This window comes from Dromaius novaehollandiae, chromosome 10, assembly GCF_036370855.1.
Source record: "Dromaius novaehollandiae isolate bDroNov1 chromosome 10, bDroNov1.hap1, whole genome shotgun sequence".
Lineage (NCBI taxonomy): Eukaryota > Metazoa > Chordata > Aves > Casuariiformes > Dromaiidae > Dromaius > Dromaius novaehollandiae.
This window is the reverse complement of record NC_088107.1, coordinates 20,602,323-20,669,388: the sequence shown is the minus strand read 5'-3', so window position 1 is coordinate 20,669,388 and position 67,066 is coordinate 20,602,323. Positions and strand designations below refer to the sequence as shown.

Here is a 67,066-nt window from a genome sequence, read left to right as displayed (position 1 = left end):
ATCAGCTCTGCCTGAACCATGATTCAGATATCAGATACCTGATTTTTATAAATCTTAACTTCTTGAGGAGTTTAGTTAAACATGATGTACTTTTCCTACGCTGCAGAAGAGCACCGATCCCGTTGCAGTCAGAGCAGCGGCACAGCCGTGCCGTGTCTATGCCCCAGTCACAAGTTCAGAGAGACGGCAGGGGTGGTCCTCAAGCCCACCTAGGGCTGGTCCTGCCTTCTGGCAGCAGCTCCTACCGACTAGTGCAGTACCCCGGGTCGGCCACCCTTTCTTTACACACACTGTAAAAGGGAGGTGACTCCATAATTTATTCCATTTGCCTGTGTGCTTGGGAGGTGTCACCTGGGAGTTGTTTACTTTCAATATAATAGAAAATGAGAGAGTTTTATTGTGCCACATTGTTACTTCCTTTGCTTCATGACTTGCATCTAGCCCAGCACAGTTCCTAGAAACAACAGGATGGGAGTTTGGGAAATGTTTTGCATGTCAGGGGAAGGAATACTGAAAAGACCATGCTCTGGTTACAGACCAGCCAAAGGGCACACACGTTTATTTTTCTTCTTTGCAGAAACATTAGTTTTTAAACTCCAGTTTCCCAGTGGTGATTTCTCATACTTTTAATTCAGGGCCTACTTTCAACCTCTTGGGACTCAGAGGAAAAAGAATTGTCACCAGCTAAAACAAGTAATGAAGGAACATTTGGGAAATACATCAGCATAAAAAAAAATAAAGAAAGAAACCATACAGAATGCTTTCCTGCTTTTCCTGAACTTATTCTTCAGACAACAACCTCTTCTGATAGAAAACTGAGCAGAGAGGACTCCACAGTTTGGTCCCCGAGCAGGGCTTTATATTTATCATCAGACTGAGCTGATATGTCTGACCTTTTCATGCTCTCCAGCTTTCCTCCCCATCCAGCGGGAAGAGGTGCCCTATACCACAGAAAGCAGTGTCTTGTGTAGCCACTGCCCACATAAAGGAACAGGTACCGGACAGCGTCAGCACCTTTGGTTCTTCCAAGCGTATCTTTTGACCTGAAGCACATTGCTTTAAAAAGAAACAAACCAAGGCAGGTGTAAAATACCTAAGGGATTAAGCATATTAATCAGAAAGTATCAAATGCCCAGAGATACAATTACAGAGTACCTGCACTTGCTGCTCCTGTACAGCTTTTCAGCTTGCTCTCGGAGGAGCTCCTTACAATTGGGCAATTAAACACCTCTCTCCACCCTTTTCCCCAAAATACAAAGCTCAACAAAATGAACAAGCCTCAGATAATTACGAAGAAATGTGACAGCGAGAGCTCTTAATGCCTGCTGCAGACTCACTTGGAGGGAGGCTGCGCAGATGGCTGCACTCAGCTGTCCCGAAGTGCCAGGTTCCGAAGGTGGCATCTCCGCATCACTCCTCACCTACAGCTGAGGAGAAGAGCAACAGGCACATTTGCTTTGACAGACACAGCACGAGGAGGAAAAATGCGTTTCCAAATTCTGTGTGGGAGTCTTCAGACACATACATCCTTGTGTGAGGAATACAATCCTGATTTGTGTTTACTTTCTTTACCTATTTTAGACTGAGGGAAGAGGTATTTTTTTCCAAACCCTCCAACAATACTTGAAGCTCCAGCATGTTTTTTTGCTGATACCTATTGTCAGGAGCAAGTGTTTCTCTGCTTCTCTTTGCACCAAATACTCATCCAGCTATAGGTGCAAGCTGGTTGCTAGCCCACTTTCCACGTGCGCTGCTGTGACCATCTTCTCTAGTGCAGTTTAATCCACCTGTGCTGCGATTACACCTTCATTTTGCCCTGCAGACATGACCCCTGTCATAGGAATGCTTTTTGTGAGAACCGAGCACAGATGACTTGAGAAACTGCACACACTAGTCAAAAACAGGAAAAGGGCTCTTATCAAATTAGTAACATCTCAGATACTTGGGTGGAGACATTTGGCACTGGGCTTGCGTATTCTTATGGGAGTGAATCTGTGCATACTCCAGACTCCATTCCTTTGCTTCATATTATTGCTCCCAAGTTGAGGCATGTTTCAGAAGAGCCTCTCTGCACATGTGTAAGTGCACAATTCCTACGTGCTATGCAGATCGGTAAGAAGAGATTGCCTTTCCATACATGTAAAATAGCAGTAGATCAAGTTAATGGAATTTACACGTACCTGTGCTGCAGCAAGATCCCTGCAAAAACTAAAGCAGGTATTTCCCTTGTACCTTTACATGCAGAGGTATGGGAAGAAGCTAGGAAAATTTTGATACTCTTCATTAATGAGGGAAGATGACTGCCTGGGATGACTGAGTTACACAGTAAGCACTACATAAGGACAGTTTATCCCTTTTGTCGTCTAGAATAACCCATCAACTGCTTCAGCTGGAAATAATGAATGTAATTTATATAATGTAATGTATGTAATGTAATTTATGTATTTATGTAATGTAATGTAATTTATGTATTAATGTAATTTATGTAATTTATTTCTTTGACCTTGAACCAAACCAACACATGCTATCAGCACAGAGGAAATAATTTCCTTGTTTTAAATGGTATATACACTTTCTGGCATATATGCACACATCGATATGCACATGTACACATACACACACATACTTACAGTTATATCTTACGGTGGGATTGAACATTACTCAGTAGACCAGTTTTACCACCTGCATACCCATCTTAATGTCTGATACTCAACCTGGATTCTTTTTATCCCATCATCCCCAACAACGATGATCTTGTAGTGGGAAGGCTGGCAAGGTTTTGATCCATGCATCCGAAGAGAATCAAGCTCCAGATGTACCGATGCTGGAGGGGAAGCTGTGCTCTATTTAATTGGTGATAGTATTTTTTCCACAGGTTGTAATGAAAGCTAAGAAGTTCCTACTCGACTCGGTGCCTGTCAGATTTAGACAACAGGTGTGAGTAAAAACCATCTCTTACACAGACAGCTGGTGTTCTTTTAAATTCTCAAACAGGAAAACAAAATATAAACTAAGGGGAATCCCCATGTTATTTGAGAAACATATCTGTAACTGTGAAACAAAATGCCACACTTCAGTTTTCCTGTTCACACTACAATAGAGAGAGTAGTTTCTTCAGTATTGCTTCAAAGGCAGAATAGAGACCGGGCAAAGAGGAACTGGGAATACAGATTTCAGGGCTTCTTGTTTTTATTATATTTCAAATGGGGATTCTGAAATCTCCAACCTTTAATACAGCATCCAAGCGTCCTACTGAGAGCAACAAAAGCTACTGCGTGCTCAGCGCCTTCGAACATCAGCCTCCTTCTTTAGAAACTGAAGGGTATCACTGCAGTTCTAACTAGGGACAGCTGTTTATTTTTTAAACCTACATATTCAATGTCACAGCAGCTAAGGGCCCAGCAGCTTTAGCCCAGAAAGACAATTTCTCCTTGTGCAATGATTCTATAAAGCTCGGTTCTGCAGCACCGAGACCTTTGCACTAACGGAGCTGTTTGTTTGACTACGGCTTAGTCAAACAGGCAGGCCTGAGCTGCAGAGACACGACGTATGCATAGGGCCAAAGCTGTACATGCATTTGTGTGGTCTGAGAAAATGAACTTCTTGGAACTTAGCTAAAAAGGCACAAAATCCTATGCAAACAATCTCACCCCAGTTTAAGCTGGATTTTATTGATCTTCCCTAATCCAATCCAAATTGTTAATAGCAAGTAATTGACAGAAAGCGTGGACTCAAAATGAACCAGCTGCGTTGCTAGCTGCCCACAGCCCCGGCACCGCTGGGGAAGCAGAGGGAGGATTCAGGCACTCAGTGGCTCAAGGCGGCCGTGGACGCTGCTTCTCCTCAAGAGAGAGAGACACGCAGCCCTGTCTGCTTTTTACTGTCAACTTCAGGCGTCAGAGTCTGAGCACAGTACATTTCCTGTGGATTAACAACCAGTTTAGGTCCCTTAGGCTGCATCTTGTACCCAGAGTCCTCCGGTCGTTTATCCCCAGGAAATGCCTTGTACCATGATGCATGCATGCGTGTGTGTGTGTGTGTGTGTATAATAAAAGCACACGTACATTTGCTATCTGTTAGCTAACTGCTGAAAAACAGCAATAAATGGTGGGTTTGCTTTTTTCTTTTTAAGGGATCATGACCTTCCTGGCCAAGGTAATTGATAATAAAGTCCCAGCCTGGAGAAACGTGGCCCAGATTCCGCCGCTGCAGCCAGAACCAGCGTGAGGAAGGAGTTGTACTGATTTATACGTGAAGAGCTCCTGGACGCCGCACTTTGAACCCCGATGAGGTAAAGAATCTGCTGCTCCCTGGACTTTGCCAGCCTCTTTCCTCCGCGGCAGAGCAACGCGAGAAGAGGCGAGAGGAGCAGCACGAGGCATGACTACACGGTGGCATTTCCAGGGGGAGGAGTCGCTCCTCTGCCCATCACCGTCCTGCTCTCTGCCTTCCTGACTGGCCTTCGCTCCCTGTGTGCACATCTCTCCTGCTGTTTCCCTTCGAGCTGTTTTACCACCTAGTTCATTTTCTGGATACATTTTTTTTCTGGATAGCCTGCAGAAATGGTATCATCCTTCTTGCTGGTCTATTTTACACTCTGTGTATGCACGATACTTTCCTTAGTACAATAAATGAATAACAGAACAGGACAGCAGCCCAGGTTAAGTGGGAAGAGGTCTGGCAGGCTCCTTGCTGGCTGCGGGACAGAGTAATCCGGGAGAGACTTGAACGTTTTGCCAGGCTATTTCTCCAGCAGGTATTCTTGTCAAGAGAAACACGCAAACTCCTGGTGCTCCTGCAAAGACATACTGTATTTTTAAACTGGAAACACAAATGCAATACAGACATCTCCGTGTTAATATCAATACAAATCTGTCCTAAGCAGGTTAAATCAACTTACCAAGGCTTTGAAATTTCTCCTTCCTGATCATTTTTTCCACAAATCCTACTGCAGAGACACCAGAACTGCACAGTTTTCCTCAGGGGCACAGACGACTAGCACTAGGCCTTCTGTGTTAGGCCTCCTTTGAAGGTTTTATCCAGAGAAACACAGGCTGTTTGCCATGGGCTTGGGCTGATCACACGGACACTCCCACGACACGGCTCTTAGAATTTCAGGACAGAAAATGAAAACACCACTGACGAAAGGAATAATCCTGAAAGGCAGATCAGGGTCAGGCCCCAGAATCAAAGGCCTTCGCAGGATCAAGGCCCCATAGAGATTTCTCCCCTTTACACCCAGGGTCCGTATTTGCTTGCTGCATACACACGAGAGAAATGTTTTCACAACCATACATGCCAGTGCATTACATCCGCATTTTGATTTATATATGGTACCGTCAGTTGCAGCTAGGGCTGCAGCATTTTTTTTGAAGTGTTAGCTCAATGTTTTCTTATGAAACAGATGCTGTTTAAACCCTACACGGCCCTCCCCCCAAAAAGCAGGACAGACCAGTGCTGAGGCACCCTTAGGGCCAGAACATTCAAATCCAAAACACTATGTAACGTCCTCCCAGTTCATCGTATGAGTTAAGAAACAACAAAAGGGGAAGGAATCATACCGGACAAGCAAATCATTTAATGAACACAGGATCTAGGCCTGAATGCAACAGCTAATTGTTAATAAAAAACTTCAGTAGGTTTCAGAATTCCTAGGTTCCAGAATTAGATTTTTGGGGTGTTGGAAATATTGCAGACAGGGTCTGCATTTTTTCTAACTTTTAACATTAGAGAGCATTTGGCATTTTCTCTGCATAAACTTTTCTGTGTGTCTGTAGACTTTTACCTGCTTCTGTCTCCCATTTTTTCTGCTCTCACATAAATCAGCTGAGACATCCAGATTCCTCACTGAGCTCCCTTCATTATGAGGGGCATCCTGCATTTATGTAATACTCGGGAACGCCTTACAAACCTGCAAGACTGTGACTTACAGAAAGCTAGACAGGTTTGGAACTGGAGCCAAGTTATGCAAACTTAAGCAGATTTTCCCTACCATGCTCTTGGAAAGAACACAATGCACACTGGAGAAGGAAAATGACACAGCTTTCCTTCATTAAAAGTAACTATTCCTGTGTGCATTTTCAAAAAAACCCATAAAGATGAAAATTACTATTCTTATTTTCTCTACAACTTTGGCCTTCTTGCTGTAATTCCGACATAATCTTTCAGTGATGTTCCTGTTTTAGTACTAAAACACAGAAAACAAAAAAACACTGAGAATATTTCGCCAAGGACTGACTGATGTAAAAATGTGTTTTTTCTTGATTTTTACTTTTTAGTTAGTTAATTTTCTTTTGCTGCCACTTACAGACATTGCACCACTCACAGAAAGCCCAGTGTAATATTCCTAGGATAAAGACAGTCCAGTGAAGTTTGTGAACTTAATCCAGATTTCCACTCGTATCAATAACAGCAGAAGTTGGTTAATATGCACAATACCTTTTATGAATCCAGATGCTAGAGCTCTGAGGAGCAATGCCCCATGGATACAGGCTGCTGCTTTAACCTCATTTCTTAAAGGGGCATAAATATCGCTCTGATCTTCATCCTCAGCCCATTCAGTTACTTTCGAATTGAGTGACTAGTTCTGGCCACAGAGGAAAATAACTCTGAAGGAAAATTACATTTCTGCAAGTTTTATGAATGTAAGGAAGTATCCTGATGGAGGGAAAGGCACGCCCCACGCCGCAGCACACCTCGCGTATTATTACGCATCAGAGAAATCCCGAGAGAGCAAGTGACAACACAAATGCCTCAGAATCTGGAAAAAAATTCACTGCAAGTTTACAGTCAACCACGAGACACGCATCTGCAAGAAAGCAGGTTTTGCCAAGTCCGGTGCTCTCAGTACTGCTCATTTCACCGGGAGGGGACAGGTCTCCAACCACCGGGACAGTTACACAGCACAGCTGCGCACTACTGGCAGATCTCAATCTGCCAAATGTGTTTTTGCATTCAAGAAAAGGGTGAGCTAAACTCCACATCAGGACAGACATTTTGGGGCATGCTAAATGATGCTGGCTTCTGAAATGTAATACATTTTCAGAGTTACCATTCCTGACAAAGTAGCTGCAGAGGGAAAAATTCCTGCTTGTTTGGAATGGGGTTAAATCAAAGCCTGATTTATTTATTTTTACAAGCAAAAGCTTCACTGAATTTCATCTGATCAGGCACCTCAGGAAAGAATCTGTAATGGCTAGTGGCTTGTGATATATGGTAGAAACAGTTTTTCCTACTCCAGCAAATACATACGTGCACCTATTTACATGTCTGTTGGTAGAGAGCCAAAAAGGCCACTTGGGGCAATTCATCATAATGGTCACTGCTCCCTTCAGCTCTCCTTGGAACTGCAAAGCTTCTGTTTTTGTTGTGAAGCTTTACAGCATCAGTGCAACAGCCCCCTTTGGAGAAGGTTATTCTAGAAACAGAGACCTTCTCAGATTAATTCCAGTCTCCTTGCTGACATGTGCTTGCCCCTTTAGCAGGGAAGCAATCTCACTAAGAGATATTAAAACCACAGCCTTCCCACAAGTCTTACCCAAAGTAAGAGACAAATTCAGGTTCCCCAAACACAAAGCAGTTTGTGGCCTCCTAGAAAGGAAGCAATTTTCAGCAGCAAAGGTCTGACCTCACTCAGGCAGATCATTCAGGACCCACGCACAGACCACGGGATGAGGAAAGCAATCCACTGGAGCAGGCGACACACGCAGCCGAGTACAACCCACGGCTGAGAGTCAGGAACTCTGCGCAGGGCCCAGGGCCGCTTCCGATGCGCCGGCTGGCCTTTTCCAACAGACCATCGGCCTCCAATACAATCGGAAGGTGCTGTAGGAGCCTTCTGACATTCCTCCTGCTTCCCAAAGCCCCTTGCAAGGGTATGCAACGCCAGGGACTTCATCCCTTCCCCTCAGAACTCGGCAGCAGCCCATGAATCACGCGAAAGCCTGCAATGGTGGAAAGTCCTCCCCTTCACGCCACAGTCAGCAAAGCTAGGGCCACAGAGACTCACCCCTGTGCATCTCCCCTCTCAGAGTCCCAGCTAACCTGAAACCACCCTGTACTTCTCCAGCCCCTCAGCACTATGCAAACTGCTGAGGAAACTGCTGGTTTTCAGTCACTTGCTAAGGGTCCAGTAGCAGAGATGTTTTGACGACCTGGAGGGCTATCTATAACATGTCCCCTACCAAGCTCCTTGCTGCTAGAAGAACGGACAGCACCAGCTTTCAGCGATATACTATAGAAAAAAAAAAGGTATAAAACCACTTTTTGAAGTTGTCTAGTGACAGACCTTGTAATTCAAATAAAGATACCTACCTATGTAGAAATCAATAGCCAATAGTGAAAAGCTGGGTGAAAGGTTCTCATGAACTTGGCACATCACCATTTTGAGACGTCCATCACCATGTCAAAATAAGTTAACAAATATCAGCAGTAAGATATGCAAATACATGGCAGCGCTTTTATGAACACAGCCTTTTAGGCTCATTTCCCACAGAAGTCCATGGGAGTTCTGCCACTGACTCCACTGAAAACAGATTTGGTCAACAATGCCTAATTTTGGAAGCTCAGGCACCCCTCTGGGGCTGGTTGCTTTCTGGGCTCATAGCGACAGGCGGCTACAATCAAGGGCTGGGGAAGGCCCTCAAAGGGCCCCCCCATAAGCTGCTGAATATCCACATCAGTCCAAATCCCAACATTTTGTGGCGTTTTTGCAAACTATCCTAACAGAGAAGACTGGAAGCCAGTGTGTTAATAGTGTATCCCAACGAGACACACTGCACATGTGCTTATTTAACACAACAATAAAGACAGAAAGTGCATGTGATGAGAAACAAATCACAGGAGAACAAAATTTAAAAAATGTCCTAAAATGTGCATTTTATTCCATATCATTATACAATGTTTACATACAGGCATACTTTTAAAACTGCTCAAAAGAAAGTGTGAAAAATAAAGTGAGGCGATTATCGATTTATAAATTCCTCCCCCTCCCCCAAACTCCACACAAATAAAATACATTTTAAAACAATCTCTACCAAATTTATGTTTTCTCCTGAATTTATTGGATCTTTCATTTCAACATGAAAAATACAATTGAACAAATACTCGAGGTGAAATGCTGACCTACACTTCTGTAATGAGTTGCGAGTACACGATTTAAAACCTCTAGAAGCCTTCAGTTTTCTCTGTTGCTTATATATCCTTCGTTTTATTGAATTAGAAGGCACAGAAAGTCCAAATCCTCACAGATCAATAAAACACCAATAAAATAAATTACTGTGCTGGTCAAACTCCTGACTTGTCTGATATCAAACAAAAGACTTCAGTAGAACCTTTTGTTTAGAATAGCACCATTTCCACCTTATCTTCCTTGCATGTGAATCAATCTTCTTGTTAAAAATTGTAGTTGGCACTTGAGGTGGGACACTTTCTGCCACAGCCAGGATTCTTCAAATCTAAGCATACTGAATTGCTGAACTCTCTACAAAGTGTAGGTAACATTTTGTTGGGAAATGGCACATTTAAACCATAATATCATAGCTTAACCCGCATATGGCTTGCCCATTTCGGTGTTTCCCTGACCCCTGCCTGATAATTTAGCAGATGTTCTTGTGACTGTGGTGAAACTAAAATAAAGACATGTTGATGGGGTTTCACGGCAAGCAGGTGTAAAAAAAATAACAAAACAAATAATGTGGTTGCTGCTAAGAAGGTTTTCACATGTTGTTTAACTCCAGTAAAGTTTGATCCAGCATCTGATGCATACTAAGGTTTTCTTCTTTGGCATGCGCCACTTTCTCTGTTGTGGGATTAGAAAATTAAAACATGAATAGCAGTTCTTTGGAGGCACTGATTCGCAGTACATGAAGGCATGCAATCATCATTTCTAATGGAGGGTTTAGAAGGTGAGAAATGTGCATGCTCATAAATGCTAATAGCCTCAGACAGCACAACTGGGGAGAATTCCAAATTAACAAAACAAACTGCAAGTAGTGCAAGCTTAGAACTGTTCACAGATGCATTCTTAAAGAAAATGCACTGCCAACAGAGATGATATTTTTGTATGTTCTGGGAGCTCTTTGCTATGGGAATGTGGGATGGTGAGTGAATTTTTATTTATTTGTTTTTTAAGTAGGGCAGTAAGAAAGAAAAGAATGCAAGTTCTCTGCAGCTCCACACTTTAAGCTTTATGTAATTCAGAACTTGCAGAGAACTAACAAAAAAGCTAAAGCCATCCCCTTCAATCAAGTGACTTTTGAGAAAATTAACTTATTTCTGCTGCAAAATACAAAAAAAGAAGTTAATAGCTTTATGCTGCATGCACACTTTCATAGGACTGTCATTTCACACACATGATACAATAAGTGAGCACAATGTTCTAGAGCTGCATCTTACCAGAACCCCGTAATATAACTTCATACTAATGCAAGCATACCTTTAAACTGACCAGGTATTTTCGAATGGAGCTCCCATTTCTAGTTTTTTTAGTCAAATACAGGCCCATTTTGTAGTAATGCAAAATTAATGCATTACAATCTCCAGATACAGAACAGCCATAAATATACTTTATGTTGTTTTTGAAATTTGAATCCTGGTTTTCATCCACTTCCTAGTAGAAGTGTCAGGCCCAGGTCATAGCATCAGCTAAACCAATAGTTTCTCTGCAAGGAAGGCTGTTACTTTTTGGATACTGTTAGCTAGATGCTGTAACTGGTACCAAAGTGGGAAGCAGCTACTGCACAGCCGAAGTAGGAGCTTACAGCTCCTCTAGAGTAGTTGTGCGTACAGATAATCAAAAGCCTCATCAGAAGAAGCACTTCCATTTTAATTTTTCCAGCACAAACTGAGAATTTCATCCATTCATTTGTCACAAAATCACCATCCTGAAAATCAATTTCTAGGTTTCTTGCTTCTTTCTACATTTACTGATTCATTCTTGAGGAACTTTTGGAAGAAGCAGTTTTTAAACAAATTAACAATATATTCATACTAAAGTTTAATCCTCATTCAATGCCAGCTTTAGTTCATTAGTTAGGCGACTGTTTTGCTCAAGTTGCTGGTAGAGTTGGTCTGTACAGTCAGCAAGCAGGTTAGAAGGAAAAAAAAGAGGCAGAATGAAGACAGATTAGACAGAGAAAACAGGTAAGTAAGAGTTAATAAAGAAACTGGTCACACCACAGACAGTTCAGTAACTAGTAACATACAGAGACACATTTTACCTTTGTCTTTAGAACTTTAGCAATTAAATAGCTACTCCAAGGAACAGCTATTATAACCTAAACAGGACCTGCTAAGACTCCTGTTGTGGAGAACAGCTGTGAGACAGGTGAAGAGGGATAAAAACGGAAGAACTACAGCTATATTCCTAGAAGAACTAAGTCCTGCTTAAAACTTTATGAATAATGCAGAGAAAGCTTGTTTTATGAATGATGTTTTTCTTTTTAAATATTTAAGATATGTTGGAACCTCATATCTCAGCTGGTGGAAAGCGACTGTATCATGACCAGGCTAATGCAGGAGAGAGGTGCTTGCTTAGCAGACAGCCAAGCACTGCCGGGTTTGAGTCAACCCGTACTCCGCAGCCCCTTCCAGCAAGCCTCCCTCAGCTCCTCTTGCTGAAGTGAGCGGGAACCGCACTGATCCCCCCTAAGTTTTCAACTCCATGACTTCTTTACTGTGGAACCTGACAGCTGATTTTTATTTTATTTTTTTTACATCAGGGAAAGCATGCTTGTGTTACTAATAAAGAGGCTTTAAACTGTCCAAAAAAACAGAAACAAAACAAGACCAAAAACCCACACAACACAACAATAACAAAAAAAACCATGTTGAAGGTAAATGAAATAGTAGTGTGAAAATCTGTGTTGCCCAAATACAGCAAACTGACAGGACAGTTCACTTCGAAGATCAAACACCTACAGCCGCGTCATGACAGTAAATGTAAGGGCTGCTCCACAGAGGGCAAGAAAGGGCTCTGATGGTGCCCAGCCTCGAGCGGCCCGTTCAGGAAAGTCGGAGCACATCGCGGAACTGAGGTCTCGGGCCATTAACGAGGCTTTTGTTTCTCTTACTGGAACAACGTCACATACTAAGACACACATAGAAAAAACATCCAGATCTCCCAGTCACTAAAATTTGACTTGTTTGGCAAAACGTACCCAGTGGTTACTCAAACATGACTACATAACAATTTGAACTACAAACCGGATGCTTACCTGCATCGCAGAAAACTACTCTCTTTGAGGCAAAGATTTCCAGTATTTCTTAACATCTAAAGTGAGACTAACAACCCTTGTTCAGCATGGAAAGCGCTTATAACCGAGTGCACAGCCAGGGCTCCATCACGCGCAGCCTGGCCGGGCCGCGGCTCACCCGGACCACGGAGGCAGGGCTCTGACGGGAGCCGCCACGGGCCGGCTGGGTGCAGGAGCCCTGGCGCAGACCCAGCGCCCCTCGGCCTCGGCGCAGCCACCCTCACACAGCGCAGACCGGAGAGCCAGACATCGGGGCCAGCCTGGCCCCCTCCACCACGCTCCGGGCAGCGGGACGTAACGCATGCGTCAGGTCCAAAGGTGACAGAGTGCTGAAACACTGCATAGAGAAACCAAAACAGCTCCACGGAGCTAATGTGTGCACCAGGGCCTGCTGCAAGGTCTGCACGGAGCTACCACTATATCTGCATTACGTGGCTCATTTCCAATACTCTTTCCAGCAATTCATCACCCTGCAGTGCAGAGGTATGATTGCGTACGTTTAAAGGAAAAGGGAAGGTTTAAACGTTGATAGTCAGAGTTACTGTGAAGACTCTCCCTTTCCCCTTTATTTATTTTTTAAGTACATCCCTACACTGGATTTTAACATCTTAAAAACATTACTGCAGGGAGTTGAGGAAAAAAAACCCACTATTGATACAATAAAGCAAACGCGATACATTCAGAGGTTGGAGTTGCTGCAGCATAAATTACCCCAGCTCAGCTGACAACTGACCGCGTTTCCCTAGACTCTTGCAACTGTGAGGTTAACTCTATTCAGCTTCAGTCATTTCACAAGTGTTGAAATACACTCGGTTAACCTTCACACTAGACATTTTACTTTGCAGTTGCAATACACTGAGTGTAAAAACACAATTACCACTCATGAATCAAGATGTAATAAGTTACTGAACTGTAATAACTGGACTACTTGTGACTGTTGATATATATCCCATACTCGTGTTTCCTCCCACACCCAGTAACATTAGGAAGAAACAAATGTCATGGGATAAAGAGCTGGAATGAGATGAAGTTATCCGAGGGAAAAAAAAAAAGGCAGCAGGGGAAGAGATAGACCCATTTTCAAGCCTTATTTGGTGAACAGGGTTAAGGGAGGGGAAATGTAGTCTAGATTAGATTACAAAATTACACTGTTGAGTAATTTTAAAGTCGAATGAGAAAGCCACAGTTACATTATTCTACATGTTAAATTAAAACTCAATTGCCATGTGATAAGAGAAAGCCACAGTTACATTATTCTACATATTAAATTAAAACTCAATTGCCATGTGATAAGAGTTTATCAGCCATTGTGGCTTCAGAACTCAGCAAAAAAGACAGTAACAGGCATATTAAGTCAATTCAATTGTGACTGATGCTTTAATGTAAACTGAAAAATAGCTTCTTCCATTGCAAAGGAAATGAAGCTAAAATAATTGCAATATTTCTACTTGCACTAACAGTACAAAAGAGGAAGAGGTGTCAATATTTAATGTTTCATACTTAATTAGGCACTGCCACATCAACTGAAAACCCTGTGTGGGTTTTCAAACATGAAATCAGTATGTTTCAGTTTGCAGCAGAATGATTCCAGTATTAACGTAATAACAAGTATCTTATTCCAGATTTGAAACATTTCGTATGAATCTGCAATTCATACTCACAAGTCTGAGCTAAGCACAAGACTGAAAAGCTATTGAAATCTCCCTGCTGAACTTTCAAGAGAAAGCATAATGTAAAAAAGGTAACAAGCAGCACCCTTCCTGAGAAATCAGCACGTGACAGAGAGGAAAACTTTTTTGCAAGACAGTTAAGTGACTACTTCGGGGGAGGGGAGGGTGTTGAACTTTTGGTATTACCCCTCAGCTTCTCTAGAAAGAGATTTAAAAGAACAGACATTTCCAAAAAAGCAGGAAGTCTTCAATGTCAAACTAAGAGGACAATTTGAACTCTAAAATGAAAAATTTAATGTCAAGGGCTTAACTGCTATCTCAGCCATGCTCTCACGACCAAGTGACCCCAAGGGAGTAGCGTCCTTGCAGATTTTGGCCCAACAATAACAACCTAAAAAAAATCCCATTAAATCTATGCGTCATTTTATCTGCATCGTAACTTGAGAAAGATCGAGATCATGACTGGTCAGTATCAACATCAAAATACCAGAAATAGTATTCTCATCCTATAGGCTGATATTGTTGGCTTTGCATTGTCAACATTCAAGCAGAAGTGTTTGTGGAAAAAATGAAAACAGAAACAAAAGTTAAATCCCTAGTGGCGAAAAAAGCAACTTTTTTATTAGTAACTGAAATAGCTATTTAAATAAATAAAAGGCAAGGGAAAAGCAAAAGGGATACAGCTGGGATGTTTATTTTACATTGAGAGATGTGGAGTTTCTGTACAACAGAGCACAAAGAGCATGTTCAGAGACAGGTGCTAGAAAGAGAGTCAACTAAGGTAGCAGACAGAACAATGAACCCATGAAACATCCAAGAGCTTGGAAAGATGTTTTATCCAACCTGATGAAGATGTCTTTGCAGGAGTGAAGCAAAGAAAATTATCTGCATGAAAAGAAAAAGTGAGATAAGGTAGGAAATAAAAAGGTGAAGATTTCCAAAAAAGTAGCAACAGCACAGCAGAGCCCAGCATGCCAAGATGACTATTAGCGAAATACCACGCCATGCTGGGATTGGAATGCTACAGCCAAGGCCTCATGTACCAGCAGAGGAGTACATTTTAAAGTCTGTTTTCCATTTGGAAATATCTCAGTAGTGAAGAAATACTGTAATCTCTGTATACAGCGGAAAAAAAAATCCATTTGTGTGATAGGCCACTGAGCAAAAGCACACGTCAGGACATAAAAAGTATACAAAGCAGACAACATTAGACGCTACTAAAAAGTTGTGCGTGTAGGGGAGTAATGAACAAAACGGAGGGATCTAAAAAGGTAAGCAAGGAAAAAAATATTTAAATATGGGTGTGTGCCGAACACATTTTCAGCTCTAACTAAAGCTTATGCCTTGCTGAAAATGTGCTAAGTTCCAAAAGAGAGGCTGGGGCTGAACATCACGCCTCACTAGTATGAGAGAGTCCCAGCTCTTCTTCTTTCCCATGTCAACAGCACACAGTTCATGCAAACGAGAGGTATGAGCATGGGATGGCAGATTTAGCACAGCTGATCTCTGTTCAGAGTTTTTAGGTTCACGGAGGAAGGGCCAGGCTATATCACCACCTCACAGACCTCGCGCCTGACCACTCTTCTGTTTTTCTCCTACATAAAATGCTCTTTTTCCCCCTTATGACTAAAGCCGATATTGACACGCTTCTGCTATTTGCAAGTTACTTACTACCACTGTCCACAAAAAATATAAAGATTTGTTTTTCAAATACTCTTCACAGAAACAACCTACGTTTCAACTCTGTCACTTCTAGGGGTATAAGTGACAGTGTTTCCAATCAATTTCTGCATGTACAATTTAATAACAACTGAAAATTTCAGAGCAGTCAAGGAAATTTAGATATGCACTTTCCATTGGCATTAACAGAAGAGAAGATACAGATAAGTCTCACGTTTTTCTTTGAAACTCTGGTATGAACTTTGCCAGAGGAAAACTGTGATAGCAGAGAAATGACATACCCCGCATGCAACACGTACTGAGGTAATTATCTTTTGGCAATTTAAAAGTGATGGGCCTGGGAGAAAATACTTGAACAGAGGTGAGCTGAAAGGATAAAAGCAAAGCTACAGAAAGAGGCAACGACAAGACACAAGGATCAAATACGGAATGAAAGAGTAAACACGAGCTTATTAGGCAGCTTACAAAATCACCATGAGTATTTACCAGGCTAGGCACACCACTCACCCACACTCTGCCATGGTAAAGAAATTGTTCATGGTATTTTGTACACCTAGCCTCGCTAAAGGAATGCGTCTCCCGCTAGAGAGGGAGTATGATTTCAAAGCCAGAACTGCGCAATCAATGAGGGCAGGGAAGCAGGTGCAGGCACAAGCCGGAAAGACATTTACATGGAAGTCATATCGTTGAGAGCGTGGTCCAGCTCCTCGCTGATGGCTTTGTACTTCAGTTTCTGAGCGTATAGCTCATCTAACATTCCCCCAAAGGAAGGCAGAGGTGTGCAAGGAAATGCAGCGTGATCATGGGATGGAAGGTGAAGGCAGTGGCATGAGATACCATCCAGAAGCAGCAGGAAAGGGGAAGAGAGCACACAGAAAGAAGTGTTGCGGCAGACAGAACAAAAGAACCAAACAAAATACAAAATTAGGGAGTAATAATAAAAAGTGAATAGTTTTGTGACAAGTTCTTTAACTGAACTACCAGCAAGGCAACCTGTGATAAAGAGAAAGATGGAAGCAAACAAAGCGTATAAGGAAAGCAAAACCCATGTTTCCCTACCCTGGATTTATCCTGTTTTAATAGCCATTAGAGGGGCACACATAAGCTGCAAAAGTCAGTAGCAGGGACAGAAGATCTGAAAACGGGGCTCAAGGAAGATGCTAACATTTATCTTCCATTGGTCTTCTATAAAACCCATTGCTTTCTGTGAGCTGACATAATCTCAGAATTTAAGAGATTTTTTTTCTTTTCTAAAGCACTCAGTTTTCTTCTCTGTTTCTTCCCTAAGCGGCCATAAGTTTTCAGCATCTGAGTATTAGATGCTAGATATTTCATATGCTTTATGCATACGTAAGCCTGCTGCTATACCAAGCAATCACGTTGCTTAAAATCCCAGACAATGTAACGCATCTAAGAAGTAAACTCCATATAACTTTATCTTTAATTACAAAGTACTATTGAATTATTTGGCTCTGGGGGAGGAAGCGCATTGTACTGTAGTTCAGAAAGATTTATCAGAACCTTAAAGCAAACTCTTTGCTTAAATAAGTTGTCCTCTTGAATATGTATACAATCCATTAGCTTTGCTGAAACTGCTCTCTGTCACAAAATGCTTGCCCTGACCTGCACTCTTTGCGGTCATAAATTAGGTTGGTTTGTTACATTCCTAACTATAACTAACATAACACGACTCTTCACCAACTTTTACAGCAAGTAAAGTAGTTGCTAATAATACTTATCATCTAATCATTTACCTTGTATATGCACATACTTCCAAGTAGAAGAGTTTAAAGAAAAAATGAAAGACGTCTTTAGAACATCAGAGAAAAAGGAATAGGCAAGAGCAAAACACAGTTCACCCGAAATGTTTAAGTTATCAATACATTTCAGGTCAAAAACATTTAATAAACATTTTGCATATTTTACTCTTTAAGCAGACCCATTTATATAAGCAGGACAAGTCTGATGAGTAGAACTGGGTACTGCATAAAAACAACAGGAAAACATGAGATCTGTATTTCTGTAGTAAGCGTGAAAAACAAACCACCATACCTTCTAGGTCATCAATGCTCTTCTCCAGCTTGGTTACTGACCTCTCAGCAAATTCAGCACGGGTCTCAGCCTGAAGTCAGGACATATACAAATGATTTTAGGAAACACACACATAGCACTTACAAATCGAGGAGCGACAATTCAAATGAGAAGAAAAAAGTACAATGATGGGAGATGGATTTGAAATAATTAAAACAATATAGAAACACTCACTTTTAGGAGAGACAGCTAACACTAAACTCACTGTCTCAGAAATGAGATGTTCATCTTTAAAGACTTAAAGTAGTGTTTATATATAAAGAAACATAGTATTGGAAGGTGTGCTGTAAAGAACAGTTCTAATTTTACCTCCTTCAGCTTGTCAGTTAAGACTTTAATCTCCTCTTCATATTTGTCTTCTTTCTGTGAGTACTGTAATTAGAAAGAGTATCACTGATATTAGACAAAGCATTCAAAAATATCACATTCATAACTGTCTTCCAATAGATGAACTGTATAGAAGAAACATGGGTATAACTAAGTTCCACTTACCAGACTGTAGTCATACAGATTTTATTACAAGAGTTAGATACTAGTTGAGTTATATACCAGGGCTATGCAGTGGGAACTCTGAGTAGAAATTAATCCTACAGTTTTAAAGAGGAAGGGCATTCCGAGAAAATACGTTAGCACACCAAATGCCATTTTAAAGCACATTATATAAACGTACATAAATGCTGCTGGATGTTTAACAGCAGATGTGTTCAAATAATACTGATCTATTTGGAATCAGAAAGTATCCTAGGTTCTCATAACAGCCAAATATGAATTGAGTAGTAAGTCCAAATGCTTCTATTAACAGCTTGCTGAAATGCTACATACAAGAGTTAACATATAAAGACACAGGCCAGTCCAGGTGACAACTTGTTAAGCAACACATTCTCACATAAGTCTCTAGCCTACCTTCTCAGCCTGAGCCTCCAGCGACTTCAGGTTGTTGGTCACAGTTTTCAACTCCTCTTCAAGCTCAGCACATTTGCTGTTATTTCGGAAGGAAGGCAGGAAAGGGGCGGGTGGAAGATTCAGTCAAGCAAAAGAAACAGGAGAAAATAGGGGGAAAAGATAGAGAAAAATGAAAACAATTATAGAGCAAAAGGATGGCCTCAAAAGCAGCTGAATCCATCACAGATTGAAAGCAGTTCTTTGCGATGCCAAATTCTGTTCCAAGTGTGTGTTAAGAATACCAGACAGAAATTATCTACAGCCCTTGGCTTACACAGAAATATTTACACAGCCTTTAAATGTCAGACAGTTCAGCTTCTTTTTGGCTGCACAAGAGATCGGTTGTAAAGGTAAAAATGAATAAATAAACAAAAAAGAGACCAAAGAAAACCACCAAAGCAAGATGCAAAGAGAGTAAAGAGCGTAGTGAGGACTTATTTGATACTACTGAGTGAGCTAACTGGCTATGAAAGCTGAAAGACTTGGGTTGCAGTTAAACCTACGAACTGTTTATTAGTATCAGTACCTTATCCTCTGCAGCCATTAATGCTTTCAAGGTTTGATCCATTATTCTTAACTGTTCTTCCAGCTGTCGGACTTGGCTGTTAGTGAACACATGAAATGCACAAAAGCCATTCACAAAATCAGTGTGCAGGTACAGCATGCAGTGACAAAACACACACGCACACACACATACAAACACATTTACTTTGGTGCTGACCATTTACTTCAACCATTACAGTAAATGAGCAGAACATAGCCTTGAGCTGAACACACAGTGTACTGCCAATGTTTCATGCTGTTACAGTTACTGTCTTGCAGCACCTCACACGCGTCTCAGGGGCAGCTCCAACATTTACCTTTCCGAAAGCTCAGCACGTTCCTCAGCCCGCTCCAGGTCGCTCTCAATGATCACAAGCTTACGAGCCACCTACAGGAAAAGGCAAACGACAGTCACGGGCGTTGTTACGCTGCGGCAGCCAGGCCCCTGGGGCCGGAATCTACGAGGCAGGCAGCTGGGCCTCTTCCCATTTCAGCTGAAGGGTTAACACGTGAGGTTTTGATTATGCGACATCTTCATTATTCATTTGGGTCTGAGTTACCTGACAGCCTCTCTTCCTCATTCCCCAAAAGGCAGCTTAAAAATAGTTTTTCTCTTTTTGAGAGCCTCCTTTAGACACCAGGGAATACTCTCAAACGTTTTGGTGCACAGGACTGCGCACAGATCTCCAGCCACCTACTTGGCCCTGGAAGTATCCGGGTACCCAGTCTTGTTCTGCATCTGTGGACAGTGGTGTCTGTGATCTTTTGAACTTAACATGGCAAAGGAAAGAAGGAACCATAGGCAGAGCCTGAAGGGTCTTAGAAACAGATGATCTGTGTTCAAAAACTGACCTCTTCATACTTGCGGTCAGCCTCTTCAGCAATGTGCTTAGCTTCTTTAAGCTGGATCTCTTGGATTTCCATTTTCTCTTCATCCTTCTGGGCTCTATTTTCAATGACCTTCATTCCTCTGGAAGACAAGAAAAACAGGAAATTCGAGGTTCAGGGCTTGCCAGTTTATCTGCAGCTCTGCTACCACTGGAGTGTGTCTTTCAGATAGGCACATTAAGATGAATGAAGCATGTCAGATGCCTGATTCTACAGAGCAGGGGTCTAGTCCTGCGTACTTGCACATCGGAAGTTTCAATGAGAGATGCATGACTTAGGAGGAAATAAAAGCCATTTATTTAACTTCTTCCACAGTTCAGCTCCATCCAGAAACTCGAAACCAGCTGACCAGTCTTTTTCATTTTAAATTCAGGGAAACCAGTTCTTATACAAAAGTAAATCAAAAACATCTTGTTTCTAAAGATCTAATAAAATGACTTAAGACATCTGTGCTTCTTCACTCATCATAGATAGCATGTTCCAATTCCTGCAGGACTGACAGATATTATCTTTATGGGACAGACAAGATTCCCATGAGGTCTGTCATGTCAGAGCCCTTGAGCAATGAAGTTCTTTGTGCTCTGCACCAGCAAAATTTAACCCATTTATTCTCTAAATATTTATTAATCCCAATAGGAAACATTTTGTGTTCCCCCTTCCATGCACGTTTGCCTGAAATTATCTTTCTTAGGAGACACAGCACCCTGTGAAATAGTAAGGTGCTTTCTACTTTCAACAGGCTGCAGTGTTAGTGAAGCAAAAAGAGAGACGCATTATATTTGGAATTCTTTCCCAAAGAAAGATTCTATCACAGATATAAAATATAATCTGCAAAAATAAAATGTGGGATCTTCCAAAGTCAGCAAATCTTGAGCTCCTAACTCATGTCAAGTACTTCTGAAAATCCCAGCCTAAATAAGACTCAGTCAGCATCATCTCTCTCCCTCTGTTCACCTTCATGCACAAATCTGATCAAAAAGAGAACCAACGCCTCTTTCAGCCCTTTGCTGTTCTCTAGGTGGGATTTTGTACACATGATGAAATCAAGAATCACCCTACAGAACAGGAACACATACAACCCGTACAGAACTTGTCATCCAAATACAGGAGCCTGGGCTGGGCCAAGCAGTTTTCCCAGGAAGTGACACAGCATATCAAAAGTCAGCCCTACCCCAGGTAAATCTGATCTTTACAACCAAGACATGAACAAGAACTCAAGCCTACACATTTAGGGCAGCCCTACAGACAAGCTGTGACTGAAGTTCATGTAGGCAAAGGCAGCGTGGATGACACATGTTCAGAGACATAGGAGTGGTTTAATTTACTTCCCTGACCCACACCCTGGCAATTACCGCCTTTGTCATAAGGGTAATGAGCCCTTCGAGAGTGGCCCTGCCCACCTTTCACTCTCATCTGCAGCCTTCTCAGCCTCCTCCAGCTTCTGCAGGGCAGTGGCCAAGCGCTCCTGAGCCCGATCCAACTCTTCCTCAACCAGCTGGATGCGTCTGTTCAGAGAAGCTACTTCGCTCTCAGCCTAAGCACAGGAAGAACAGAAGTTAATGCACAGTAATGCACACGTCGCTTTTTGTAAGAGATCAACCCACATACCTGCTAGAGTCATTTAAAATCACTTCAATAATTTCTCACTTCATCCACTAAATAGCATGTACACAGAGGCATACATGCCCTCACCGAATTGTGAAGTTATTGCTTAATGGGGAAAACATGATTAGTGCTTTCGTTTACATAAAGCACATTAAGGGCTGTACATTTTGTACTGGAAAGAACAGTACTAGAGGAATTATTCATCATTCTCTAAATATTTTCTGTCACTGTATTTGCAGACTTGAACCAATTATAGACCTTTTTTTTAAGCAAATCAACACTAACAACATCCAAGTTATCCAATTATTCTATGTTAGCCTGAATAATCCACCACAGGAGTACATTTAAAAACCAAGTCCTTTAACTCTGACCTTAGGCCATAGTTTGATAAGAAATGCCATACCAGTATTTCCTTGGTTTCGATAAGAAGGTTTAAGGTAAACATGTAAAAATACAGCACCTAGATCAGCATTTGCAATGAGAGAGCTCGCACAGAGCGTGCATGAGAACATTTAAGAAATATCTGAGCCACTGGATACCCACAAGCTGTGTGCACAGGCAAGATACAGAGCTAGCAAAGAAAGCACCAGTGGAGGCTACATCACCAAAGGGCCCCGATGCAGGCGATGGTCACCTAAAACATGTTGATTGTTTTGATAATGCCATCTTCAAGCTTCCCCCAGATTTCCCTCTCTTGCATTACCCATTTGCTTAATCTTCCATACAACACTCGCAACTAATCTCTCTCATCCTTACAAGCTTTTACTTCTGACATTCTCAAACCTGCCCTTGCTCAAGCTGCAGACTGAGTTCTGTAACAGCCTTCTCGTAGCAACCCCTTTATTAAACTTCCTCGTTTCTTTCAAAAGGTTATTAAATGCAAGAGACCTAACAAAAAGATTATTCTAAAAAATAAATTACTCCCAAGAACAAAAGTTATTCTTAATTTGTACTGAAAACTATCTCAGCAGGTATGAGAAAGTACAAATTTGGTATTTCATATAATATCTAATTGGTGGGGTGGGGGGGGGGGGAAGGGGAATTCCTTTCATACCAGAAGTATCAGCTTGGTACTTTGTCTTTCACTGAAAACTTAAGGAACTGTTATTAGTTGTTTATACTAGCTAGAGGCACCTGGATACACTTGGCCAAAGTTTGAATTTTGCTGTGCAACACATCAGTAAGGATAACTTACACACCAGATAACAAGCAAAACAATCTTTGATACAACAGTAACACCACCACTAGCATGACTGGAAATTACATATAAACGACAGAGCTGCAAATATATATTTGAACATTACTGAGTATTGGCAGTGGACATGTGGAACCAGGACTAGAAAAGATTCCTACAGATCCACATTAACTCCAGTATAAACTCCAATATAAAGTCTTTATCTAGCTGTGTAATAACACAGTAAGACTCCAAATCTATATTTTTAGATTCTAGCTTTAAAGAATTTAAACATTTTGAGCTGAGAAACAAAGCAACTTTTGGGGGGGGGGGGAGAAAGCGACTTTCATGTGTTCAGAGACATTAGTCTTGGGAAGTCAGTAAAGTTACAAGTTAATTATTGTCATGTTACAACTTCTCATCATGATAAGAGCATACAATAAGCTTAGAAAACAGAGGGTGACTAAAGTTCAAGTTTTTACTTCCTGCTCCACACGCAGTAACTCAGTAAGGGTTTACCGACTGCCCTTATACGGCCCAAGTTATTCTTCTGCAGAGCAGGACTTCTCTCCTTATATGGTAAGGAAGGAAAAAACCCCAGTGACATTAAGGGCACTCCCATGGTGAGCAGAAACGCAGCCTTCTGCATTTTTGCCAGAGCACTTATACACTGCATATTTTTACAGTGAGAGATGGCATGGATAAATTACTATTGGGTGTTAATTATTACTGCTGTAAGAGATTCTGTTTTCAGCTAATCACATAACTGAAGGAGGAATAACGTATTCTGAAAATGTGATCACTAACAGCCCCATGAAATGCATGCACACAACACAGCAGAAGAGATTTATTTTCTTTTTCTTTTTTCTTTTTTAAACAATGGCTGCTAGTCAGACTCTCGAAACACTAACAGTCTGGTTTAACAATCAAAAGCTGTAAGCAGTGACGTGCTCTGGCCACAGCTTTAGTTTTTTCATTGTTTGCATATCTGTACCTTGCACAGAAAGAAAAAATTCCCTAGCTGGTCATGCGCTATGCGTGCAGGGCACTACACTAAGGGGAGAGCCAGTGCACACCTCAGGTTGCTTGCTGCAGTGTGCTCGAGCCTCCTCCTCCTCCTCCTCCGTCCTCAACCACGCAGAAATACAGCGGCCAGAGCGCTCACACGCGCAGACTTCTTATTACGGAAGAGGCACAGGTCTGCATGTGCCTGTGAGCTGCTTTCTGCATTGACCACCTACCTCAGCACTGACCTCCTCCAGACAAGGCCTGAAGCACCACGCAGAGGTACGCGGCGCAGTGCGACGCAGCTGCCCCGGGGAAGCGGCGAACGCGGCCCGGCAGGATGCCGAGCCTCAGGCCAGCCCCCAGGGCGAGACGCGGCCTGCACGCTGTAACCGCTCCTCCGCACGCCAGAGGTAACGGCAAACCTCCCCCTTTTCGGTGACATAGTAACCGACCTTAGCAACAATGCTTAGGAAGGGGATCCGGTTGTTTTTAAGACAGAAACCCTTATAAAGCAAATCAATGCGACTGCAGCGTGATCCATTACTGGAAGAAGGGCACGTGAAGTGGCTTGCAAGAACGTGAATTAGCTGCACAAGCGCAAGGACTTGGGCAGGCCATCTGCAAGCCATCAGAAGGCCCTGCCCTCGCCAGATATCACCCTTGTGAACTTGCTGCCCAGAACGCACAGAAAACCTGCACGTTGTAAGGAAATACAAAAGTCACCATCTTCTCTACTGTGACAAACGGCATGAATAACAAGCTTGTTCGCTTGCACCACTTCTACACAACCACTGAAGACACCGAAGCCATCGTAAAGGACGCTGCCTATTTTACAGAAGGAAAAAAACAATTTAGGGCTGCTAGTATTTCCTAAGTTTGGTAGAAAAGCAAAGAAAATAGCACCATTTTTTGCGCTATAACAGCCACCCACGACTGCATCTGCACCAGCTGACGCTTTCCCCTCCTTTCTTTCCCCGCACACACGTGTAACGCAGGCGAACACGGCATGTCCATACCGCATCTTTCAGGTCACCTTTGCCTGGAAAACACGCTCAGCTGCTTAAACCGCGGGGCGAAGGCAGCCCCGGCTCTGCCTCGGAGCCCTTTAAGCAGCCGCCCGCCCCGGGTACCGCCGCCGGGCCCGGAGCCTCCGCGCGGGCGAAGCGAAGCCACACGGAACAAGCCCGAGCCAGGCTTCCCCGGCCCCCGCCGCGCTGCCGCGGCCCCGCGCCTCCCTCCCGGCCCGGCCGCAGGTAACGCCCGAGCCAGCGGGGCCCGGGCCCCCAGCGCGGCCTCCCCCGCGGGCCCCCGGCCGCCATCGCGGCCCCCCGGCCCGGGCGGGGGCTGACGCGCCTGCGGGGGAGGCCGCGGCGGGGCACGGCGGCGCCGCTACCTCCTCGCGCAGGGCCCGCTCCTGGTCCACCTCCCGCTGCAGCCGGCCCGCCCGCTCCTCGGCGGCGTCCGCCTGCTCCTGCAGGCTGCGGATCTTCCTGCGCACGGCCTCCAGCGAGCTCATCGCCGCCATCCCGCCGCCCCGCGCCTCCGCCCGCCCCGCCGCGGCCCCGGAAGTGCCGCCGCGCCGCGAGCCGCCGCCGCGGGGCGGGGCGGGGCCGCCGGCACCGGCGCGGGGCGGCGGCGCGGGGCGGGGCCGGGGGCGCCGCCAGGTGGGCGCGCTGGGGCGGCGGCGCGGGGGCGGCGGCGCGGGGGCGGCCCCTGGCGGCGCGGCGCGGCGCAGCGCACCGGGGCGGGGCGGGGCGGGGCGGCGCGGGCTGGGGCGGCTCCGCGCTGCCGCCCGACGCGGCGGAGGGTGGCGGTGCCGCGGCTGGGGCAGAGCGGGCGTCCTGCCCTGCCCTGCCCTGCCCTGCCCTGCCCGGCCCTGCCCTGCCCGCGGCGAGCGCGAGCCCAAGCCCTCAGCCGGCTCCCGGAGGGCGCGGGGACCGGCCCGGGGGCGCGCTCCTCCGACCGGGAGTGTGGTGGCATCTCTGCCCCCTCCGCCCCGGGCGAGCCGCTGCCCCGCGGCCCGCATACTTTCCCTTATAAGGAACCACGGCCCGGTCTCCCCGCGGGTCCCGGGGACGAGTTAAACGAACGTCCTGCTGGCGAGCCGCCCCTCCGGGCGCAGGGGCAGGCGGGCGTCCGAGCCCCTCGCTCACGCTCGTTCCCTCCCCGGCCCCCTCAGAGCGAGCTGCACGCCCTGACCCGACCCGACCTGACCTGACCTGACCGCCGGACTGAGGCCGAACCTGTCCTGCCGTTTGCTCGTCTTTAAAGTCCACCACAGAAACGCACGTCGTCTCGCACGCAAAGGCAGGTTTACCAACGCTGCCCCTTCCAGAAGCGTCCTCCCTCCCCCTGAAATACTCTGCTCCCTTCGTCTCAGTCCGCCCCCCCTTTACTACGGCTTGGGGGCTAGTTTTAAAAGCTGAGCTACGGGGAAAGGACAGCCGTCGCTCGGGAGGTGCTGTGGTTTCACCTGATCCCCTACGTCAGACCCGGGATTCACTCAGGGCAGCCGGACTGTGCAGCGGCAGCCGCGGGGACCCGGACCGTCGCCGCAGGAAGGGCCGACTCGGAGGGCTGCGGGCACGCTGCAGGCCGGGCGGGCAGGTCCCGGGGGCGCGGGCCGGGAGGGGTGCGGGCTGCCGCGCTGTTACCATATAAAGTGCTGCGCTATATATATCCCCGTGCCCGGGATCCCCGTCCCCCGAGCTGCGGACCTGGCAAGTATCGTCTTCCGGACAGTTTGCGCCCGTGTGGGACTGAACTTTGCTTCAACAAGTGAAAGTCCCAGAGACTTCCAGGAAGATGAGCTAGGAGAGGACCTTTGGCTCGGGCTGAGCCAGCCTAGCAGCTACAGCAGCTCTGACGCAGGGAAGAGCGCTCTCGGAGGCCGACCTCGCGGCCCCTGCCTTCGGGAGCCGCGGGGCAGCGGCTCTGCTCCGCCGAGTGTCCAAGCAGGGTTGTCCCAACCCCAGCCGCTTCCCACCACCTGCCCTGAGAGGCCCTTCCTTCGCTCCCACGTCTAGAGCAGCGAGCGCGCACGAAAAGCACGTGTCGAGCGAGCGGACACCCGACCGAACGCTCCTGCCGGTGCGCAAGCCTCGTGCGGGGAGGCAGCGCGGGGCCTCCCGCCTCTCCGTCCAGGAGGCGCCGGCACCGCGGCTCAGGGCCCGGCCGCCTGTGCGGAGGGGCGTGCGGGCCCGCTCTCTGCTGGGGGTGGTGACGGGGGTAACTTACATCTGTGGCCTTTTTGTCAGCCAGTTCCAACTTTTCCTGGGCATCTTTAAGGGACTCGGAGTATTTGTCCAGCTCATCCTCAGTGCCCTTCAGCTTCTTTTGCAGAGACACCAGCTCGTCCTCCAGCTGTGATTCGGGCGGAAAGCGGTGGAGAGGGGAGGGCGGGCAGGAAAGGTGCGGCAGGCAGCGTGATCGTGCAAAGGGAGAGGTGCGAGTGCAGAAGAGACAGCAGAGGACGGACGGACAGAGAGAGGGAGAGAAGGAGAGGCAGTTAGACGTGGGTGCCGGCGGCGCGGGCACGGTACCTTGGCGGCATTCTCCTCGGCGGAGAGGAGGCTGTCCTCCGCCTTGTGCAGCTCCTCCAGCACCTGGTCCCGCGCATCCTCCGTCACGTGCAGCTGCTTTTCCAGCTGCACAATGTCATCCTCTAGCTAGGGGCACGAGAGGAGACACAACGCACAGCACATTGCTCCCTGCGCCCGGGGAAGCGGCGGGCAGCTCCCCCCTCCCGTCCCCCCTCCCTCCCCGGGGCCCGCGGGCGCGGACGGGGCGGACGGCGGGCGCGCAGCGGGGCGCGCAGCGGACGGGGCGGACCTGCTTGCTGCGCTCCTCCGCCGCCTTCTTGTCGGCCTCGGCCTGCTCGGCGCGGTCCAGCGCGTTCTCCTTGTCCAGCTTCAGCATCTGCATCTTCTTCTTGATGGCGTCCATGGCGGCGGCGGGCTACGCGGCGGCGCCGCGACCGGCAGCGGCAGCAGCACGGGGAGAAGCGCCGGGGCGGCCCCTGTTCGCAGCCGCGGCGCCCGCGGAGCGGCGCGGAGCAGCGCGGAGCCGAGGCGGGCGGCCGGCGGAGTGCGGGCGGCGGCGGCGGCGCCTCCCAGATATGCGCCGTCCCGGGGGGCCGCCTGCATTCCTCCAGACATCCAATACTTTTTTGGAAAGGGCCCGTCGCTCTCCCCGCCCTGCCCTCCGCGGGCGCGGGGCGGCGCGCCGCTGCCATTCGCCGCCGGCGGCCATTTGGCCCTGGCTATGCCCGTATATGGGCGCCGTGGGCGAGGTGCGGCCCGGCCCGGCCCGGCGCTGCCCTGCGAGCGGGGGGGGCTGAGCTGGGGCGATGCGGTGCCTCAGCCGGGGCGGCGGGGGGGCACGAGGAGGTGGGACGGCAGAGCGGCCGGCGAGGCTGTGGGGGCCCGCAACCTCCGTGGGGACCCGCAGCCCCCCCAGAGACCTGCAACCTCCGTGGGGACCCGCAGCCCCCACAGAGACCCGCAGCCCCCACAGGGGTCCCGCAGCCTCCACGGGGGCCCCGCAGCCTCCACAGAGACCCGCAGCTTCCACAGGGGCCCACAGCCCCCACAGGGGTCCCACAGCCTCCACGGGGGCCCCACAGCCTCCACAGCGGCCCACAGCCTCCACAGAGACCCGCAGCTTCCACAGGGGCCCACAGCCTCCACAGGGGCCCCGCAGCCCCCACAGAGACCCGCAGCCTCCACGGGGCCCCGCAGCCTCCACGGGGTCCCGCAGCCTCCATGGGGTCCCGCAGCCTCCACAGGGGCCCACAGCCTCCACAGGGGTCCCGCAGCCCCCACAGAGACCCGCAGCCTCCACAGGGGCCCCGCAGCCTCCATGGGGCCCCACAGCCTCCACAGAGACCCGCAGCCCCCACAGAGACCCGCAGCTTCCACGTGGTCCTGCAGCCTCCACGGGGTCCCGCAGCCCCCACAGAGACCCGCAGCCTCCACGGGGGCCCCCAGCCCCCACAGAGACCTGCAGTCCCCACAGAGACCCACAGCCTCCACGGGGTCCTGCAGCCCCCACAGGGAGCGAGGCCAGGGCACCAAAGAGAGGCCGGAGCAATCCGGAGCACAAACGAGGAAACAACGTGTAACTGAGAGCTCTTTTGGCTTGCGGCGGGTCTCTCTCAGTCTCGCTAGCGCACCAGGCAAGACGCAGCAGGCCGCCTCGCCGCCGCACGCGCTCCGCGGGCCCGCGCGGGAAGCACGCAGGCGTGCGCGAGCCCCGCAGGATTCGGTTGCACAGAGAGAGTTAAGCGGCCTCTTTGTCTGCGCTCAGCACTTGCAGCAGAAAATTCCTCCCTGCTGCTGTCACCGGATCAGCTGAACCGAAGTTACTTTGCAGCAGGAGGGGATGTGCCACGGCTCCGGGGCTGCCGTGCTCGCCGGGGCGAGCGGGGCCGCTGTGCAGAGCCGGCCTCAGAGCTGTGCTCCCCCATGACAGCGAAGTGAAGCCCCGCAGCTCAGAGCTGTGCTTTTTCTTCTCCGCTCCTGAGAAAGGCCAGAACCTGAATTCACTATAACTGTATGCAAAGTTCAGAGAGGGTCACAACTAGGCGCTGGGATTCGGGTCATTGTGCTGCTAGAGGAGGTGTAGCAGCATTGGCAAAGTAGAAGCTTTCCTTACGCCTAGCTAAAGAAGAGATGATTTCTCATCATATTCCCTTAATATCCAAACTCCTATGAGAACAGTAATAAAAAATAGTATGTAAAACCTTTCTAGAGAGTGAAATTCTTTCTCCTCTATACAGACAATATTCATTCATCTGTATCTGTCAGGTCCTAAGAAAATACTATTTAAACCCATCAAAATACGAACAGCAACGCACTGGTGTGGACTGTTTAGAAACATCAGACAATGGGCTATTGCAAAAGCCTGCAGATTTATTTGCAGCCAATTTTTCTCTTTGCAGTTACTGTGAAGCCAATTAGAGCAGATTAGGGCCTTTCTTAAGTGAGTATAGTGAAGTGTTTAAAAGACATCTAATTATATTGTATTCAACAACCTGGTTGCATTATTAAATGCATCAATATGTTTTGTGCCTCGGTTAGGATAACTTACTCCTCTGCCACAAAAAAAAAAATCCTTAAAAAGTGTAGAGCCTCATGGCTGGGAATTCTGTGAGGTAGCGCTTTTGCCTTTGGGTAAAGCAAATGTCTTGCGAAATTAAACAAACAGTATCCTGTCTGGCTAATTTGGGAGTGGTGCTGATAGGCTCTTAAAGAATTCCTGTGCGGCTCCATTTTTCTAAAGAATGACAGGAGACCTCTGGGACACATGAGAAAGTATAAGGCATGCAGGGAGGAAAGCAACTCAAAGTTTAAAAAAATACCTGGAGGATGCCATCACCTCCACAGAAAAATAAAATCTTGAGGTTCCGTTGACATGAAAATGTGTGATTAATAAGCTGTGTTTACATCAAGACAACCCTGCATCCATGGAACTGAATTTTAATGGTGATTTAAATAGTTTTTTTCTGGTAGAATATGTAAAGTACAAACACGTGTAAACATGCTCATCTTACCTTTCGTTAACAGCTTCAACTGCATGGAAAGTTCCCTTCCAGCTGGCTAAGAAAGATAGGCTTGGAAATCAAGGAGCCTGTGTAGTCTCTCCCTCTTTAATTGATACTTGAAGAAAGACTGTTTACAAATTAATTTTGTATGCTGAAAAAAAGAAGGCAGCACAAACTTTGATTCTTTGAGATAATATCAATTCTGCAATAGAACTTGTTAGTTCTGTTCTTTTTTTTCCCCCCCATCACAGTGGGTGTCTCATCTCTCCCATCAACAAGTGGTGCACGAACTCCCTAACAGCAGTTTTACTTGCTTCTGGGGAAACAACAGAGGTTAATACTAAAAGGAAATACCTACTGCACTCACTTTGAATTCTGGTAATTTAATCGGGCCCTTTAAAAATCCAGCCAGCCAACAGAAGGAAACAGAGAAGTATGTGTGTTTCGAACTCCCCCCTTCCTCCTGAGAATAGGTGACGTGGCACTTTGGGGTTAATGACGCCATGGCATTGTTTCCCAGGATGGGCTGGAACCTGTCGGTATCATGATGCTTCTGTCACGCCACATATCCACGGGCAGGGGCAGAACGTGCCTTGAGGAGGACCTGCTCCGTGTGCACGGGTCGGACTGGTCAGAGGCCGTCCGCGCTGCTGGTTCTGAGAACAGCCAGCAGGGCAGGTGGAGGCAGTAACTGGGAAAGACTTCAAACATACCCTTCCTGGCGAGGCTGGAATGGCTTTTTTTTTTTTTTTTTTTTCTTCTCATGGAATAGGCAGGATATGACACCTAACTTCATACTCCAACTGGTTCTGCTAGTTCTCTGAAAACAGTCATCTTAAAAGATGATTAAGGATTGAAATTAGGTCAGTCAGAGTGAGCTCACAGCCCTGTATGCTTCCTCTGTGAAGAAATGGAGTGTTCACTTGTAAGGAGGCAAATGTAAATAAAATTACAAACTCACTTCACAAAGGTCTCTGAGCCATCTGCAGCCCTTGTAAAGCTGGAAGGTCCATTTTGGACAAAGGGAGCAGCAGAAGTGTGGCATAACATCAAGAAATGAGAGACTGGAAACATCCGTATTCACCTGGAAAACAAGTAAAACAATAGGTCCTGTTGAAATTAGGTAGGTTTTACCATCACATTTAGTGTATTTTATCCTGTAAGGATCTCAGAGAGCCTTGCACAAAATGAGCCGATGGACAATATTTCTGGGAGACCTGTCTAAATGGCAAAACTCCCCCTGAGGACACTGCTCATATACACTCAAGCCTTAAGGCAACGGCAGGGCTTAAAATAGAAGGTCGCAATCCTGCCAGTCAGTTCTCTGCGCAGCCCAGGAGGCAGCGAATGGGTACAGAAATACCCCTCAACGTGCCAGTCACGCTTAATAAATACATGCTGTACCCCGTAAAAGATTTTCCATAACATTTTTAAGGTAACCGTGAAGAACGTCTTAACTTTTGAATTGAAAAACCAGGAGATGACATGTTGGAAAATAAACCTTCAAATTCCTCTGAACTTATTAAAATAATTTCCCCCTTCAGAACTAACATGTTTCTGTCCGATTTGTCATTCAAGAAGGCAACTCTCTGCAGCCTGTGAGCTCCTTAAGGGAAAAAGTATTTATAGGACACTCTTCTGCACCTGTCCCGATCTATAACCCAAGGGTCTGCTCGGATGCCGCACCAAGTGCTAAGGAGCTCATGACCTAACTCATGACCTAAGGTCTTAAAATATCTCTGGGAACGTCTTTTTTGTAAGACTCTTTTCACCCTTATTACACTACTGTTATTCATTACTTTTCAGCTGAGCAAAATTACATCTCTCCAGGTTTTGCATTGTGTTTCCTTTTTAAACCAAGAGGTTTGATTTAGCTGGTAGTTATGAAATCCTAATTTCATTCTCTGGAAAAATAAACAAGAACCAAGGTAATAGCGAGGCAAAAAAAGACTGCCTTTGGTAACATATTCCCCACATCTTTCTTTTTATAGCTTCAGAAAGTCTTAGCCCCCCCAAAATAAATAGATCATTTAAAACCAATTGCTGGTATATTATGGTGGATTTATATTCCACCCAGTGAAACCTCTGTTGAAGTCACTTATTTGCATTTGACTACAGTAAATCTGGTGTTTGAAAAAAAAAAGTGTCTTTCAAAAAGACACACAATCCACCTCAATTTAAAGCATGTTATTGTGGAAGAGAAAAGAAAACTGAAGAGGGCAAGTAGTAGTAAAGGGCAAGTAAAATGTAATGTGAAAAAAAAAAAAGAGACTAACATCTAATATGCCCAAACACAAAACTGAAAAGAATTGTGAATGAACAAATCTGAGAGGAAATGACGCTCTCCCGGTGAAAGGTCCCAATCATAGCCCTACACTGGTATAGAAATGGCATTAAATTCAGTGCATTTCCTCCTGATTTACACTACAGCAACTGATACCAGACCCAGTCCTGCTGAATGCAAGGTGAGAAAAAAGTTGTAGAAATGCCCACTGTGGTGCATGCTAAGAAGGACTGTGCCTTCAAAAGACCTAATTCCATTCTCATTAAGCAGCTCATTTGCCAGTGCTTTGAGTTATATATAGATAAATACACCATCATCATAACATCTACTGCTGCGTCTACATGACTACAAGCTGTACTGCAGTATAGCTTTGCAATTTGGTAGAGGATTTTTTTTTTGGGCAGAACAAAGAAGAGCCACCATTATCAAACCCTTAACAGATTTATGGTACTAACCATGCTGGTACAGCTACGTATGATGACAGTGAATAGTAGAATTGAGCAGGAATGAAAAAGCAGCCAAGAAACCTGAGGATATTGCTGATGTCCAGCCCCTTTTACAACAGTACAGAGGGAGATGCTGTAGAGACTTATCAGGGCAGACAGCTATTTCCCTCCTCTGGGCTGCAAGTGGGAAAACTGAAAGTGTTTTAGGAATGTCCTGAAATCGTTTGGCAGCATTCACAGTGGGGAATGTACAGCAGTAGCACCGCTGCCACACAGAAAACTGGAAAAGAAACAGCAGCTCCGGTAAGTGAATCAGCAGAAGTTTTGGGGCCGTACATGTGCACACTCCTCTCCTGCTAGGAGTTAGTTTTTGTTTTGAGGAAGTGCTCAGGTGTCACACATCGAGGCTTCAATTTGAATTTGGACAGGATGTAGGAAAACACGCCCACACGCACGCAGCCAAAATTCAACCTACCTGCTTATGCCTGATGACCTAGGAAACTCGGTAGAAGTCTTCAGAGGTGCCTAGCCAAAAGGAAACACCAGCGCGGGGGATTTAGGCTGCGCGAATCTGGCTCTGGAGAAAGCAAATTTTCTGTTAGTAAATAGGGCTATCGTAACATTTGGTCTCCAGCAATTATTCCATTTCAATCACACTGAGTGTATACAGCTCAAGAAAATGAGTAATTATACTGTCAAAATACATTATATGGGCCTACAAGGTAGCGAGATTATTTCTGGAAGACAGTCAGCCTTCTTACTGAATACTCATCCTTATGATCCGATCTGAACGTTCACCTTTCTGGTGGGAAGATCCTGAGAACTTAACTGTCTCTGCTTTAGCAAAGTGTAAATTTTTGTCAGCAGCTAACCTACTAGGTCTGGCCAAACTTTACTCATTACCATAGCATACTGCACCACACACACACACACAACAATCAAATTTATTCCCAGTCAAGACCTACTCCAGGATATTTTTGGACAAAGATAAGCAAAATGCTTATTTGGCCCTTGGTCTGCCTGTGGACATTCGGCAGGGCCAGGGAATGCCAAAGGTAGAGATTGCTGTGATGTGGTCTCCTGCCTACTTAGAACCAGATAGCAATCAGCTAATTTTAACAGCAGCTTTCAGCCAATGCTAGCAGGGGCCAAATGGTATCGAGGCCTTAGGTCTAGTTTCTCATGCCTCCTCTCATCCTGTTCCTTCATGCATTTTAATCCTTAAACTAGGAGCCGCGTTGTAAGCTAGCCAAAGAAAAATTCTCTATTGAAACCGAGGAGTTTTTTTCTTAACCTGTTTGGAGTTTTCTTCAGGGAGGAGGGAAAGTGAAGAAAGGGGCATTCAGCATTATTTTATAAACAATCCTTTGTCATGTAGCAGAACGAATAATATTTTATCCCCTTCACTTCAAGCCTTGTATTTGTACAGCCTGAAACTTGCTGCCACAGCAAAAGAAGTGTGGAAGTGTTTAGTCTCAGTTCAGAAAGCTGTGTGAGCACAGGTACAGCGCGATTAAATACATCCTTCCAACAGCTCTCTGCATGTATCCCCCAGTCTTAGCTTGTTCTTTCCCATCCTGCCTGGTAACAAATATGCAGTTCATATCGCTGAGATCTTTGAGCTGGCAACTTGACATGTTATAATTTAAACTCGACAGATGAGATTCAGCAATAGCAAACACAATAAATCTAGTCCCCTGGAAAAAAAATACATATTAATCTGTCCTCTCATTAGTTCTTTATCCTTTTTCTTTGTATCTGTGAAAACTTTCACTAACTTCTTAGCAGTTAATGCCTTTTCAGTTAAAGAACGTACTTGATGTTCTCATTAATCTTCATGCTATTTTTGCTACAGAAAGCTGTTTCGGCAGAGTTCATGGACTCAGCTTAGGTCTGTAGATTTTATATTTACGCATCATGTTTTTCCTTCCGTACAGTGAAATAGAAAATAAAAGTCCCAGGTCGCTGTCCTGGGATTAATCCTCGTTTGGTGTGGAACGTACTTCCCCAGGCCTCCGAGGACATACTTCTGTGGTCCAATGTAAGAGGCAAATTACCAGATCCATGGGAAGATCTGAACTATCAGGCTATCTAACTTCCATCAAGAATACCACTTTTCACTGGAGAAAGATGGCCTTTTGGTGAGTCAGTTAAAATCGCCTCAGATACCATGATGCCGAATTAAACAGCTTTCCATTTATTTGGGAAAGCTACTCAAGGGAGCTGGAGACGAGACTGCCATGGGGATGCGGTACAGCACCCTTGCGTGATAGCACAGGGAAGATCCTTTGCAGGCCTGTTGCCAAGGTATTGTAATAGTTAATTGAGTATATCACGACGTGCCTATTTCGGCGTGCAGACTGCAGTTTCGAGCAGCATTACATGGGGTTTAGAGCGCACGGCTCCTTGTCATTCTGAAGGTAAAGTGGCCTCCATATTTCAAATTTCCAGATCAATTTTTACTGAACTACACATTATTTAAAATATGTCTAGAGCCTCGTGTCATGCATATCCCAGCTAATCACTGGTGCTCTAACAACGGTTATCAAAATAGCAGCTTGCAGGTGCCAACAGTGGAAACGTTTGAAGAGCTAATCCTCTGCATGTCACCATGCTTAACATCCAGCTCAGCCATCCCATGGCCTGCGTGAATTGTTAATCAAGTAGAATTGAGCACTGGCACTGCAATGGCATTGCTGTCACAGCTGGATAACAGGCCAGGAGCCAGCCGGGAGCTAACGTTTCATTAGAGGCTATTTTCGCGTTCGTTGGCCTGCAGGGACAATAAGCGGAGCAAACAATCGGACTTTGGCGGCAGCCCTCCGCCAGAGCGGCTCGTGGCCGTTCGCGGCTGAAGTTACCATTTTGCTCAGGATCAGCCGCACACGTGGCCAGCGCCGCCAGCCGAACCGGAGCCAGGAGTCCCCGGCGGCCTCCTCGCTGGCCTTTTGCTTTGCTGATTACAACCTCGCTTGGGCTGTTGAAGAGGGAGGATGCTCATTTCTAGCGGAGGCTGCACGACTATGTTCCTCTGCGGACACCAGCGTATCAGCCCAGATCCTGACGGAGCTGAGGGCTCCCCAGCCTTAGCGCGGCTTCACAAACACACCACCGCCAAGCATCAGACCCGGGTGACCCGGACTCGTCCCTGCTGGCCACGGACGCGAGCGGGCCCGCACCGTCCGCCTCGGCTCATCGCCGCCAGGACACTGTTCTGCGTGTCAGCGGCTATTCCCTCTGAAGGCCTTGCTGAGAAATGACAACGGCTACAAGTCAATATTGCGTAAAAGAGAGGCAGTTTTGGGGCTCCTGACAAGCTGCCAATTCACCTTTTGTCAAGGCAGCTTTTAGTCTTTGCTGTTGCCCCTGATTACCTCAACGGTTTTCAAGACGAGACTTGGCCGGTGTTTGCTCGTCTGCTTCTGTGCTATTAGCAAAACCAGGAGCCGTCAGTGGATCTGTAACAAGCGCGTGCCGATGCCAAGTCTATGCTAGGAAAAAAGTGTGGTTTTAACATTTTACTAACATATTTACATTTGGGTGTACAACAGATCGGTTGTATTTTAACATCTCTTGGTTTACTGAAATAAATCATGTGTCAGAAATAGGGGTTTCTGCTGAGCAGCTGACTTCGGTTGGAGGAGCAGCGCGCCTCGCGTTGGTCACGCCTGTAGCCCAGCGCGTGACAGTGTTTCACACAGTATTGCCTTCGTGAGAGCAAAGCCTGAATGGCACTGTGCCACTCTCCAAGACGCCTCGGATGAGAGAGGCGCCTCGTGCACATTACACACGAGCCCCTCTGGTTTGCCCTAGGGACTTCCTGTGGTACTCTGCTGTAAGGTAAGATACAGGTGTCTGTTTCTACAGTACTCTGGGGTATAAATGTAGTTCCTGTACTTAAAGCAATGATATCTTTAAAACTTACTGTTGTTGTTGTTATTTATTCTTTTCCTTCCCACATCACCACTTATTACCAGGTTCACTTTACAGCTCCTTTGGGCATGTATATATATGTGTATATCCCATAATGAGCACCTCGTAAAAATCCCCAAGCAAGCGCTAAACAAGTCAGTGTCAGCCCTGCGAGCGGTCTGGTTGCATTAACACCCAAAGGTATATGGGCTGATTTGGCACTCGCAGCGCTTGCCGGACCCAAGCACTGCCCAGGGTCGCTGCGTGCTCCTGCGGTGCCCAGCGTAGACTCGGCAGCTCGCGTGGAGCTCGAGTTGGGGGCTCTAACACGGGGCTTCTTTGGGCGGCGTGGGCTTGGCCTTGGCCTTCTGCAGTCAGGCAGGGGCAGCTGCAGGGACCTCCTCTGTTCTGCGACGCCAGCCTCAGCGCGGGTGGGTGGAAAAAATACCTAGTTCTGGCTGCCGAGTGCTCTGCAGACAGGAAAGACTCCCGTACCATATTTAAAAAATATAAATAAATAATAAAAGATAGTTTGGTCTGAAGTGTTATGTTTAGGATATTCCGTTTTAATGAAAAATATATTTAAAAATGAAAACAATGGGATCCTTCTGCCTCCAACCTGAGGCGAATTAATTCACAATATTAGGGTAGGAGCCTGGTGCTGAAAATAAGCTCTTTATAATTCTTTTTCTCCTTTTTGAACTTTGTATGACTTTAAATTTGACTCCTTTCTCCAAGCAGTTTATTTTACTTAACAACTGGTTTTTGAAAAGTGAAGACCTTAAACCATTTAAAGCTCTCTAGGATTCTTACAAAATGGTTGGAGAAAAAAGAAGTATTTTTTTTCCTAAATAGATGTTTAAGCAATTTATTCATACATGACAATGCCTAGCTCCATCAGGGCTTTGAATCCTATGCTTGGTTTATAGCATTTGTTTTAATTTAAGGACAAATTTAAGTGTTTTGATGGATTGGATTTAAAAAATATTATATAATTTCCTTAATTAAAAGTGAAGTTTTATAAAAGCTCGTATAACATGTTGAAGGACCGGAAGGAAGGAAGCAAGGAAGCAAGGAAGGAAGGAAGTCTGTTTTAAGTGGGAGCTTGTCACTGATGCTCAGCTGGTGCCTTTGCCATGTCACTTGTCCTCTCTGTGCCTCTGCTTCTGAGTCTGTGTAGCATGCAAAGGCACGTGGGGCTGGTAAGAAACTTGTTATTTGTGGAGAACTGTATACAAACTATTATTACAGCCATCTTCCACTCCACTGTTTGTTATCAATAATATATCAATTATTTCTAGCAGTCTATACAGCACATCAGTGTCAGGGGAAGAGGGAGTTACAGGAGAAAGTTTTAGTAACAAAATGCAAACGTCCGAATCCGGTACTATTAAAATCACTGAAACTAGAAATCGCTATGGAATCATACCAGTTCCTTTAAGAGAGTCATGACTTCAAGAGGTTAGAGCTGGTGACAGTTAAAACTCTGAGGACCCACTTCAGCAAAGTGTTTCAGAGCTTGCTGAATTTCAAGCACGTGCCTTAATGCAAATTCACTATCAAGGAAAAGGAAACAGTTATTCATTATTTTTCTTGGGACCACCCAGCTGGAATTATCAGCCTTAAAACAAAAAGAAGTGCTTTTTCATACCACACACCATTAAACTATGGAACTCATTGCCACAGGATGCTGTGAAGGCCAGCAGTATAAACAGATTCAAAAAACCATTACACAGATGCATAGATTATTAGCCTACTGAAGGTTCTTAGATGTAATTGATTGTCTAGACTCAAATATTGGTCCAACAAGTCCCAAACCTACCAGTTGCTGGAAGGGGGAGATGAACTTAGCAGAGGATCATCCATTAGTTCTGTTTTTCAAACTTCTCTCTTAAGAATTTGCTGCTAAGTGCCCCTGGATACAGGATACAGAACTAAATGGACCATGCCCAGTAGTGCTAGTATTTGGTTTTAATTTAAGGTCATGTAGGAACTCAAAATATCCCTACAGTGGCCCCAGGAACATTTTTATTGAAAGGTACTATCAGTAAAAGAGTCCAGATGAAGGTAGCTGGCTCTCCTAACCCTACAAGCTACACCTCAAAATCTTTCTGTGGATGAGACACAGGCTCTTTACATACCTTAGAGAGTTAAATGGAAGAGGAGCTTGTAGTCCATTAACAGGAGGTGATCACAGCATCGCACTGTGGACAGAGCTGGGTGGACACCAGGATCCCAAGGGACCCCCACTTGTTAAAGCACCTTGTTTCCTCCCACAGCCGTAGATTCAGGTTACTCCACAATCCCTGTATTAGCAGGGCTGTAGCCCCACCACGGACGTTACACTTGAACTGCAGGTTGCCCATGTTGGCCTGTAAGAAACTACAAGCAAGCCTGCTTCAGGAGTGTTCACCCACTACCGTTTCTAACTCACGTTGCTTTTACCTGGGTGCCCATGCCAACGTAACTTCCTATTTCGCCAAAACAACTCTTTCCCTGGGAAGCGACAGAGGAAAACAAATCTGGAATGTACAACTTTCCTGTAAGGGACTAAATTCAGAGATAACTGGGCAAGGGTTTGCTACCTAAGAAAGCATCTTCTTATTAGGCTGGTCTGATTGCCAAGGGGAAGGAGGACAAGGCACATTCATCTTAAGAGACTCTCCTTGTAACTGTCACTGACATCTGGGCCCAGTCCTCAGTGTTAAAATTACATTGAGTATCTTCAACCTACAAAGAGTCAGTCTCATTTAAAACACTTCCCTGTCTTAAAGACTCTCATCTGGCACACTGGTGTACCTTCCCTCCGCCTTGCCTTGCTCTCAGGCCATAAACGCCGTACGTGGACACGACGCCCTTCCTGAACCCACGACACGTTCCCACCGCGTAGTGCCAGTGTGAACACACGGCACCATGCAAAGCACCATGCAAACCAGAACCTGAAACTCACAGACACCCGCACGGCAAAGGCATCCCGACTGCTTTAGAAGTACAAAGCAAGATGAGAAGTGCTAGAAATGAGCATGCTTTGGAAAATTATCTAAGTGCCAAAGAGTTTGCAAGGTCTGCAGAATCTGACGCGTTACTGAGGGTGAGCAGAGCGCGATCCTGAGCCCATCTCACAGCCCCCTGTCCCGAGTCAGGCTGCAGGGGCTTGTTCCTTGCCTTGCATCATGTCTGATGCTTGTCTGACCCTCAGTGAGCTGACCTAGCTCACTAAATCTGCAAAAAGTAACCCAGTAAAAAATAAAATAAATCGGTAGGGTTTATCCCCCTGGAATAGCATAGCTTCGTATTAGCGCCTACGCTGTAACGAGGCTAATGAACGCCACTGAGAGAGCTTGCTAACACAGCTGTGCTGCTTACACCTCTGGAGCTGGCAGGGTCTCTCTAGCTCACGTTTCTCTGCCCCCCACTCCACTAACCAGAGTACCTGCTAACCCAATAGCTACCAGCGCAGCAGCTACCTCCTCTGAGGTTGTACCTCTTGTGCCAGAGTGTCAGTTCGTGCCTGTGGCACCTGTAGCTGAAGTCGCCGTGGTCCTCGTGGCATACACACACCTGAAATGCAGTGGCACTCTCTGGAGGGGCCGTATATTAGCATAGCAGTCACAGGTTTTAATAAATCAACCCTGTTTGTCTAAACCCTTGCAAGGCTGAGCAGATGCGATGTGTAACCTGAAGTTTCCTCCCTCAGTCTTCCTAGCTGTACAAAGCGTGACACACAGGGGCTTTGTAAGACATGTGTAAATGTTATTTGCTAACGCAGCGTGTGTGCTGAGGCAGAAGGGCATCTCAACACTACTCAGCCAACGAAGCAGTTATGTTTCCCGAGCAGACTCATCGGGTCTTTAAAAAGGCCTTCTAAAGCATGACTCAAACATCATTTTAACTGGCTGTTCAACAGCAGTAGAAAAATAAATAATTTTATTGCTCTGATCAGTAACACAGGCTTTGACTACTAAGGCATCAGGCTACCAGGCCAGGCTCTGGTCTCAGCTTTGCCGTGGATGGTCTGTGCGGTCTCAGACAAAGCAATCCTGCTCGCTTGGGCCTCAGTAAAACGGGTTGGCCTGTTGCTCCTTCTCTTTTTTGATTCAAATACGAGCACTCAGTGCCTTTGTTTTCTCAGATCTTAGGGCAACAGCACCCCGTTTTGCACCTCAGATACCATTAGAGCAGAAGTAATACTGCAAGTTTGCAGACAATGTACGAAACAAAACTCAGACCCAGAATAGTGGATTCTTTGTTACCTCGTGGCACATTTTCCATTTGAACTTACAAAAAATCTCAGAGTTTATGGGGTTATTCAGTCCTGGAATTCAGTATAGAACCTACACTGCTTGTTTTTAAAGCAAGACTAAACACTGAAGATAAAAAGAAAAATGAACAGGTCAGTGAGTGACTTTCCCTGCCAGCACAGGCATTTGCAGCTCACAAAATCGTGAGTGAACCCTCCATTCAGGGCTGGGAGTCTCAGCTGCTGCATTTTCCACAGATCCTTTTCTTACATCTCGAAAGTTTCTTAATTTAGAAATAAGAAAATTTCTTAATTTAGAAGATACATTCTTAATTTAGAGAGAGAAACATTCTCTTTTCCTTTTTTGCGTTCCTTGATTATTTTGAATTGTTCAAGTCATGAGGAATTGGCCATGTAGGAGCTAAATTTTTCTTCCCCAGTTTGGCAGAAATTTGGCAATAGAAGCATGACAGCAAAAGCACTGGGACTAGAGCAATTTCTGCTGCTACTGTCTTCACAATAGGCCGTTTACTCCAGAAATAGCTGAAAACTTATCTTTTGGAAGAGAGTTGCAATGACTGGGGAAAGAAGACTACTTTCAGGGCATCATAGAGTGCTTAAATTGATATTACACGTGGGCAGAGAAAGCACTCTCTGCGGACAGGGTGTCTAACAAGGATGTGATTTTTCAGAGTTCCCAGAGAAACTCCCATCGGCTATCAGAAGTCAATGGGCGTAATCCGTCAGGGGCTTTGCAAATGCCGAGCTGACTGAAAGAGGAAAACAAGGAAGATTCAATCTACAACTACCCTTTCAGCTAGCCCTATCTCAGACTGAGATAAAGCACAAAAACATAACAAGAAATAGGTTTGCTGAAGAGGGTCAGAATGGGGGCAAGGGAGGAGGCAGAGGGTTTTAACCCCCATCAGTTCTCTAAATATTTACTGTGAAACCAGAACTATGTAAGGAATCTCCACCTTCAAAAACACAGGTTTTTCATACTTAAAAACAGCCAAATGGATTAAATTCAAATTTAAGGAAAAAAAACCCAACCCACTCCTGGACTGCATCTTTCAATGCCAAGTTTCTGCCTGGAACAAATTTTTGTGGTTGTATATTAATCCCCTATAAACAGCGTAGAAATGTTGACAGCTGTAACAGTTATTCATACTGGCCCTTTCCTTCCACAAAGTTGCTACAATTGTGCACTTAATTATCTATGCCTAATTATCACGCTGAACTTTAAGGCGAAATAAATACCCACTGTGCTCATTTTCAAGGAAAGCATCCGATATCTGTCTGTAACCCCCAAACGGGTCACCCTTGGCCCTGGACCCCCAAGCTCCTTGTCAGAGGTTAGGGTGTAAACAGGGAGGACTGGCTGAGGTCCTGCTCGCTCAGCGCTCCCCTCACCTGCAGCCACTCAGCTTACTGAAAAAGTGAGGCCCCTCCGGACTCGGGTACTGGTGGCACAGAGACATCCCTTTCCCCTGGGAGCCGGCTGCTGGGAAAAGGGACCTCACTGCTCTCTTTCTGCCTTTGAAGTCCTGCCCCCGACCTCCTCTTGTGTCCCTCGTTTGCAGACGCTGACTGCATCTCCCACAGAAGTCTGCTGCCTCTGAGGGAGCCAAGAATATTGCTGAAAACAGCAGCTCTGCAGAATAAAGGACTCGGGACACTGCAAATTTTCCCTTTGAAAAACCCAACGTCAGGTAATTTTAGCCTGTAGCCGGTGGGAGCAGATGCCATTTGCTTACCGGCAGGGAGTTCTCCAAGCCTGCTGACGATTCCCTGGAGAAGAGCTGATTCGGAGTTCTTTTCACATGAGGTTTTGGTGCACATCACTACAACGGCTTTAACATATGTAACTTATCTACCGTGTTCCTGTGGAACTACACTGGCTAGTAAAACAAGCTATGTCTTTACTCATATATTGTATCCGCCTTAAGGCTGGAAGCAGAAAAATGAGCACACAGTGTTAAAGCTATCATGCAAGTGAGTTTAATAAAAGAGTGATAAGGGCCAGGGGGCTTTTGCTCTTTATTATTAACCAGTTTCACAGGAGACCCAAAGGAGCAGGGGATGCAGAGCTGGCGGGGCGGGATCACCTCCTTGCCCATTACTCACGGGGGTAGGAATTTCCAGATTCCAGGCTGAGCTGATATGCGAGTGGGAGCTGGAGGGAGCAGGGATATGCTGAAGGCAGATTTGAACTGGAAACTGGCTAGGATTTTAACGGATAGTTCGACCAAAGTGAACTAAACTGCTCCCAGTTTCCATAACAATATCTTAATTTTATCTGAATACAAGCTATAGATAACAGTCACGATGCAGTAAGGGTTAGAGATTCAATTTCATAATAGCTTGCATTATTTAATAGCTAATTCTGAAGTACAATAGAATATTAACTCTTTTTAACTTGTCTTGGTTAACATACAGCCCTTAGTGTAAAGCAAAACCAAAACTAAGCAGCCCTCTCCCATGGCAGAGCTCTATCTGAAACTTTCTACAGAGCAGTTTACTACAGGATAGCGCGGGGGAAATCTGGAAGTTCTGCAGGAATATATTTCTATAAAAATATGAATAAAAATGCTTGTTTCAGTAAAACTGTTTTCCTCTTTTTTTTTAATTGTAATTTTAATATTATCAATAGTTCACTATAACATGAAAGCTCAAATGTAGCTACCATTACAAAAAAGAGGTATTTTGATAGTTTCTTCCTATTGCTTTTTTTCTTTTCACTCTGCTGGAGATTTCAGAAGCTGCATTTTTTGTTCCAGTTTGATTTTTTCTTTTACTTTGAAACTTTGTACAAAACAAGAAATTATGGAAAGGGATTTCTGTTGACAAACAGGCTAACAGTGATGACACTGCATTCCAGTTTGGCTGTTAAGGGAGAAATCATAACCAAACATAGGAACACAACACTGAATTCTAGAAAACAGATTAAAAAATGAGGGAGCTTGTCATCAAAGAATATGGATTCTAAATAATCTGAAATTATTCTGATCCATAATCCTAAATTCAGAATATATAATTAAAAGCCCTTAGATTCAGCTGCTCAGTGACAACTGTGTCACAGAAATCATCAGAAATCTTTAGTGTTTTTCCAGTTAAATATTCTCTTTTGCAATTTTAACTGGGTAAAAATGAGAAAAGTGAACAGATTAATATCATGTAAAATTCTTTACTTTGCAAAGTGCGGTAATGTACCTCGGAAAGAATGTTCTGAATTTCAGCTATCCATAATTGACTGTAACTGCCCCTGAGCAAGATGTGGGCTAACTGTGGACAGCTCTGTTAAAATCTCTTCCCTCTTCGCTAGGATGATGTGATGTGAAGGTTAACATTCAAGTGGAAAAGACAACAGTTATAATATTAAAATGCTATTCTACAATGAAAGGAGTACCTTCAGCTGTTTACCTTCACTGGTCAGCCAGTGGGCAGAAGCAAAGCTGAGAAGACACTGGCAAGGGAATTATTCTAAGGAAAGGCAGGGCTTCTCTTTGCAAAAAGTATGGATGAGAGGAACAAAAATGTTTATTTTAGAAAGGACACTAACAACAATTAGGCTGTATAAAAATAATAAATGGTGCAGAAAAAAGACAGTCAGGAATTTCTTTTTGGCTACCCTTATGTTTAAAGAAAAATGAGACGTTCAATAGGGAGCTGGAAGACAGAAGTCTTAAAATGGATGAAAAGAAAATTTGGACAAAATATGGTTAACCCATGAAACTTATTGCTCCAAGTATAATTGAGGCTAAGACTTCAGCAGATGCAGATTAGGGCTGAATAGTTACGGGATCAACAGGAATCCAAAACACCAAAGGCATCTTGCACAGGGCATTTTTGCAGCCTTCCATGCTGTCCCTTTTCCCCCTCCAAAGCAACAAAATCAAACCAAAAGCTCAAGCAGAATCTAAAGCCTCATGCTTTAGGGAGGAAGCCAGTAATTAAAAAGAAATCTAAAATGTAGGCAGCCTATGTCAGAATTGTACTCTACAGATTTTCACAATTCTCTTTGAAACATCTGGCTCTGGCCATCAAAGACAGACTTCTGGACAATATAAATCATTGCTATGAGCTGGTATGGGAAGTCCTGCGCTTAGCGTTTGCCTTCACATTGTGGGTATTTTGCTTTTCTGTTTCCCTATCTGTTAGCGACGCAGTCAAAGCTTCCTGTGTTTATGGAACGTCTGCAAAAGCCACTAGCTTTTTGGGGTGGGGAAAACTGACCACAAGTGCCGAATGTTCAGAGATTGTCTCAGAATTCATCTGATAATTAAAAACAGGCTTTAGGAACTGGAATATCCCTCCCTTCCTACCCCCAAATCAGTGTGTTGATTTAAATGCATGCACTTTTAAAATGGATGATGGGGGTGTCTTTTCTTTTCAGTTAAAGGAAAAATAGAACAACATTTTTTTCCTAGTAGCAAGAACTTGGATTGCGTCAGCTTTGAACTTTGTGAGTTCTGTTTCATTTGTGTTTGGATCTCAGCTGGGCATCTTCTCCCACTGTGCACACACATGCAAAGAATCTGCAATGTTTTCTGTGGAGGGGAAGGAATAGCATTCAAAAAGCCAGACACCCTCCCACTCCGTGCAAAATACTCGCTACCTCTTTCACCAGTCCTCCGAAAAAGGACCACCACACAGGCCTGGTTCTCGCCCTCTGTTATACTCTGTGACCAAAGAAGTGAGAATTCGTTGAGTGATGTGTGGAACAAAGTGGCATAGCCTTTCCCAGAACCGCAGTCCAACACCCTCAGCAACGGAGCTGAAGCACCGGGGCTGCAACGATTCCCACCCAGGGGATATCCCCTAGGAACCACAGCCAGCCGGTACGCGCGGCCGCAGGCTGTAGTGAGGCAATGCGTTTAGCCTCGCTGTAGTGCTGAGGCACACGTTGGCTAAGCCTCTTACCTGCTGCAGACAGTCTCTGGAGAGAAAGGACCTATGCTCAGGTCTCCTAAATATTAAACTAGTGATCCAGCTGCTGGAACATCTTCTTCTCCTGGAAGTGCTATTCATTCCCTACCTTGCCTTCATGACTTCCTCACTCAGGTGAAGATATCAGCCAGATATAGACTAACATCATGTAATACTGAAAAACAAACATTCACCTGTACGTAGTGCTTGTTTCTGATGCATCAAAAAAAAAAAAGAAAGAAAAAAGAGAAGCCCCCTCTCTTTGCATGGACTTGATAGTACACCTAGAAGGGAGTTAATAACGCTGTGTTGATAACCAGCTCCATAGCAATTACTAGGGAATGGGTATGTCTGCCTCCTTTGGAAACCTCAGTTTGAACACAGCTCAAGAGAGATGCCCACATTAGCACCGAATACCCCAGGAGGTATTCCCCAGCTCTGGGCATGAATTGAGCTGGAAATTTAATTTTTTTTCCCCTACTTTCCAAAGAAAAGTATCTCTGAATTCCGATTCTGAATGATAATAACTGACAAAGGTTACTGGCCATAGCGTGTGTATGTCAGGCTAGGGTTTGTAGCACAGGAAACAAAGAAACCTAGTTCTGAAAGTTTTCAGACTCCCGTGGATCTACTCCTGACTCGCAAGATAGAAAACCTCAGTTCTTTGTAGCTCAATGTAGCTCTCAGTAGCTGTTCCACATCTCTGTTTTCCATCCCCTTCTGTGTGCCTTTGTCTGTATCAGTTATAAGCTCTTAACATCTGCAGCCATCTGTTCCTGTGATTTAGTTCAGCGTTTAGTGCAATGGGGCCCTAATTATAATACAAAGTAAATGCAGCTACAGACTAGAATGCTGGAAATCTCTTGCAAAGAGATTTAAAAATAGGGCCGTGTCCAGAAGTGGTCTCCCAGGCAAAAGGGATTTGCCACCAGGAGGATCTCTGCCGTGGAAAGACTCACCAAAAAAAAAAAAAAAAAAAAAAAAAGCAGGAGAACCGCCTTAGGACAATGTGCTGATGAGACCCTGTGTGCAGTAGCTTTCTGCCCTTGTGACAATTGCTCAGCTCTTTCTCCCATTCTCTTGCTTTCTTATTGCAATGAAGACGTGTATTGGACTCTTTAGAGAGCCCTAATAACTAAATTCATAGGAACAAACATTCCCTCTCTCCTTTTTCCCACGGAGCTTTGCTCACCCAAAACAGAGCTAGGGGTTGGCACTTGCCATTTGGCAATTCCTGGGATGCACAGTTTAACTCAGGAAGTGAAGAACATGTTCAACTGAAACTATAGAAGAATTTCAGGTATGAAAATAGTTACTCACGCTGGACTTCAGCCAGAAGACAGGAGTTATCAGCTCTTGTAAACGTAGTAAGTAGCACAGACCCCTGTTTCATGTCACATCCAACATCTCTTGTGGTATATTCGAGCCCTCAGTGATGGAATGCCGAGGCAGGAAAACATGAGAATTTAAGCTTCACATTTGTTGTCAGCTCCATTTTCCAACCGTTGCTATTACTGCCTTTGCTTCTGTAGGAACAGAAAAAACAGTAAAAGTGATGGAGCATAATCAGCAAAGCTCACGAAACCAGCAGAACAGTAAACACTCTGGAGCCAAAGCAGCCTAGTTCAATTGCTTGTAAATGGAAGATGGTTTTAGCCCATAGATCTGCCCCTGATCGTGAAGTAATTTGTTCAGGGCCCTTCTGCTAGGACAGTCTGATGTTCCCTGTAATAGTCTTGCAGAAAAGACTGTAGAAGCCAGAAGTGTCATTTGTTAAAAGCTGAGGTGAAAGCAACTTTGATTATAAAGGCGGGGGGGGGGGGGAGGGATCAATCCTTCTGTTCTTCAATTATTGCTTTTTAAAACGCCAGTTTTACTAATCTCCAGGCACTGCTCCCTTAGCAGCCTGCCTGTGGTGCCACCTGCTCACCAGGGGGATTTTGGAGCAGCTGTTTTCCTTTAATATGTATGTATAGAAGAAATTGGCATTATTCCCTCCCTTTCCCGCTGTGACTAGGCTTTGAGAATTTGTTCCCACTTTGTGACTAGGCACTGCTCCTCCCAGTGCCTGGGCCAACCTAAGCAGTCTGGTCAGGCAGGGCTCATTTCTCCGCACCAGCATTTAGCAGCTCTGGTCAGTAGACAGCTATTTGGGGCTCGGTTTTATGGGACTTAATTTTGAAATAATGAGAGCCTGAGAAAGAAAAAAAAGGCCAGCCTGTGGGGGTGGTGCCCATCCATGCACTTGCGAAGTAAGTGGGACACAGAGTGACGTGATCCCACACTTCACACTTTTACTCCTGCAACGTTAGAACTAATGTGACAAGTGACAGCAGGAAGGACTCTCTTTTCTGCAGTAAGAAACTGCAGAGTGGCAGTTTATTTAGTGGGAGATGTTAGAGGTAACAGTTATGGAGCAGTATTCTTTGACTAAGGCATCCCAACTGATGCAATGCTGTTTTTTTAATAGCCATGAGCTCAAAGCAGTAATTCTTCAGCTGCATAAGCTACCAATTTATTATATAAATTATATTTCCCATTAATAATTATGGGAAGGGAGGAGAGAGGACACTCCCTGGAGATCAGATGCTCTGCAATGGCCAAACTATTTTACATGGAGCATGTTCACACTTGGTGGTGGCAGGCAACAGCATTGGCCTCTAATAAATACAGACAGAAGGCTTATTTTAAAATAGTAACTTAATCTTTTTAACACATCCAGCCTTTGTTGTTACAAATATATTTTCAGAATCAGGTATTCTTTCAAATACATGTGCATACAGTACATTCTGGAAAGCATCAGGAAGGAATAAAAGAATTATATCTTTAAACTGGCAGGCCTTCACAATGGCAAGACAGATGAAAGCACTGGGAAATGAAGCACTGGGAAACCAACAATAGGGAATATTTGAGGTGATAAATTTTTGAGAGACTTTAATTAGATTATTTTCAAAGAAAAACTGTCCAGTAAACAAAATTATGAACAATTAGATTATCTCAGGATAAGTTCCTGCTGAAAGAAACCAGTTCTGTAACACAATTAGCAATGAGAAGACAGGAAAGATCCTCCCACCTGGAAACTCGTAGGGCAAGAGGAATTTGTCTTTCAAACACACAAACGTTTCCTTTTGACTGCTCTGATACTATGTCTTCGGGTGATACACTTCATTTCTCCAAATACCAATGGGATTTTGTGCCAGCTTTTAGTAATGAATGGCTTGAGCAACACAAGATGTAGAATTATGAAGCCACAAATGTACCAAAGGGCTAAACAGAACCCTTTTCTTCATCAGCACGTTCAGGGACAAAATTCTCTTTCAGGATCTAGAGATTTTTATGCTGTATTCTTGTTAATAATCACAGAATTTAGCAGAATTAATTCAGAATAAATTCAGAGATTTTTTTTTATTATTCTTAGTGCATATAAGTATGCTGCAGAGAAAGCAAAGCAAAGTTCTCCGCTTTGATGTTGACTGCAGCATTGTAGACGTAGATACTAGGTTCAGGCATAGAGGTCTCTGTGTAGAGTACAGGGCATTACATTTAAAATAGAAGCTACAAAAATGTGTATATTTAAAACCCTTCTAGGTTTGTTAAATGTTTCTATCCATGGTGACTTTTTAGATATGGGCTGCATGATATACGGTGCTGTATCACAACATAACCTAGTTTGGACCTTGGAAGGGGAAAACTTGCACTGTCCTGAACCACATGCTACTTCTCAGCACAGCTAATACAGGCGGAGGAGCACGGCCTCCTGGGCACCTTAGGTCGTGCTGTGTAGGTGCATCCTCCGTGCTGGATGGAACTGGATATCTTAAACCAACGTGCTGTAAAACGTCATCTCCTCTAGAAATGTCACAGCTAGATAAGACAGATACACCCTGGCCGAGGCTCCTTCTGGCTTAAGCCTCTCTGGCAATCGCGGCCCTGGATGCAGCGATCCTGCACGTTGCCCACGCCAGGCCGTGCGGATGACTCACGTTCCTTTCAGGGCTATCGCCGGCCGCGGACCCCTCTTACAGACTGCTGAAGACAACCCCTTAATCCCCTGCACTCCGCGCCGACCTGCAGGAACACGAGATCAAAACACAGCCTCCAGAGCGACCTCAGCTTGCTCGGTAGCACCTCACCGAGGGGCAGCGGTGCCCGTCAGCCGGCCCCGCTCTTCTCTAAGGAACAGCCCTGTATCAAGGGAACAACGAAGCTGCTGCGGCGGCACGTCCCACGCGTGCACGAGGACTACTGGCCATCTTCCTTATGGAATCAACAAGCAAAGCCGAAGGCAAAAAATACATGTATACAACTAACTTACAAAGGCCACATTTTTTTTTAACCCTTATTGTCTAAATTTAATTCTCCAGATAATTTCTTTAATTTGCTAAATTCCCAAAATGTAGCAGAGGACACTGAAACACTAACTGCACACATCCAGAGATGAAGAAAGCCTTGAGCAATCTGTAAGTACTGCAGAGCTGATGTTTTCAGCCCCATGCTGCTGGTGCAAACTTGCTAAGTGCACTCTTTTCCATTTTTAAGCCTTAGAAACATGGGGCTAGGCCTAGAGCACTGCTGCAGAGGGATCAGACCACGTAGGGCAACCCAGATTTCCTCCTTTTCCTTTACATACAGCATCAGAATAGAGAGAGAAAATTTAGGCAGTTTTGCAAATCTAATCAAAATGGCTCTGACAGAAGCCTCTGTTTAACTTGGTTGTCTTGAAGCTAAAAAACATTCATTTGCTCTTAGGAAAACTATACAGTAGCTGGTTGATTAATTATCCCATTAATTATGTCTCTCTTCAGATTCAATGACAGCTATACAGAGACATGAATGTGGTGGCACACAATGCTTTATTTATTCCCTCTGAGGGACTTAAGATAACTTGCAGGCTATTCATGGCTTTGAGGATAATCACTTATCTTTTGGCATGATTATTCTGTTACTCTGTGAGAAATCCCTAACTATCCAGTTATCTATACAGGAGATTTTTTTTTCTGAGGAGATGAGCCAGAAAAGCTGCATCTTTTGGCGTTACCAAGATTCTGGTCTGTGTCAGATAGTTTACAGCATGCACTGCCTGTGACAAAGGTCAGTAAAGGAGCAGCAGCTGCATTAAAAAATCTCATACTTGCACATGGGAGATTCCTCAGTATTCAGACTCCATTTCAGAAAGGAATTTGTTCATGGTTTGAGGGGTCAGGCTTTACTGCATCAGAGAGCTGGAGAGAAAAGCAGAAGTTAGTTCTGAAAAGAAGAGGAACAGAAATCACATCACTGTAAATCTTGGGAGCATATCACTTTTCTATTGGTCATCCCATTAGTAAAGAAGCACACTTTTAAACCAGTGTTTCTCGATCTGTACTCCACAGACCACTGTCCATCTGGGGTAGACAGCAGAGGAAAGTCAGCAAAATAGCCGGAAGAAAACAGAACAAAATATGAATAAGCACATTTGCGTGCACTTGAGGCAGGCATCAAACAAAATGAAGAGCACTAAAATTTACAGAGGAACATTTCAAATTTAGTCTCGTTTTTATTCTGGTTGTAAAGAAAAGCCATCACATGGTGACAGTGTGTGCGATGCTCTCTCTGTTGTTTTCCAAACACCTTGGTAGCCCTTGGACAAACAGAAAACCCGCCCTAGAGCACTGCTACGCTTCAGAATTTGCCAGCGTGCTGGGCAGAGCCAGTTCTGCGTACCATATACTCTTACTACAGGGTGGATGTGATGCCACAGCACCCCAGAGGAAGCGTCGCGCCATGCCATGGCTCCGCTGCATCCCTGCACAGATGTCAGCCTTTACTCCAGCCCTATACACACAGGACCACAACTGCTTGCTAGCTGTGTCTGCCACAGGAAGGAAAGGCTGCTGTACTCCCTTTCCAAGCAACGGCGTGTCTCAGTGTGACCGAGGAGATAAAAATAAATTCTCCATGATGCAAAATGAGACGCTGGAGACAGAGGATTGTGGAGGAGTCATGTATATTATTTGTGGTCCACATCTTCCGGCAACATGAAGGTACAGTGCAGACCTCATTGCCACACAGTCTGGAGATCAAATGGTTAAGGGTTCAAAACAATTACACAGACTCATGGGGGGAAAAGATCCACTGCTACTAAACACAAAAGTATCATCTTTGACTCAGGAGATGCCTAAGCCACAGATTGCTGGAGACTGGGAGAATACCTGAGGAAGTGTCTCTGCAATTGCGCCCTGTTCTTATATATTCTTCTAGGCACCCACTACTAGGGAGAAGGCTAGGCTCAAGGGAACATTGTGTGGCCACGCTTCTAAGGACAGCAAACTGCAACTGCTGATCAGAAAAGCATTTATACTCAAACTACAACCCTGCTGGAGTCTAAGAAAAGCAGGGAATGTCAGTATCTTTGGAAAGGATTTTCCTTTCCTGCTCCCACAAGGAGTAGGGATAAAAGCAAGCCGCCACTAGCGCAGCAAAACCCTGCCAGCCCATGGATTTGCAACTCTGCTGGGACACTTTTATATCTTTATTAAAACCAGTACAGGGCCCCTTTAAAAAATGGGAGGGGGCTTTATAAGTACAATTGGCAAATGCTCACAGAGCCCAACTAGGAAATAAAATATTTACATCACCTACAGAAGATTATTTCAGATGAAATCCAGAATATGAACCGGCAATAGAGATGGAAGCTTGAAGCAGCTTGGCATCTGATAGTGTACCATAAATACCAATATTTATAACAGATCGAAGCGAAAAAAAGGCATAATTCTAAACTGCTATACAAGCCATCTCAAAATTTACCCTGCTTGCATCTTTGAAAAAAATCTCTGAGCAAGAGCTGTTATATTGCCTGGTCCCGGAGGCTCTTGTCTTTGGCCAGTCCCTGGGCATCATTCTTACCAAGTCAGAGGAATAACTGAACACTTTGTTTTGACATGATGTTGGTTTAAAAAGCATTGCCACAAACACCCAATGATGATGTAATGTAGCATGACCATGGCTGGATGCAGATTTCAGCATCAGATAATCACCAAAATGCTGCAACAGCCTTATGAACAATTCAAACTTCATGGTCCAATGTTACATTATTGCACAAAAAGGTTACCCCAACCTCCCGGCTAATACCCGTAGAGAACGCTTAAAATTCCAGTTCTACCTCTTAAGCTTAAGGAGAATCTTTTTTTTTTTTTGTCTTAGGGTATGGGATGAGGTGGGTAATTCTGATTCTAGTTCGTTAGTAATAATAATGTATAATATATCATTCTGCTAGAGATTGAATGGACAAATCCAAAAACTGCAAACCTGCTTCTTCTCCAGCTCAGTTCACTGACAGCCAAGCAATACACAGTATCTTCTTAGTACAAGCTGTTTGGATCCCTGGGTCTCTGCTTAAGGGACATGAGATCCACAGAGTAGAGGGGACGAACCAACTGTATTTGACACCTACAGCTGTGAACTTCATCTCCAAAAGACCAGGGGATCGAGGATGGTTTTACTGCTCTTCCCGTGGGGTTCCGCCAAGAGAAGCCAGCTGCAAAGTCCCCAGGAAAGCCCACAGCCCGGGACTTGTCCTCTGCCCTATCCCTATTCTGTTTCTAGAATAAACGTAGCTGAGATGAACTACAAAAAAGCAAAGGTTGTGGGAGGTTTGTGCCACTGCTCTGGCACACTCTGTTTTCTTCCAAGTATAGATACCTGTGCAATATAGTGACCAAAAAACTAGAAGTCAAGGAATGGTAACCCAGATCCTGGCAAACTTTGAGGCATACAGAGCAAGTCTCTCTCTAATACAGTTTGGTGACAGAAGCAATTTAAAAACCAGCTCACCAGTTCTAAAGGACTTAGGGGTTCCACTGGCAAAGTCAGAAAGACCCTGTGTACCTCCAAAATCAGGTTCTGGATCAGCCGATGGAAGAAGCACAAAGGGAACTGCTGCTTCAGACACTGTCATTTCTGGAGCTTCTGCACGGCCGTGCAGGCAGGCCAAGCCTATATGCCAGAGTGTGCCTTGGTCCTCTGCAAGTAGGGAGCCAAATTTCTGGCAGAACCCAAAGACACATAGCTGCAGACATGCAGTCTTTAAACCCCTTTAGAAACCTCAATATCTCCTTCTAGACAAATGTAGCTGCTTGGAAGGTATTCACAGACTCTCAAAAATAAATCCCAAATATATATTTTTAAGCATGGGATTTTTTTTGCTCAAGGATTGCAAGATGTGTTTCTAGGGATGCAGGAGGATTTGTACAAATTGCCACATCATTACCTCTGCACTAGCAGAGCAGCTCTACCAGCGCACACAGCACCTTCTTCACTGTTAGCCTCACGGGGTGGATACCATCAGCTCTATACAATCCAGCTGGATAAATACTTCTGATCACCGCTAGCCAGAGCTGGCTGGTGACCCAGGACTGAAAGGCTTCATATGCCATAACGAATCCTTCCAGCCATCACTGCAGTGTTTGATAGGATCAAGGTTTATAAAAGCAAGGCACAGACACTTCCAAGTGCAACATCAACTAACCACAAAACTCAGCAAACTGAGATGAATCCTGACCAAATGAAAGCCTGCTGGAATGAGGAGTTATTTGTTACTCCTTCCTACCTGAATATAGGCCAGCCTGAACTTACTGCAAGCCATAATTTAAGATCACATTTGCATCACAGCATTTATCTCAAGCCAGCTAACTTGCTTCCTAAAGAAGCAGTCGCCTTAGAGTCAGCAGATACTTCTGCCCTTATTCATCCTGACTCACAGCAAGCAGCAGGAATTAAAATCTAGCTCTTTCTCAGCAGCTCCCATGTGCAGGACCTTTCTGATACCCACCTTCAGTCCAAAGCCAGCTGGCCTATTCACTCTCAGACTGTCTTCTCAGCTGCTGAAGCACCTCAGCTATTATCAAGCCCTCTCCGGGTCTATCGGATGATGCACCGAAGGGCCACGGCCTCGCTGGCAGCCCCGGGGAAGCCCCCGAGCTGCGCTGCCAGCAGCTCCCGCGGACACGGCTGAGCCGGCTTGCTAGTACTGTTGCCACGGCAGTGCAGGACTCGCTCAAGACAACCGCTTGTCTATTTAGCCAGCTTCTCAAATGGATTTTACAGCCTATTTTGCCTTAGCTACATAACTCTCAGTGGTGAAATAGCCTGTTTAAGGACTAAGGCATTAAACCTTCAGTCAGGGCCTTCTGTTCTAATTATATTTTCTGCTCTAGTCTAGTCTTTTCAAGGAAATGTCTCCCAGAAAACTGTTTCCTAGGCACTTTCTTTTTGAAATATAAAAAGCAGAGCCGAAGAAGCAGACTCATGCTTAAAACAGCTTAGAGGGAAATACTGGGATCCCCAGGGGTGTTGAGAAACATGTGGGCTTGGGATGAAAAGACCTAAGCCAAGAGCTAGCTGGCCACTTCCAGCTTTCACACCATAAATCGTTATGTTCTCTAACGGCCAGCCGGCTTTCACGTGTAGAAGGAAACCGAGCGCGGGAGGATGCAGCAGACAAGATACGGCTTAGTCAAGGGCAGAGCGTGTCCGGGACCCTTCTGCACTCCTAGCGGCAGCGCGAGGAAACAGCTGGCCCGAGGCCCAGCATCTCTGTAAATCAATACAGCTGTTTATTTAAACCAAATGGCTGGCAAGGATACCAAGCTTCGATTGTTGTAGCCATTTCCAAAAGGAAATTAATAACATTTCAGGAGATGACAGCAAACCCATGTGAGAACAAAAGAATTCTTTCCAACAAAGTTTTTATTCATTATAGGACATGCTTCCAGTTCACTGCTCGAAGCCCAATAATAGACGGTACCCATTACGATCAGATTTGATTATCGTAAAACCCCAAAGACAGATAGATATTCCTCCCCAAGTGTTCCTGACAGCGAGAAGCTCCTAAATATATTTGGAGTCATGAATGGCATGTGTCTAAGCTTCTCGGTAATGTGTGGGAATCAAATCCCTGGATTAACTGCCGAGCATGTTGAAGACTGGCATGGACATGTGCTGCTGCAGCGCTACGTGATGCATTGGGTGAGAAGCCGGACTTGGCGTGGGGTCGGCCCACGGTCTGTTGGCTCACAGGGGTAACTGCAGCAGGAACACTAATTTTCTGCAATGTGATCTCTCACTCTAATCTGCTTTTCCCCTGTGTGGCTATAGCAGCAGATACATAAATCATCCTGTTACAATGAAGTGGGAGAGACAGAGAGGAGAATTTGCATCCTTAACCCCCTGCCCCTGTCCTGGATGGTACAAATGCAAGTGCTATTTTCTATAAAGAGATTGCTTTTCATTGTACAATTGCTCCCTTTCTATCTATTTTCATGGCTATCATTAATTTTGTTAATAACCTCCTGAGAGATGGAAACACATTCTTGGGGGGGAAAAAAGATACAACCTTTGACATTTTAAAGCTATGTTATCACACTTTGTTGGAACGAATTTAAAATGACACGGCAGGATAAACTTGACAACTTCAAGTGAGCACTGGTAACATGAGGCAAAAGTCTCTTCTTTTTACCCTGGGTCACAACGTTGTTTGACAGGGGGTCAGCTTCACAGTTGGTGCAGCTTTTAAAGGTAAGAGGATAATGCAGACACCAGTTTTGTCCCCTGTCAGCAGAACAGCATGAACTTCTTAAACATTTTTAATTAGGTGCTAGGAGACTTCTGGTTTGAGCAGCACTTAAAGATCAAGAGTGACAAAGAGGGAGATACAGCAAGTGTAAATTATACTTTAGCCTGCATTTTTGTCATAGCTGTTGCAGGAGTCATGGATTCCAGGATATTTGTATATTTTAATAAAACCTGTAATTCCTGACACATAGGGAGCTTTGCCTATGGATAAGGCACCAAACCTGAGCTAATTTCAAAAGAGACCTACTGAGCTGAAAGCAGGCAAGATTAGGAAGCCAAGAAAAAACAATTACTCCTAACAGCGAGGGCCAATAGTCTGCTCTGTAAAGACAGGATTCCTTGCGTGCAGCACTAAACCAGTTGATTGAGAAGCATGAAGACCATCTTGCTATTTTTAGTCTGTATTTGCAAAGAAACAAAACCTGGGTGGCTGAGGATGGCAGGCTGTTGAAAGCTGGCAGAGGGCAAGCTCTTTGTCACAGTGTTGCACAGATTTATAGGGCATGATAGACAAGGGCAGCATTAGGAAGTTAAATGTTTTGTAGATCTGTCATTCAGTCCTGCACTGACGCGTATTGCTGGAGCCTCTCGGACACAGTGATGATCCTAAAACTGGTGCAAGGCCATTGCATGCACAATCCTTCAATTGGCAATGGTAGCTACTTACCCCTCTTAGATGCAGCTCAGAGCCTCGTGGTGAGATGTGCTGGAGAAGTAATACTGTGTTCCGCGTTTTTTTTCTATTACTGTAATGCAGTTGGTAGAAATTTGGGACAATCGGTACAAACGTCTTGTGTTTTAAGCCTGACTATAGTCATGACAACCTAAGAGAGAAGGAGCACTGAAGGCTTTCCCGGAGATCAGGGTGCTGGAGCTGCCAGCCTGCGGGACTTTCCAGCCCGCTCCTTTCCCTTCGGGAGCTCCCGCTTCACGCAGGGGGTAGGTGCCCTGCTGCACCTATACGCAGCCAGCCACGCTGAGCCACCAACCGCTGCCTCACGCGGGCTGTACCTGAGGTCTCGACCCCCTCATTAAACAGCTGGCCTGCCCTACCTAACCCACAGCTGGCAAACACGCGCACTCGGTACCACAGACACGCTCTTACGTCACGTCTTGCTCTCTCCTCTAGGTAAAGCCTCAGCCATGGGTTAATCTTTGTTTCAAGAAAAGATGACGGAGCAGGAAATAAGGCTCATACTGCTTCAGGCACTACCTGAGCTTGGACTCAAATTGAGCTTTTACTTAAGTAAAGCCAAAGTTATATCAACAAACAAAAGGAGATTAGAACATTAAAAGATTAGGAACAGCGGTTCAGAATCTGACCTCAGATACCACAGCAGCTATCTGGAAATGAGGGAGATTGCTCCCTTACTTGGCCCAAAATGATAGTAATCAAGGTATCCTGAGCTCTGTCAAGCTTCATGGTAGAGGATGTAATACCTTCCCTGCCCAGTACAGTAATGCATAATTAAGTACAGTAATGCATAATTATGTCTCACGTTAGAGACAGAAGAGCAGTCTAACCTATTCTGGGGTGGCAGTTCTGCCCTGAAGAATTTGACTGCTGCTTTCTGAAGTCTACTCCCGCAGGAGAAATGTGCTGGTTCTTGTCTTTGGTGGGGCTGGGGCGATATTCTCAAGTCTGTAATCAATGATGGAGTGCAGACTCAAACTCTTTGCTGGTCTGAAGACATGGATCTCATGAAATTGTACAGCATATAATCAAGAACATGCAAAAATCTATTTTGAAGTATTCAGAAAAGTACCTCTCTATGATCAGAAAGACCAGAAATGGTATGTATGCTATCAGGAATACTGAGTGATCCTGGCCACTAAAATGCAGATCAGGTCCTCACATTCTCCTTTTTCAGCTTCTCTCCTTACACTGAGTTTCTGAACCCAGATGTCCTACCTACCATGGAGGGTTACTTCTATTAAATCTAGTGGCAGCTGCACTGCACAACTCAGGGGAAGGCGACGCTTCTCCAACCACTTCAGTCTCTCAAGTACAAATCTCAGACGCTGACCAGCAAAATCAAAATCACACCATGATTGGGAATCAATAGCATAAAGGTAACTTATAGATGAAGGTCACCCATATTTCACTGTTTTAGACTGTATTACACAGGGCACACAGAGCACACAGAGCACTCAATGTGTCTAACTCAAACCTCTCTTCATGTTCACTCTGGCTGAGGAATTGTAAGATCCTTGAATGACACTTTTTAAGATTGCTACAAAAATGACAGCAGAGATTCTTAGCTCAATTTGAACTTGTTCTGAGTTGGAACAAGATCATTCCTACACCCACTGGACAGTTGTAATAAATGCTGTAGCAAAGAGCAACAAGAGGCTATTGGCTTTTTAACTGCAAAATGCCACAGGCTTTGGCAATCCTTCTGTTCCCATTTCTATCACACCTCTGCATGCTTCGCAGTCTTTCATCGCTCCAAAGCTGAGTGCCAACAGTTTCAATGTGAAACTCAGCAGAAGTCAACAAACATGGGAACTTGGAGACATGGGCTGTGCACACTATGCACATTTCTGTTTTCATAAGAAACATTATATAGGGCCCAGTCTCTTTTCTCAGGCAAAATGGGACAGCTTTTTCAAAGTCAACAGGTGGAAACCTGGTGTTTGACAGCTCAACCTTTTCACCTAATGTGGAACATGTGGAAGACTTGCACGAGGATATAACGCTGCTCTGCCTTCAGCAAATTCCACCAGTGCTCTGTGGACCAGTTAATCTATGGAGCACCGGTCTGGGGGGGTGGGAGGAAGAAGAAGAAAAAAGAAAGAGGAACAGGAGCTAGTTTAGCAAAATACTATTTCTAGATTCTGCACTAACAGATGCATTAATACTGCACAACTTGCAGAACAGAAGAGGTGAGGACTTTTACATCTGTATATTCTCTAGCTTGAGAGAGAACATATGGAAATAGAATTGCACAGAAATTGTGACGATAAAGTTTGAAAAATGGAAAAACAACTCACGTCACATTTACATAGTACAGAAATTAACAGCATCTGACATTACCATCTATGTGGAAGGTTGTTTAGATTTCCTAAACCTTAGAAGTAATAGTTAGGTGGAAGAATCGATCATAATTATGAAAACCACATTTCCTTGCTTATGTAACTAGTATTTCTCAACAGGAAGAATTTTCAGATCTGGAGTTACTTTTTACACTGGCAACTGTACTTTATTTTTATATTTCCTGTAGCTGAAAAAAGCAAGCAGAACTCTCTAGCCCAGAGCAGTTCTCTCTCAATTGCCATGTACTGCTGGGCTAGAGCAATGAAGAAGTGATGAAGGTTTTTTTATTAAACAAAACATTTCTATTGTGCTTTTTTAAAAAAGATCTATTCATCTGTAAATAAACCACTATTTATAATCCACTATCCCATTACCTCCTACCAAACCTCTTTCATGCAGGGCCACTTCTCAGGCCATTTATTTGTAGGTCCTTCACAAACCCAGGAAACAAAGAAACACCCTGAGTTACTGATTAACCAAGACTGATGCTGATTCCTCCGACTCTAGCAGTTGACCAGTGACAAATATGAATGGTTGCACAGTTAGTAATCTGACAAAATTTGGGCTAAGGATTCTCTGTCAGACCCAGCTTATATCTGAATCTGTTCAGCAAGGAGGAAACAGTTCTGCATCTCCAGCACAACAGAGCTCATAAAACAAATCTGGATCTCAGAGCAGGAGAAGCAACTGTGGAAATGCCTTGTGACTTTTACTGTTCTTCGATAGGTGTATCAAGATCTGCAAAAGTACCTTGGTGCTCAAACTTCCACTGAAACGCTCTTTGGGATCTGGGCAATAATATTTGATGGTGGTTCTCCTTATGTTCTTCCTCCCTTGATTACCATCTTTATCTTTCCAAGTGGAGCCTGCTGCTTTTCCACCAAGGCATCTAATTCAGTCTTAACATAAAGACATCAGGAACATGGTACGTGGAAGTGTTTAAAGCAAAGGAGACACAAAGCTGAGAATTATTTTTTTTTATTGGTAGAGTCTAAGTTCATGCTGCTTTATGGTCTCTAAACAAGGCAGCCACAAGAATAAAAACTAACTCTCTGGAAGTGGAGTTGTAACTTCCACACTGAATGGTTTGAAAGAGAAGGTTATAGGCAGCATAATGACATGTGAATACTCATCTTCTCACTCACAGGTGAAATCACTGACTAGTTCTTTGGCTAAACCCCCATCTGGTCACCATTAGATAACAAGCAAGATGCAGATACCAGAGAATGGCACAGGGGACTACAGAATGTGGAAGAACACGTCAGTAAAGTTGACACAGCAGCCAGTGCTTCAGGTGATGCTGATGAAAGCTCTTTCTACAACTTCATAATCATTCCAAGCACTTCTGGTTATTGAAGATCAAAACTGCAATGCCTGGACAGAGAAAAGATCCCATACATGTAATGACGGATATGGTAGTATTATCTTTTCAGTCTTTACAAAAAAAAACAAACCAAAACCAAACCACTCCTCATTTGCTAACCTGCAAATTTCCACATGAAGGGTGGATAGCCTTGGCAACCTCAGCTTCTATGCTACACCTAGGTACACATCATAGGACGCCTGCGAAATGATGCTTGCAAGCAGCACTGAGAACAGCCACTAAAACACAACGTCTAGGCTTCAAAAAAGTAGGCACTGTTAACAGTATTTCTTTTTACACATAGCGAACAGCAGTCTACACGGAAAGCTTTTATTACCACATCTGGATATGGTTCATAGGGAGGCTTTTAGCTCTGGAGATCTGAAACCCCGACAACAGTGTAGCTGTCCGTCTGTCCGCAAAGGAGGCCATCGGAACTGCGTGTGCGGTTTCCGTCAGGCTGTCCAACAAGAGCTGAAGGCTTCGGTCCCCTCCATGGACACACGCAGCTCATCAGCTCCAAAGAGCATCACATGCAAGTTGTCGCCCTGCACACCCCTTGTACACACAGCGCGGGCTCCCGCTTGGGGCTGAGCACGTCTCCCGAAGGCCAAAGCACGTCTGGGTTCGGAAAAGCCGTGGTTCCTTAACCGGCGCAGCCGGGAACTCCTGCCCCTCTCGGACAGAAGCTTGGCACTCAGGGCAAAACAAAGTTTTTCTTAGTCGGGTAAAGAGCTTCCTCTTCTTATTACTGCTGGGGCACAAACACGGCACCAGGCTTTTAACAGCTGGGTTCATTTGTTTATTTCACAAGCCCCCTCACTAAAATATCATTTTCCTCAAAAAAATCATTTCCCTTAAAAGCAGTTTCTTGTGCCAAAATACCAATGCTTTTCATTTTCCTTGCAAAAAAATACAGAAATTAAATTTTCATCGGTGTCTTAAAATGTCTTTGTGTTTCAGCTCTTCAGTTTAAAAAAACTGAAATGGAATATATTTACTGGAAATCATAAGTTTAATGTTGTTCAATCTAAATATGTTTTGATCTTTCTGAAATAAGAAAGCTGAACTCAAAAGTAGTTTTAATTCAAAATTAAAAGCTTCCCTTTGACTCAATTCCAAACTCAATGTAGGAATAATGTTTGCAATAATTATTTCAAAAGTTTATTAATTCAAATATTTCAAATATTTATTAATATGAAATATTTAATAATTCATATTAAAATACCCCATGAAGGGGAAAAAAACAAGGCAGGGTTTTTTTGCACTCTTGCCCTAAATTCTTTCTTTCAAGAACATTTTGACATGTATAAAAATATTACATATGTCATATTTGGAGAAGCTGAGTGGACTGATTTTTCATACAAATTTCATGTATGTGCAGTTGCACAAAAGGCTTTCTATTTCAGAGCCGCTAAACAACTAAATTTCTGATTATCCTTCCTTTTAATAAATAGGCAGCCCCTGTTGTGAGCAAGTACCTATAAGGTAGTCTTCTGTGTAATACGACCTGTGGAATTTACCCTCCTGCTTTTGCTCTAGTAATACTGATAGCACTAGAAGCTGCACCTATCTGCTAGGGACATGCTGACACATGGAGCGTAAAAGGTGGTGGTTGCAAACACACCACGAAGTCAAAGGAACACCTGTGAGCAGTGATGGACAGGCCCCTGGCTGAGGTGGCATCAAAATGATCCTGCTAAAAGCTGGAGCGGAGACACTACGGGGGAAAAATAGGGATAAGTCCATCACGTGTCCTGTTTTCCCTGGACATATCCTCCTTTTCTCCTGCCCAGACGGGAGGCCACTCTGTTTGCTGTGCCTTTCGCTTCCGTCAGAGCCCTCGTGCTAGCTGGCGCGCTGGGTGTTGACCTTGGAGCCGCCCGGGCTGCATGCACGAGCCACCAACCTGGACTAAGGAGCTGACATGTTCTGGCTGGGGCTGCAGCTGACTAATAACGTTTTGTGGGTTGGGCGCCGAGGGAGACTTACACCACATGCTCATTGACGAGTTTCATTTCTCCAATTTTTAAGCTTGCCACTGGTAAGTCTACATAGAAACAACGTGCAGAGGAAAATTTCTGCCAAGTTGCTGTCAGTTTGGGTAAAACCAGAGCCCTTGCAATAAAAGCTGAAGTTGGAGCGGGCAATGTGCTTTCCAGTCTGAGGGCCCAATGAATTTTCCCTTTCATCCTTCCACCCCAGTCATACCACAGGCATTTATTTTAACAGGCAGCTTGAGATACACATTTAAAACACTTATTTTCCTTAATCAAAGGTTTTGGGATCAGGACTTTTCTTTTAACTCTAGGGAATGACTGTTGTGCCTTAAAGCTCTGCGCTGATGAGGCAACACTTACTAAAGATTTGTGATTAGCAGCACGAAATAAATACACTTATCAGTTACAAGAGGTGTTTGCTCTGCACACAGAGGGAGAGGTTTCAGATTTCCAGTAACTCCCCTTTACCCAGCTCCGCAGTCTCACCAGGTCTCTCCCATTACGGCTCCCGGGATCGCACGCAGGCAGGCACTGATAGCAGGAGGATGGGTTAGCGACGTGGCCAAAGGGAAGGAAGCAGAACCCAGAATTACAACATGCCTCTCTGCTCAGGGCTAACATTAATTCTAAGAGTTCTTGGTATCCATTCGAGCTTGTTTTTAAACAGTATGGCTTTCAGCTAGCTAATAGATAGCTATCAGCATGCTAGGGTTCCCCTCCAGAAAGCCCTTCTCCAGTATGCCTGCTGGTTACAGCCAGATTAATGGGCAGGCAGTGTTTTCATCTCTTCTCATGCTCTTACTGCACTGCTGGAAAAAGCTAGGTCCAGGAAGGGGACACTGTATGTGCTCCATTTGGAAGCTGCTCTCCTCTAATGGCTTGCTAGACCTTCAGGCTGACGAGCTGCTAACCACAAGGCAAAGCTTGTTTTCAAGGGCTGAAGCAGTTGATTAGTATTTACTAGAGGCTAGGTCCAAGCAGCGGGGCAGGGATCCTGCCCTGGGATGAGTCATGCAGTTTGGTCTCTGGGAAGATCTCCAGATGCCAGGGCTGTAGATAACAGCAGTAGCTTTTAGACAAGGATCGTCATCGTGGTTATCAATCTGTTCCTATAAAAGGCCAGGATCAGCCAGAAATAATTTGCTTTGGCAGTCTGACAATGTTTGCACAATACCTATTTACATTACACCTGGCTCATACCAACACAATGAGCTACTTGCTTTCATTATCACTATATGCATTACCAAGCTTGAAAGAATGTGGCTGGTAGAAACCGAGGAGGATCCCATAGTGAACCTCGGTCGAAAGCAATGAACTTTCCTTCTGTAAAGCACCTGCATTTTTTTAAACCTCAAAAGCCAGAACTGGCCTGAACTGAGATAGGAAAAAGGGAACTGAGCTGCAATACGAAACCACTACAATTAGGAGTTAGCAAACACCATTCACACATGCCTGCAACCTGGAGGCCCAACAGATTCATTTTACTTGCTAGTCAGCTGCTTAACTTGCTTCCACAAGAACTACACTTCATCTGCCAAAATCTTCCGTCTGTAAGGGCAATGTCCTCCTCTCTCCCTAAAGATCATCTATTTCCTATAATGAGCTTACTAAATACCAGGAATATCCTGAATATTTCAAAAGCAAGTAGTTATTTCAATGCAAATAAGGAATGGAAATAATTTATGAGTTATGAATGCAATCTGTTTTTTAATTAGTGACTCCCCATTGCTGAGTGACCTATGGTTTTCTTGGTCCTCAATATATTTAAAAGGTTTGTCACCCAAAAGTCATAAGTGAAGACTAACATAACAGTCTGAAACATGTTTTTGGACAAACACCTATTGGAGACAAAGTCAGAAAGCATATTCTGTTCCTGAGTCTGTCTGTACTCAAGAGAAAAACATACTACATGATATGGTCTCTAGTGTACATGCACTGAATTTGATTTCTGAAGATCTCGACTCCCCTATTTGGCTGCCTGCTTACTGGCAGCATCAAGTCAGCTCTTTTGATTCTGTATTTCGTATAAAAATAACTAATTTAACTGGTGTGTGCAATGAGCTCCTTGAGGCAGACCCTCTCTCCTCAGTGTTTCCATAGCCTTGAAGTAAAGAGCCCTCTCCTGTCATATTGCCGAGTCGTCTACAGAGACCTGTTCAGGAAGGGACATATGACAAGTAACCTGCCAAAACAAGTCACCAAGAGACCTGTGCAGTGTCTTCCCTTCTCATTTTGAAGGACTTCACATGCCCGAAGAACTAACTCAGTTATATACACATATTCAAAGGGTTTCTAAGGAAAGGAAGAGAGAGTGCAATCAGTTCTGCTAATCTAGATTTCAGATTAGCTATGCACGTATACCTTTCCTCTCTGCTTCAGTCTTGCAGCAGATTTGTTCAACTTCACTTCCACGATTGGGATTATCTGGGTTTTTATGTGTGTGATCCTACCCTATATGCATCCCAATTAAGAGTTGGCTGGATATGAGAAAAGAATTAATTGCATAGGATTATGGCAATTTTGCTAATCTTCCTAAATCATGAGCCAAATTCTTCCAAAGATGTGAATATTCCAATTCTAATAATCTTAATATTGACAATTTAATTGAAGTAACACATTGGCACTGGGTTGCTTTCTGGATTTTGAACTTACATGACACTTTCAAGCTTTTCTCCACATGTAGCAACTTCAACGAACAACCCCACCCTAACCCTCCCAAAATGAGAGATTCTCACGCACTCACTTTACCCGAGGAGCTGGGTCTAATATTACTCTGGATGCTGGGTCTCACTAAAAATCATCATGTAATGCATGACCCGCGCTCAAGCTGAAAGAGCTGGCAAAACTTGCACAATAGGGGGAAATAGTCTATGTTTCAACTGCGCTCTTTATTGCTACCAGTCACAGCAATAAACCCTTACTGAGAGATTCATAGTCCTTTCCATATTGAAGAAATAGGCGTGTTGCACTGCTATTTCCACTGATTGTGAAGGGAACCGAGATAAATATTGGCATGCCAAATGCAAGCGGACTGTACGTTTCCACGACAGGGAGGGGACCTCTGCTAGAGTCACGGCAAGCAAGCGCATTATTCGATATCTCAGTTCATTTCCCGCTCTATAATTGTTTGGGAGTTTTCCACCATGGGAATTCTGCTGTTTGTCATCCCAGGCGTGAAGGATATTAAACCAAGCGATCAGCTGACCAACCTGAGGGAGCTAAGAAACACAGGGAAGATGCTTTATCACACCGGAACCATGTGCTGCTCTTCTTATCTTTCTCAGTAATGACAAAAATTTATCTTTGCACATTCCAGGTGAAACACTAGTGCAGATTACCTTCTGAAAGATCCTGGGCAGAAATGTCTCAGTTTGTCATATTTACTGTTTTCATTTGTTATTCCAATTCTTTCTTTAATTCAAAGGTGCTATAGGGTTTCATCTGTTTGCTCACTCTTTAGTGAGGTCATAGACACAAACTGTATGGCTAAATTTCAAAAGTAATATAGGGGCACTGACTTTTTTCTCTAATCATGTCTAGAAATAAATGGGGGCAATTTCAAATTCTTTTTATGAGTAGGAACTATTCCTTACTACTTTTCTAGCCTGAACAAAACACAGTTCACCTTACCATGCACAAGAAATCGAATATGACAATGCGCCAGAAAGACAAGCAGCAAAATATTTAAATGCCTTATTCACTGAAATCACAGTACATGATCACTAGCTAGCTCAGAAATGCCACTTTTACAGACTCTCCAGTTTGCCATCAGCTGAGCTGTTCCTGTACTCACAGGAACTGGCATGGAATTGCAAAAGCCTGCTAGTTAAAAAAAAAAAAAAGTA

The 67,066-nt window shown here is 44.8% G+C and overlaps 1 protein-coding gene and 1 long non-coding RNA gene across 12 annotated transcripts; both read right to left on the bottom strand.

Moving 5' to 3' along the window:
* Positions 1-8,851: 8,851 nt before the first annotated feature.
* Positions 8,852-28,069, bottom strand: TPM1 (tropomyosin 1). 9 transcript variants are annotated; one of them, XM_064517521.1, is made up of 10 exons: positions 27,687-28,058; positions 27,398-27,523; positions 27,093-27,218; positions 21,469-21,602; positions 20,033-20,150; positions 19,498-19,568; positions 18,599-18,674; positions 18,005-18,067; positions 17,657-17,726; positions 8,852-9,799 (listed from the first exon to the last, which is right to left on the bottom strand). In XM_064517521.1, the coding sequence occupies exons 1-10, from the start codon at positions 27,798-27,800 to the stop codon at positions 9,717-9,719; spliced, it is 981 nt and encodes a 326-aa protein (XP_064373591.1). In that variant the 5' UTR covers positions 27,801-28,058; the 3' UTR covers positions 8,852-9,716. The 9 variants fall into 9 exon arrangements, with proteins under 9 accessions (XP_064373591.1, XP_025969135.1, XP_025969137.1 ...); XM_026113350.2 differs by lacking the exons at positions 18,599-18,674; positions 27,093-27,218 and adding an exon at positions 19,164-19,239 and having other exon boundaries at positions 27,687-28,060; XM_026113352.2 differs by lacking the exon at positions 27,093-27,218 and having other exon boundaries at positions 27,687-28,059.
* A 685-nt stretch (positions 28,070-28,754) lies between these two features.
* LOC135329368 (uncharacterized) lies at positions 28,755-47,704 on the bottom strand. 3 transcript variants are annotated; one of them, XR_010390803.1, is made up of 4 exons: positions 43,039-43,387; positions 36,504-36,620; positions 33,605-33,706; positions 28,755-31,483 (listed from the first exon to the last, which is right to left on the bottom strand). It is a non-coding gene; the product is annotated as an uncharacterized LOC135329368 (long non-coding RNA). The 3 variants fall into 3 exon arrangements; XR_010390805.1 differs by lacking the exons at positions 36,504-36,620; positions 43,039-43,387 and adding an exon at positions 47,531-47,704; XR_010390804.1 differs by lacking the exon at positions 36,504-36,620.
* Positions 47,705-67,066: the final 19,362 nt, after the last annotated feature.

Excerpts from the sequence above, each read along its gene's own strand:
- TPM1 (XM_064517521.1), bottom strand. The coding sequence starts at position 27,800 with ATGGACGCCATCAAGAAGAAGATGCAGATGCTGAAGCTGGACAAGGAG. Across the intron at positions 19,569-20,032 it reads CTGACCGCAAGTATGAAGAG|GTGGCTCGTAAGCTTGTGAT; the intron begins GTCAGTTTTTGA and ends CTTTTCCTGTAG. Across the intron at positions 17,727-18,004 it reads TAACTGACAAGCTGAAGGAG|GCTGAGACCCGTGCTGAATT; the intron begins GTAAAATTAGAA and ends TCCTGACTTCAG.